This window comes from Mytilus californianus, unplaced genomic scaffold (genome assembly GCF_021869535.1).
Source record: "Mytilus californianus isolate M0D057914Y unplaced genomic scaffold, xbMytCali1.0.p SCAF_3, whole genome shotgun sequence".
In the NCBI taxonomy this organism is placed as follows: Eukaryota; Metazoa; Mollusca; class Bivalvia; order Mytilida; family Mytilidae; genus Mytilus; species Mytilus californianus.
This window is the reverse complement of record NW_026262679.1, coordinates 125,883,525-125,955,613: the sequence shown is the minus strand read 5'-3', so window position 1 is coordinate 125,955,613 and position 72,089 is coordinate 125,883,525. Positions and strand designations below refer to the sequence as shown.

Here is a 72,089-nt window from a genome sequence, read left to right as displayed (position 1 = left end):
AGATTAATATATGATTATTATCGTTGTTCTCGCACAACGTCTATTGTTTTAATATTGTTTTTCATTACCATCAATTTGAATTCGCTACTAAAATATTTAGATTCATTGAAGTAAGGCTGAAATACTTCTTTTTTTATTTTTCTTTAATGAAATTCAATTTAAAATGTACGTTTAGCATTGCACAAGGCAATTCAAGTTCTTTCTGCACAATCTACTCCGAAGTTCAGTCGCCAATAATAAGGAAGTCATGCTTTATATTGAAGCAGATTATAATTAAGTACTTTGAGTTTTTCAATAGCATTCTTTTATCAAGTTTTATTTAACATTTGTTTGCTTGCACCTGTGTTTTTGTTGTCTATTCGTAGTAAAGAGTTATACCCGCAGATATTTAGACAACATATTCTCTGTAAAGGAAGAAGGTTTTTCTTTTCTTATTGTTAATATTTTTCTATCTGATGGCAATGTTCCTTTAATTGGCTCTTTCTTATATATGGACCAATCTAATTAAGATATAGACGTCTGATTTCGTTATATAACTTATATGTTCGAGCACGCGAGTTAATATACGTCTGAATTTTAACCAGATAGGTACATTTCTCAGATCGTAATTCATGTTCATGTTTGAATTAGAGTCTCATATTTCAAAGAATGTACCTTTTTATAACTTAATATAAATAAGAAGATGTGGTATGAGTGCCAATGAGTTAACTCTCCATCCAAGTCACTATGTATAAAAAGTTAAAAATTATAGGTCAAAGTATGACATTTACCACGGAGCCTTGGCTCACACCGAACAGCAATAAAGGGCCCAAAATGACTAGTGTGAAACAATTCAAACAGGAAAACCAACGGTCTCCAATCTGGAACAGGTCAGTCATTTTCTGGCATTGCACGGGGAAATTTTTGTATTTACCATTTTCAACAGTAATATAGATATCAAAATTTGTAAAAACACTTTACATGTATCTTATATTATCACAAATACAACGGACATAACGGACATAACGATCATTTAAGTTATGATGACGTCCGTAAACTTGATTTTCGAAGGGATGACCTAAACTTTACCACAAAGAACCCTTCATCCAATAGCTTCCTTGTAAGCAGTGACCTTTTATCAAGAAAAAAAATATTGATAGGAAACTCAATCCCTCGCATATCGTATCAAATAAGAGGTATACATGTATACTCCATAGTGTATGCCGGTACTGCTGGGAATGTTGCTACACAGAGGAGGAAAATTCACAATAGGAAAATTTCAATCATCTCTTTTGTCGAAAAGTGTATGTACAGATGTGAGTAAATATATGAGGCAGACTTTACTGTGTTTGTAAAATCCTTTATTTCCAGTTCATTGTGATACATGTAGTCAAAAATATTCAGTGATAGAACATCATCTATATAGCGGGAAGTGAAGGATAACGCCAGCTTCTTTTAATTTTTATAGGGTGATCGGGTATGAGTCTGCCTCATGGAAAAGGAACAAGTCGCCAATCAGTGGCATACTTAGTGCCTTTATGATAGGAATAGGGATTGTCTGTTGAAAAAAAAGCGTCCTACAATCGTAACAAATAATAATATGTTGTCAATAATAAATCCAACATTTTTTAACCATTTTTAAAAATTAACACACTGAGAATAAAAAAAACCCTAAAAACACACACTGAGAATTAAAAATCACACACTGAGATTTCATAAAGACACACTGAGATTACAAAAAAAATGAAAAACACACACTGAAAATTTAAAATCAAACACTGAGAATTGAAAATTACACACTAATATTCAAAAAGACACACTGAGATGAAATAAACTGAAAAACGCACACTGAGAATTTGAAATTACACACTGAGAATTCAAAATTACCCACTTTTTATGAGCACCGATATTTAATTAGCATACTAAATCTGAATCTACCACAAGCTTAAATCAGCTAGGTAACAGAACTCGTTAGTCTTTTCAATTTTGCGCCAAATGTTCTATAAAAAAACCATTAGAAATACAATGTAAAGAAAAACTGACTTATTACAGACCGATAGAACATGATACCCACTTACTCTCATTACAAAATATAATCAAATAATTTAATTTTGGATGTAACGCGTCTTCTGATTGGCTGACGTTGTTTTGTTTATCAGCTCATAGACATAATTTTGTCATGTGACCGTGACGTCATCAACGTTTTTTCATGGTTTACTACGGTTTAAAATGGAATTTAGAATCAAATTATAAGAAATGACTGTACTATTTTTTCTGTCTATTCGAAATAACATAAAAAATGTGGTGCACACTTTAAAATAACCCGCTACGCGGGTTATTCAGTGTGCACCACATTTTTGATGTTATTTCTTCATAGACAGAAAAAATACTACAGTCATTCCTTAAATGGTGAAAAACTTTATCTAGTTAAAATTATAAGATAACATCGGAACAATCGGAGTTCGGGAGTCCACGAAATTAATCTGTTGAATTATTCATCTCATGAATATTCATTAGTAATGTGCATAATAATCTCAGTGTGTATTTTTGAAATCTCAGTGTGTAATTAACAATTCTCAGTGTGTGTTTTTCAATTTATTTCATCTCAGTGTGTCTATTTAAAATCTCGGTGTGTAATTTTAATTTCTCAGTGTGTGTTTTTCATTTTTTTAAATCTCAGAGTGTAATTTTAAATCACAGTGTGTAATTTCGGTTTCTCAGTGTTAATTAGGTTTTTAAATCTCAGTGTGTTTTTTTTTTATTTCTCAGTGTGCAATTTTTTTCGAAAAAAGGGTTTAAACATAGTTTTGACGAGAACGGCTTGCAATAGATGTCAGTTTCAGTTGTAAGAAATCTTTTTGTTTTGTTGCTTCTTCTCTTTGGAATACATATAGTCTACCAGATCACCTTTCAGAACTTAATATGGTTGCACACATTTGAGAGACATTGTTCTGTATTGGAGTGATTATGCCTGACTGTTGTTCTGGGCTCTCGGTCATAAAACTTTACTCAATACTCGGCCGGGAGTACAAAACTTGTGCTCGAAACACCAAATCCAGGATTTTGATTGGTTGATTTCTGAGTCTGAGTAGGAAAATCGAGATAGAAAGTTTTATGACCGCGCGGCCTGGTTGTAAATAATTCGATACATTCTCAAGGGGTTTTGTGTCCTACTTAGCTTGCAATTCAAAATCTAAGTTTCATTATGCAATTTTTAAATTCAATTGTTCTTATTGATTATCTTAGTGCTTTTTCCTCTGTTTTGCGTGCGCTAGAGTTGTCACGGCTTGTTTTATTATAATGTAATTTCATGCTGTATTCTATTCAAAGTGTTTTATTGTTCAAGTTGAAACATCGATCGTTCATTTAAACAAAAGGATAGACAAAAGACAAAGCCTACACTAATCCTCATCTCACCCAAAATCTTATCTATTTCGTTACATTAATTGATTGCATTACTATTATTTCCGTTTTTGCTATACTTTGTAGTGCGTTGTTTATATAGTTTGTTAATATTTTAATACAGGTACGGTATGGTGCGTTGTTGAAAAAAAAAATGTTTTGGTCTTTATTTATATCTTAAATGATTTTATTGAGTAACAATCTTACTTTACCTTAATTGACAAAAATATCCCAATGAGGGATAGTGTTGAGACTGACGAATACTGTTTGATGCATTGTGGGAAATGCCGTTGCGACAACAACAAAGACGCCTTACTGATTTTAAAAGCAATATTTACACAAGAAGAAAAATTTAGCAGTTTAAAGGTAAACTAAAAAAAAACCTCATCCAATCAAATTGCTTAAGATTCAAATACAATGACCGTTCCACGTCATAATAAGCATTCAGGGTAAACTAGGTAGGGAGACAATGACAGATAATTTAAGTTCTTTTCTTTTGTAATAACGAATATTTGCGTATTAAAGGCAACAGAAAGCTTGGGCTTTAAAACTACATAAATCATTTCTATAGACACTGCCAATCATTCTGATTGGTATAGTGGTATTGTCATAAAGTGCGTCGAAATGAACCGTGCTAAAGCAAACATCGAATTTCCTTACAAAATATTACCACACTCTATAACGGTTTGTAATAAAGAATCGGGCAAATGGTAACGTTTATAGTTTTTGGAAATTCATAAAGTATTAATATAATTGGTCTCAAATATACAGAATAAGTTATTATTCTTTTAAATAGTAAAATACAGTTTGTCGTTCAGACTCCTTCCGAATAGCCAATATTGGTATATTACCTTTTATTCAGATTAGATTATTGATTGAGACAGAATGATTATTTAGAATGACAACTATCTTTGACGTCTTATATATATGCTAGATAGATTAAACAAATTCAGATTTGATTTTCCTAGTTGTTCAACAAACTGTCTTTGTGATAATACTTTGACTATGCTATATATTACATTTTTGAAGAGCCGTAGAGCGTAATAAGTAGAATGGACTCTTATCCAAGAATAACATGGAATGTGAAGAATGAGAGTCATTTTCGTTTTTGAGCCTAATGCTCGGGAAGATGAAACTATTTTCAATCAGTTTAGAGGGTATTATCTATCCATCCCATGTCCTAAGAACAAATTTTAAATTATGGCGGGCACAGGTATCCGCAGCAGTATTTATGGCAAGGTATAGCAACGTTATAGCCAGGATTATAGTCAGAATTATGACCTCTTTTAATTGAATTGCCTCGTTGCGCCACGGGAAATAAGTGTTTTATGTTACATCTTCTTGAGCCTCTGGCTCCATTTCTTGAATGATTCCCATCCTTCACATTTCAAGTTATGCTTTGATGAGAGTAAATTATTATTTAGTCTAGGGCCCATGTATAAGTTGTGTATTTTTTATTGAATTTAATTATTTCAAAGGGTAATATTTTGACAATTACATTAGTGGACCCTTTAACGCAAACAACAGTACAGTTTTAACATTAGAGATTCAATTCTATTCTATTCTACCATATAATGACCGCCTTCAACAAATTGAAGATTATTTCACAGGAGGAAACTTACAACAAGACATAGATTGATATATATACAATCTTTAAAAAATACGAAAAAAATATAAAAATGCTTTGTATAATTAAGTATGATGTAATAGTTGAGTTAATATTGATGCTTTGAAAATGAAGATTTGAAAGAGTCTACTGAAGTGCAATTTACAATGTTCTCCAGTAGTTTGTTCCAGTCGGTAATAGTTCTTGGAAAATAGGATTCTTTTCTGTACTACAGGATGGAATTTGGAAGCTGTTCGAATTTGAATGTCTTGTTTGTCTTTTTTGTGGGATTCATTTATTATTTTTAGGTATTGCAACCTTTTCGTGTTCAATTTTATAAAGCATTACCAATCTTGAGTCTTTTCTTCTGTCAGAGAGGCTGCGCCATTCAAGATGTTGTAACATGTTACCAACGCTTGAGGTGTTTCTGTATTTGTTGGTAACAAGACGCGCAGCCCTCCTTTGAACTTTTTCAATGCTATCTAAGTCTTGTTGTAAGTATGGATCCCAAACAGAGCAAGCATACTCTAGTGATGGTCTTACTAGGGACCTATATGCTTGCTCTTTAATTGATGTTGAGCTTATGTTCAGGTTCCTCCTTAGAAAGCCTAGGGTGCTATTAGCTTTCTTGCATATGTTGTTTATGTGCACATCCCATTTAAGGTTGGAACTGATGGTAACCCCCAGATATTTTGCTGTTGTTACATGTTCTAATGAGTGATTGTGTAATGTGTAGTTAAATGTGATTGGTTTTTTATTTCTGGTGACTGAAATTACATTACACTTATCTGGGTGGAATGCCATTTTCCACATAGTTTCCCACGATGCCAGTTTGTCAAGATCTTTTTGTAATGTGGATGCTTCGGAATTTGATTTTATTGCCAAATACACTATTTTGTCGTCTGCAAATAAACGTACTGTAGATGTAAGACCAGTTGGAATGTCGTTAATATAATACAGGAAGAGACTTGGTCCAAGAACTGACCCCTGTGGAACCCCTGACTCAACTGCAACATACTCAGATTTTTCCCCCTCTAGAACTACTGCCTGTTTACGATTGCTTAGAAAATTTTGTATCCAGTAATTTAATTCCCCCTGTATCCCGTAATGGTGAAGCTTATTAGTTAGAAGAGAATGTGAAACTTTATCGAATGCTTTAAAAAATCCATGACCAAAATATCTGTTTGTTTACCGTTTTCCATGTTAAGTGAGACATCATCTATAAATTCAAGTAGTTGTGTTTCGCATGATCGACCTCTGCGAAATCCGTGCTGTAGGGGATATAAAATGTTGTGATTATCTGCATGTATCATGATGTGTTTAACTACTATGTGTTCTAAAAGTTTGCAACAAATACATGTGAGAGATATAGGGCGGTAGTTTTCAGGGTTATATTTTTGGCCTTTTTTGTATACAGGAGAGACATGGGCAGTTTTCCAGTCATCTGGAACAACACCTGTTTTAACTGACTTCTCAAAGATAATGGTAAGTATTGGTGCAATTTCATGTGAAAGTTCTTTTAAAAATCTTGGTTTAATTTCGTCTGGTCCTGCTGCTTTGTTAGGATTTAAGTTATGTAAAAGTTTTTGTATACATTCTGTTTTTATGATTAATTTTGTTACTGGTGGAAAAAGAGTATTCTGTGGCATGTTACACTGTTTGACAAATTCTTTATGGGAGATATTTGATGCTGGTGTGAATACAGACTGGAATTGTGCGATAAGTGCCCCAGCTTTTTGTAGTGGATCAGTTAAGAGTTTGCCATCTTGTTTAATTTCAGTAATACCACTATAATCAGTTTTTTTTAATGTTTAATATAGGTCCAAAATTTTTTCATAGTGCCAAAATTTGTTCCATCTTGTGGTGGTAGTATGATGCTTTCAATGTATTCCCAGTATGATTTTCGTATACATTTCTGTACCTGGTGTTTAACCTCTTTGTATTTTTTAGTAAGAGATGCATTCCCGGATTTTTTTGATTTTTTATAAAGTCTATCTCTTTTTCTAATGAGCCGTTTTGTTTCCATTGTGATCCATGGGTGACCGTCCTTTGTTTTTGCTGTTTTATGTGGGATGTGATCTTTCACTACTTTTATTATTGTTGCTTTAAAACAGTTCCACATTTCATTTACACAAAGATGTTGCTGGTTTTCAAAGAGATGTTTATATGAAGTGTTTATTTCTTTATAATTGTGCTCCAATTTGCTTTTTTATATAATGGAATTATTCTAGGCTTTTGTTTAAGTTTTGATGAAGCTATTGCTAATTCGGCAAACACAATATCATGATCAGATAGGCCGGGAATAACTTCAACACGCTTGGTTGGTAAGTTTGTAATTATCAGATCAAGAATATTGTCTTTACGTGTAGGGACATCAACAATTTGGGTGAGACATGTGTCGTCAAGTGAGTTGCCAAAGAAGTAATGAAGGTGTGGGTAATTAGTGTTTGGTTTTAGTGATCTGTTGTTCCAATCCCAACCAGGGAGATTAAAGTCTCCCCTATAATAAGCGTGGAATTTTTTTTATTTGTGTGGCTTTTCTTATCATTAAGTCAAAGTTTATGAGACTAGTTTCGTCAGATATTATACATTTAAGAAGAGCGATCGAACCTGATGAAGGCATAAAAAAGATATAAAAAAGAAATAAAGGAACATTTAAAACTAATGAGTTTGAGCCCATTTTGTACTTCAATTATATGTTTTGGCACGGTAATTAGCACATTCAAGTATTTTAATTCATCTTCATCATCCGTAAATTTACGACCAATTTAGACTAACATTATCTGGAATGTTTGACGATAAAGATGCATAAAAGAAAAGCATGCAATGTTTCATAGTTTAGAATAGTTTAAAACAAAATTAAAATGAACCCACAAAAGATTTTGTCAATCTCAAAGTGTAATAAAGTGTTCAAAGATTGAAGCAAATAATTATCTGATTTTGTCTTCTTTCATAAACATTTTTCAAATTGATTCTTATAAACAGATTCGTTGTACTCACATGTGCTGTATGTAGTCAAAATACTTATGAACAGCATTTTCCAATACAGATGCAGCAAAGCGATTACCATATTGTACAATATCTATAATAATAGAAGATTTCCAAGCAATTCTTTTTTAATTAGATACTTAATTATTCGAAAATGTTCCTGTTATTATCACAAATAATTAATTGATGAGTTTAATTTTCTTTGTCTATTGAATTGTTAGACATATAGCTGGGTAAAGATTTTAGTTTGTTTATCATGTTTGATTTCCTAAGAATCAAAATATCTGTTTATCCCATCCTACTTTTTGTTCCTTATTTTAAGCAAGGACAATTTCGTGAAAATAAAAAAAATGATATTTACGGGGTAATTTTGGTTTGATTGACCACAGTTATGTCCCAATCGCAAACAACGGTCTAGATTGTCACAATTTAATTGAACATTTCATAATATGAAAATATCTTTGATTTTATTGATGATTATTGTGGTTGTACTGAAATAAAAAAAAATGTTACAAATTTGCAGTATTGCATACCATTAGGTAAAGATGACATTTTCCGTTTGATAATCTCATCTTTTGAATACTACTTTCTATGTATATAATATTGGGAATGCATTTCCATTGGAATTGTTTTATTCTATTTCAAATGTAAGTTTTTTTTCCAGATTTAAATCGTGCCCAAAACTTTCTTGCTATTTATTTTGACATTAAGGTACTTTATCTTTATTAATTATGTCTCGAATATGTTTGATATTCAACTCTTTAGGTTTGATATTTTTGTCGTTTTTATCTTATATGAAAATTTCATCAGAAAGTTTCAATTCTATGTTCGTATTTCCATTAATATTTCTACCAGTTTTTAAGAATTTGTATGAAATCGATTTGTGTTGAACTTTAACTCGTGAAAATTCGGATATACAATTTTTTTTTTCAACTATAGAAATGCAAGTATAAAATTCGTTGGTTTCTTAATTCCATATATCTTTGATGAATTTATGTGACTTTTACCTCAGGCAAAGTTGACCTTAGATGGATTTGGCTATTTGTTTTAGGTATTTTTGTCATATAGCTCTTCAACTGTTTCGGTACTTATACATCCCTCGGATTTCAAATGATTGGCTTTGAGCGTTCCTGATGAAGGTAAATCCAGAAAAGCGCTTCGGACGCATGAAATTATTAAACGTGTTGTTTTCAATTTTTTAAGAAAGGAAAAAAAGACAATGGCTAATTTCGGAATGAAAGTTTTGAATTAACAACTATTTTTGTACTAAGTACATCTGTTTAGATTTTGGGTTATCGCCAGTCTTTAGAGAACAAGAACATGTATAGATTACATAAAAATATTGATCATTATAATTTTAATCAAATTGTCGAAGCCAATACTTGCAAATCGCATTATATACGGTTTACCAAGGCATGCATACTTGAAGGTAATTTATTAACATCATTAATTATTCTACGGATACACGGAAATCGGTGATAAATATCATTACATTCCTGTTTAATATAAAAAAAAAAAAAAAACGATGTAATATCATTGCCAATGAGATAACTATTCACGAAATGACTACCTCCAATATGCCAAACGCATACTGTATCATATAGTTACCTAAAAAATCTTGATATTAAAAAAGAAATAAAAAATAATTCAAACAAAACAAACAACCTTAAGCTTTTTGTAAAGACAATGAAAAAAACCCAAAATATTCGTGTTGTTTAAAATTCTAAAATAAAAAAAAATAATATTTTGTCGACAACTAAACTTTTCTTATAACTGAATTACAGTAGCACTTATAACATTGTTGGCTCGTAAGAACTTATTTTCATAATCTTACTTTATAACAGCCGACAATTGTCAGCCACACAACGGGATGTGTCATTTAAATTGCATTCTTGTTCTATTTCAACATTATAGAAATTTATAACTGTTTATTCAGTATATATATGTAACAATTAAATGACACATGATGATTCTGATCTGATTTTAAATTCAAATCAAAGTCACTGTAAAAAAGAATTGAGATAAATACGTAGAAAGCGTCGAAGATACAAAAAAGTAAAATAACAGAAATACCGAACTCCAAAGAAAATTCAAATCGGAAGGTCCCTTATAAAATGGCAAAATCAAAAACTCAAACACATCAAACGAATGGAAACAACTGTCATATTCCTGACTTGGTACATGCATTTCCTTATGCAGAAAATGGTGGATTAAACCTGGTTATATAGCTAACTAAACGTCTCACTTGTATGACAGTCGCATCAAATTCTATTATATTGAAGACAATTTGTGAACAAAATAAATAGACATAATAGGTATAAAAGGTGGAAGTTGGACCTGTTAAAACGTTGAAACTAGCTACATTTGTATGCACCTGTTCTTAGTCCTAAGTCAGGAGCCTGTTGTTTAGTGGTTATCATTTGTTGGTGTGGTTCATAAGTGTTTCTCGTTTCTAGATTTTTATATAGATTAGACTGTCGGTTTTCCTGTTTCAATTGTTTTACACCAGTCATTTTGGGGCCCTTTATTGCTGTTCGGTGTGAGCCAAGACTCCGTGATGAATGCCGTACTTTGGCCTATCATTGTTTACTTTTTATACATTGGATTGAGAGTTGTCTCATCGGTACTCATACCACATCTTCTTATTTATATTATATATAATAGGTAAAAATGTCAAAAACAGGAAGACAGCAGTCAACATTGTGTTATCATCTTAATCACTATAAAAACAAACAAATGTAACGAAGAAGCACAAAAAAGTCATACATCAAATTAAACATCCTCATTTTGCTTATATTATACGATTTTATTTATCTATGAAAATCCACCCATACACGATCGAATCGAACAAGTTGAGATACGCTAACACCATGAGATGATGTCAAGGGAATTTCACCTTCTAGAAATGGATAATTAACAGTAAAAAATGAAAAATCGTCTCTTTGGTCGTAAATTTTAGTATTAAGCTTTCCGTTAAAGATATTGATATCAAGATCAAGGAAACGACAGTGTTCATTGTTAGTTTAAGTTTTATTTAAAGTAAGTTCAACAGGACACATATTTTTAGTTTACATGTTTAGAGCCAATATCTCATCCAAATATCTAAATACAGGAATCAGTAGTATACCGCTGTTCAATAGTCATTAATCGATAAGGCGAAAAAAAAAAGAGTTACAAACTTAAACCGAGGGAAACACATCAAAAATAAGAGGAAAACAACGGAACAACAAAAACACTGAACTGTAACAACAACAAACGCCAACATACATAGAAACGGACTACTTACTAACAAATTTAAAAGTGTTCATAAATGTTTGCATCAGATATTGTTTTGATTGATCTTTGCTGATTTCAGTCATAAATTGTAATTCGTTACAAGACAGAAAAAGGAATTAAATTGAAATATATTTTATCTTTAAATACAAATAGATTAGATTGAAGTAAACAAAAAAACTTACTTTTGATCCAAACGTGTATTGTTTGATGATTAATGTATATGTATGGTTTAACGTTGTAATTATCACTTTTAGATTAAAGACTGAGGACAGATGTCAAGAGGGAAGGAAAAAGTCACCGATTCAACCATCAAAATACTTTGCCTATACTTAACAGTAACGACTAGTTCAGTCAGTTTTCAATTGATGATGCAAGTAGTAATTATTAAACTTAACTAGGTCAAGATCTTTATACATATTTAGTCAAGCGTTCTACCTTTGGAATTACACTTGTGTTCAGGTTGTTTTGCTCATTTGTATCAACGACAGAGCCAAAAGCGAAATATGCGTCTTTGTTTTCCTATTTTTGCTTCTTGTTGTGCATACTTCATTAATGAAATCATTTGTAAATTAAAGTTTTTAAAGTGTTTAAAGTTATTCAATTAAGACTAGCTGTATGTAGGTCCAATTCATGTAGAAATGTTTCACTGTATATAATTATAAGCAAAACATCTTCTTGTTTGAGTATATTAAAAACCGAAGGAATATTCAAACTCATAAATCGAAACAAACTGGCAATGTCATGTCACAAAACGAATAAGACGAATAGACAAAGAACAATACACAAGACACAACATAAAAAAACTGAAGACTGAGCAACTCAAACCCGACCAAAAGCCGGGGAGAACTCAGGAGCTCTGGAAGGGTAAACATATTTTTATTTGTTGCATCCGTCGTGTTGCTCTTGTAAGTACAAACCCGGTGATGAATCTAATTTGGAAAGTCACATTCGATGGTAATGCGACGGGATTGTGGTTACGACTATCCGTCGTCGTCTGTGACACAGATATTCCATAACGTCAAACTAAGTATTTTCGGAGGAATGATTTCAACTTTACCATTTGGAACTGTTGGATAGTCTAGCTACTAACGTTGTTTATTATCTTAAGGTGGCACCAAACACCTTGACTGAAATTAATTTCGCTCGTTTAATTTTCATAAAAGTTTGACAAAATATTTACTTTGACCCTTTGACAAAAATATTAAAATTTAAAAAAAATTGAATCACACACTTTATCGGAAAAATTTCATTGGATATATAGCAGTTTGACAAACACTACTTTTGATCATTGAGAAGCTTAATATTTCCTAAATAAAAGAACGTGATTAAAACGTTAAGCTGATTTTTATAGAGTTATCTCCCTGTAGTGTTATGTACCACCCTTATTACGTGTTCTATTTTTCTTTTTATTTGATATTGTATATAACATTGATTGTTTAGTCAATTTTTGGAAATATCCTTTCGGCGTTATTCGGTATCTATGCATCCCGTCAATGTTAATGTGCTTTGGCCATTTTTTGTAGTCTTATCTTTCATTTTTGCTTATATGCTTATCTATAGAGTTTCTAGGGACCATTTTGTTTTTCTTTGTTGACATAGTTGTTTATGTTTTGAATGATTAAGATTATAACACAATATTGACTGCAATACCCCAATTTTTGACATTTTTATCTATTATGTCTAATTGTTTTGCGCACACATTGTTGTCAACATAATGGAATTTTATGCGACTGTCAAACAAGTGAGAGGTTTAGCTAGTTATAAAACCAGGTTTAATCCACCATTTTTTACATAACGAAATGCCTGTACCAAGTCAGGAATATGACAGTTTTTTTCCATTCTTTTGATGTGTTGGAGCTTTTGATTTTGTCATTTGTTAAGGGACTTTCCGTTTTGAATTTTCCTTAGAGTTCGTTGGTTTTGTTATTTCAAGATGGTATTACTTTCACAACAAAACTTAAATTAGTTTTAAGTCGACTTCATGTTGAAAATTGACACTGTCGGTGACATTCAGGTGTATCTGTCTCGAAGCATATGTTTAGCATATCATGCAACCAAGTAGGCCATTAGATGTGACGCAGTTGATACCATATATTGTTGAACATTTAAATCTAAGTTGAAGATTTCGAAGGGTCCCAGGCCGCCCTGTATAGTAGTCAAATATTAAATTCAACATTCAGGAACCGAGGGGCACAATCACGTCTTATGATTCAACAGTAAGTGTTAGAGGCGGATCCAGGTTTCTTTTTTAAAAGAGTGGATCTAATTCTAAATAACAAAATATATAGAGCAATGCGAAAAAATAATATGACGATTCTATGCTAAAATTGATGTATTTTCCAATCAAAGGGCCATACATCCTCTATTCTGAAATTATTGACCTTTGATGAAAAGATGCCTTTACATTTTGAAAAAAATAATAGAAAAGGAGACATTTATGCTTGCTTTATTAAGGTCTAGAATCTTTATAATATATACCATTTTGTTTTATTTGTTTAAATAGTTATTTGTTTTATATGTGATTAAGATAATAACACTATGTTGACTGCTGTACTCCAATTCTTGACATTTTCACCTACCACGTCTATTTGTTTTTATTCACACATTTTTGTTAATACAATGGAATTCTATATGACTGTTATACAAGTGAGTGACTTAGCTAGCTTTAAAACCAGGTTTGATCCACCATTTCCTATATATGGAAATGCATGTGCCAAGACAGGAATATGACAGTTGTTTGATGTGTTTGAGCGTTTGATTTTGCCATTTGATGAAGGACTTTCCGTTTTGAATTTCCCTTGGAGTTCGGTTTTTGCGTTATTTTAATATTTGCTATAAAAAAAAATTTTTTTTCTAAGTAACACTTAAAGAAAAAAGTAAAATAACAAAAATACCGAAGTCCAAGGAAAATTCAAATCGGAAAGTCCCTTATCAAATGGCAAAATAGAATCTAGAGTTGTAACACGTGTATCACCTTCACTGGTGATCCCGTTGATGGTTCTGTCGTATAGTTGTCACTTGTTTAGACGTTCATATCAAATAATTGGTTCTGTGACTGCATCTTACGATCCTGTATGACATTTAATGTAGCTAATCTGCAATCATTTCCATCTTCATGCTTAATATACTATGTACTGTCTTACAACTCTATATTCTACTGACAAGGAAAAGTAACACTAGGCCACCGAAAGCTGAATTTTTAGTTCAGTCTAGGTGGCCGAGTGGTATAGAGTGCTGGACACAGAGCAAGCGGTGTTGTCACGATATCCCAATAATATGAGTTCGAATTCCGGCAAGGAAAGAACAAAAATTTGCTTCCGCAAATTTGCAGATTTCACATTATTGTGCTGATATTTAGAGTAATTATGTAGGACTCGGAGGTGCGATGGGGATGCTGTATTGCGATTGTCACGCTGAAGTCCGATGGTCTGCGCCGAAGTGCGATAATCCTTTTGCTTGCGTGCGATAGTCTATAAGATGCGCAATGGCCATAGGGTAAAATATAGAGCCCGTTTATCGTCTATGTGCATTACAAAAAAATTGTATGCCCTACTATCAAACGGCATACGTTTTTTTTTTAAATTCACGTAGACGATTAACGGGCTATATATATGTCTGTAGTCAAGTCCTTATGGTGATGGCTAGTTTAAAATTTACAGATGTTCAATTATCATGAGAGCTTAATGTTTATGAATACCAAACATTCAACATTTTCTACAGTTGCATTAAAAAATTCACAGGTGATCTATCTTTTTCCTTGTTCTTCACAACAGCCGAATACATTTTTCGCTTAATTTGTTTTGTTCTGACTAACTAAGAAGTATTTGCATTTCAAAAAAAATACCACACTTTTTTTAATCATTGTAATTATTACTGCCATTTAAAAAAATTGTAGCATCAATTTCTGAACGATTAAATAAACAGCTGCTTTTTTGTCTAAGCAATTAACAAAATATAATGTGAACTACAGCGTTACAGAGAGAAAAGGTTGGTAGAAGTTAACATTTTGTGACTGGGTAAGGTGACATGTCGTCCTGCTAACCTTGTGAACTAGCACGTTAAAAATCCGGCTCAGCGTGTAGGTCTAGTACAAAACAGGCTAAATATTCATATTACATTAACATGTTCTCGTCCTGATTATGCATATTAATTAGTTGCTAGACATTTAGCAGCCATTCATCATCATCAATTTATATATATTTGGTCGGTGTAACAATAGAACTATACCACTTTGAAAATCTATAATCGTTTAGGTGATGTTGGTGCCGTCAGGATGTTCTTATATTGAGATATATTTCACAAAACGTTTCATTTTCATACCCCGCTACGAAAGGAAGGAGGAATAAGCTATTTTACGTCTGTTAGTCCGTCCGTCCAATTTCGGCGGCATTTTTCTAAGGAACTACAAATCCATGTGTCCTAAAATTATCCATTAAGATACATGTGCATGTGCTGGATAAATGATGTGATGAATTTTCAGAATCGTCGTTCATCAAATTTCTGTTTACTGCTTACATATATACTCTTACACATAATAGCATATATGAAATCATGATTGCATTTTTCTCAGGCACTACAAATCAGAGTTTCTAGGGTATCATAATTTATGTGAGCTTGCTAAACTGCATGATTCATTTTTTAGATTCATCACATAACAACTTTCTGGTTTTATCTTTGATATCATATATTCCTGCGCATGATGACCAGAAGGAACTTTTATCGAAATATTAATAAAATATCTATTGTTGACTATATAATTGTAAACAATTGGTTTTTGAAAAAGTGAAAAATATAGATTTGTTAATTCTATTCTTAAGTAGTTTGGCAGAAAAACGTTATTAACAAAAGTGATAATTTTCCATTGATTCCTGTAACTTACTTTTCAACAACCTTAACTCAATTTCAAAGGATATAATATGTGGCAAAAGCAATTTTATGAACAGTTAATATTGTTGGAATCACTAACTTCAATATGATGTGGCGAATATTGATATTCGTCAATGCTGTAAAACACCCATTAAGTGTTCCTTATTTTCAGTGAGATCGCAGGATTCTTGTTATGTACAACAGCTTTTATGTAATAAATGTACAATAGAATGAACACACACATGGACTCATCATACGGGTATTCTATTTATCGAAATATACTAAAAATGTACCGATTTTTTTCATGTTCTTCTTTTGTATGTACAATAATAAATTTTGGAGATAAAAAAATCAGCAAACTATGCTAACTAACTAAACTCTATACGATTCAAACGACTAACCTGTATTATACACTTGGAAATTAAACGGATATCAATAAAAACGTAAGCATAAAGAAATAAAGAGTCTCATATCAAACATAATACAAGCACGTTGAATCAGAAAAAAAGATGCTCTTCCATCCTCTTTTCGTAGAATAACAGCTTGGTAGTCCCCTATGATGAGATATCCGACACAAAATTTGGAAAAAATAAAATTTGTAAAATTGATAAAATGTGTGCTACTAGACTGATTTCTATGGGATTTATCTAAATGTATCAAAATGTTTTGCATGATAGATTGATTGATGTTTGCTTAAGTAAATGTCCAGTGGCAATTATTTAATGAATGTTCACGGCCAATAAATACAAGAGGTATGTCGTACAACAATGGACAGAGCGGGAAATTTGGAATGCCACTGAAAATGAGGGTATATTGGATAAGGAGAGAAATTTGGCCTTGGAACAAGTCCTCTACTGACGTTTAAAAGAGTTGTTGCATGGATTCGTAACCTACAGAGAGCGTGACTCTCGCACTCCCTACACGACGCAACGGACTGAACGTCCTCATGATGACAGGAAGCGGCTGCGAAATTATTATTCTAGCACGACCAAACAGACCCTCATTTTGTTGCAAGTGTTAAATCGCCAGTAGGAGAAAGAAGGTATATATATATATATATCTATACCCGAGTCAACTCTTGGGGTTTACATTTTTAGAACTTGGATATATGTTTGATGTAAAGAATGAAAGGCTTAATATTATTGTTTTCTCTTGTAGCTTAAAGTTTTGTTAAGTTATAACTAAACATGGACATTTTTTTTTCATCTGCAATATTAGATATGGACTTAAGGTTTGGATATTTTTTTATCGGTATAACTATTGATTGCGTTATCATTGAATTTATTACAATACTAAATATAATTGTTATACATATATGTACATCCACGGTCACAAAATCTGCCGATACCTATATTTTTGCATTGCATCAGGTCATGATTTTTCTCTGACTAAATCAATTGGTTGTTGGATGTGTTTTGATTGATATTTTATTCTTAGATACATGATTTTTCAGTCATTGGCTTTTAACTAGCTTTCAGTAACTGCAAGTACTCATGTATCCCTATCTCGTGTTTTTTAAAGTTTTTGTTACGGTTTGTTTTAGCTTTGTATCGATCTGATGAGTTAAATTAAGGCAACATTAGTATACAGCTTTTCGAAATTCATAAATCGATTGAGAAAAAAAAAAACAAATCCGGGTCATAAACTAAAACTGAGGGAAACACATCAAATATAAGATGAGAACAACGACACAACAGAAACTCAATACTAAATTGCAACACACACAGAAACGAACTATTATATAACAATGGCCATTTTCCTGACTTGGTACAGGATCGAACATTTTAAGAAAAAATGGTGGGTTGAACCTGGTTTTGTGGCTAGCCAAACCTCCCGCATTAATGGCAATGTTAAATATAAAATTAAAATGACAAGATTACATGACAGGACTACAATACAAATAAACGGGAGAACATACAGGACAGAGACACACGGTCTTTTTCAGTTGATTTTTTACTCTTGGTTCTGATTATATACTGTTTCATCACTTTCCAGGTTGGGGGGAAAGTTTGGAACGAGCAAACATGTTTCAACCCGCCAAATTCTGTATTTGCCTGTCCCAAGTCAGGAGCTTTTTTTAAGTGGTTGTCGTTTGTTGCTATATATCATTATTTGTGTTTCGTTTATGATGTTGTGCATAATTCAGGCCGTTAGTTTCTCGTTTGAATTGTTTCACTTTTGTCGTTTCGGGGATTTTTATAGCTGACTATGCGGTATGGGTTTTGCGCATAGATAAAAACCGTATGGTGACCTATAATTACTAACTTCTAATTCATTTGGTATCTTGTGGAGATAAATCTCATTTTTTGCAATCATACCACATTATTTTCATATAGAAGGAAAAGAAAAATTGTGATGGACAGGTCAAGGCAGATATATTTAAAAACATAGAAATAAATAAAACAGACCGGGGATCAAACAGAGGGGTGGTTGTACGTATGTATGTAAACTCTGTGTATATTCATTGAAACCAAATGACGTCAAATATAATTGTAGGCCTATACTATTTTTTAAAATGGGAACAGGTGAAAGAAAGATAGTCTGTATGGACGTAACGATTAAAAAACAGGATCTAACAGAGCACACTGAATCTACCAGAAAATATACTGAAGATGACATTATCAAAATGCTGGACTTTTTGATCGACAATATATTTGTTGAGTTTGGAGGATTTATATTTCAACAGACAGTCGGTATTCCAATGGGAATTAATTGTGCACTCCTACTGTCCGATTTGTTTTTGTACTCGTATGAAGCGGAATTCATTCAGAACCTTCTAAAAGACAAAAAGAAAAAGCACCTTGCGAAATTCTTTAATTTTACTTTCCGATATATTGATGATGTTCTATCATTGAATAACCCATATTTCAGCCAATACTTACATCTCATATATCCCAGTGAACTTGAAATTAAGGATACTACTGATACTAGAAGGACTGCTTCATACCTTGATCTTTTCCTCAATATTGACACAGATGGACGACTTCACACTAAAATCTACGATAAACGGGACGATTTCAACTTCCCAATTATCAATTTCCCATTTCTCAGCAGTAACATAACCTCTGCCCCTTCGTATGGTGTTTACATATCTCAATTGATACGTTATTCTCGTGCTTGTTCACACTATACGGACTTCATATACAGGAGTGTGCTCCTTACGCAGAAACTGCTCCAACAAAGTTATGAGGAGGACAGATTAAAAATGACACTCCGTAAATTTTACGGACACCATCACCAATTGGTTGATCCATACGATGTGTCTTTGTCAAAACTTACTAAGGACATTTTTACCACGTGTTAGATTGTGGTTTGGCATTACGTCGTCTGATCTTTTAATTACCGAACGTGACTTATTCCCGATTGTGACTGTTTTGCTGAGTATAAAACCGCATTGCTATAAGACGTGTCACGGTACCTTTCTATCCCAAATTCATGTATTTAATTTTGATGTTATATTTGTTGTTCTCGTCGGATTTTGTCAAATGTCTTAACGTATTTTCTGTTATATTCGTGTGTTATGGTATAGATAATTAATCACCCCCTTCATTTATTAGATTTTAGTTTGGTTCAATGAAATTTATACAATATACTTGGTTTACGGTTTGATTCGGAGGAAACACCGACATAGCTGGATGATACAACTAGTTATCTAATTACTACCACAATTTGATATTAATAAGTATTGTAATTTTCATTGTTATTAATAAATGTAATGGCAGTATTGCAGATCTGGTCTTGGGTCAATCCTGGTCCTATCTTATTTTTGGGAAATATTGTTACAAATTCAAATGTGACGTCACTTTGTGTGTTTTTTTAGAATTTCAAATGTGACGTCACTTTGTGCGTTGAGGCTTTAGCTAACTCGGCTGTGTATTTTTATATGTTGGATTAAGTTGTTTTATGTAATGTATCCGTTTTTATTCTGTAGTTAGTCCCCACTTTGGTTTTATCATGTATATCTATTATATAGTCATTTTATAAAATTTACTGTTTGCAAAATTATAAATTATTCTAAATAATAAGGATGTTCTTGTCCCAGGCAGAAAATCCTGTCCGTGTTGGGCGCAACTTTTTGGAAGTTTTGGTCCTCGGTGCGATTCAGCTTTGTACTTGTTTTGGCTTTCAAACTTTTTTTATCTGAGCGTCACTGGTTGGTCTTGTGTGGACGAGACGCACGTCTGGCGTATTGAATTTTAAGCCTAGTACCTTCTGCTAGCTATTATTCGTGTGTTTCTTTGTCCTATATGTTCTCCCATTTATTTGTATTGTGGTCCTGTCATGTGATGTTGAGGTTTTGGTGTTGTGTTTGACGTTGCCATAAAAGCGGGAGGTTTGGCATGCCACAAAACCAGGTTCAACCCACCATTTTTTTCTTAAAATGTCCTGTACCAAGTCAGGAAAATGGCCATTGTTATATTATAGTTCGTTTCTGTGTGTGTTACATTTTAATGTTGTGTTTTTGTTGTGTCGTTGTTCTCCTCTTATATTTGATGCGTTTCCCTCAGTTTTAGTTTGTAACCCGGATTTGTTTTTATCTCTATCGATTTATGAGTTTCGAACAGCGGTATACTACTGTTGCCTTTATTTATCTAAGATAACCCGGTTTTGATAGGGTTCGTGTTTTTTTTAGTCTTTAGTTTTCCATGCAAACTGTTATTTTTCTTATGATCGTTTTTCGTTGTTTTTTTTTATTCGTCATGACATTATCAGTTTATTTTTAACTTATGAGTGTGAATATCACTTCCGACTTTTGACATTAATATTCTCTTCCTCTTGTAATAAATAACTGGAGTTTTTGTATCATATTTTTTAAAAAGAACGGCGATGCGTTTTTGTCTCTGATTTCTTGTACTGTGAACAAACAACCGAACCTAAACACACTAATTATACAACGCAGTTTGGTATTTGTTCTTTTGATAATGTATGGAATATTCTTATCCCAATAAAGCTGTCACTTACGTTTGGAATACCGTTTTTTATTATAAAATTTTCCTTTCTGTATATAGTTTCGATTAAGACTGTCTTAATTCATCAGTTCAATAATGTGTGTCCATATTCCAAAAGTGGTCTTATGAATCTGATATAGATGTTGATTTGGTTTTTTTTTTATTGTAAGTTTTAGTTTACTCAGTTCATTTACCGTTCTAATGCAGACTTAATTAGATTATTAATATGGCAAGTCAAAATTCCACCTGATGAGAGTGTGATGCCTAAATGCTTGTTATATTTCAACGATTTCACCATTATATACAATATTCCATTTTTATGGTTTAACATTGGAATTACCAATGTTTGTGTTTTCTTTGGGTAAAAAATTTTCGACTTATGAGATTTGAACATCTGTAAACTAGACATTGTGTCCATTCTATTTGATTCATTATTCATTTATCTTACTTAAATAGAATTCAATCCACCCTTTTAATTTTTACACCGTCATATTGATTATTTTACTTGTCCAACGCAAAAAAGTAAAAAATGATTTGTAAACTATACTTAACAAAATTTGTATAGGAGTAATAAAAATGTAAAAACATATATTGGTATGAAAAAACAAACAACTGTTCCTCTTTATCTAATCATTTCAAACGAATCTTTTTTTTTTTAAATTTTACCGTTTTATATGTAGATGTGTAGCAAATGTTCTTAACAGGTAAAACAGCAGGTTTCGTTACGAAAATTATAGCAACGATTCAGCTAGTTTGTCTGTCTATGCTTCATCGCTTTTTTTTAAGTATAAACAATCGACCAAACAATTACCAACTGTCTCAAATAACAATAGGACCTTATGGGCTGATTGTTATAATTGCAGCGGTGTCTTCTATCTATTCATTTTTTTATAAGTTCAATTCACAGATGAAATATTTGTTACACTACCCGAAAAAGGGATCTAAGAAGGTTTTAATGACAACCAGACTTATCGTAGTAACATTAGTTTCTGTTTTTGATAGATTAACTTATCATTATTTGACCTAGACTAGTTGTTATATAAAAAAAGTCTCAGAGTGTACATTGAACATTCAATTGAGTAATCAAATAAAACAAAAGTTAAAAGGGTATGCACGAAAAGAACAAATATTTGACGTCAATTTGATGATAAAAACAGGTTGAAATTGATATATTTTACCAACATTTGACCATTAAAAAAAAAATCTGGACAAAATTGGATAGGGTACAATGCCTTACCTAAATAGAAATTTTACCATCATTAACATTTTTGTATGAATCATCTTGAACCAAATCATTTATTCGGGTACGGTATTGACTCATATCTAGATATAAATAACAAATTCTCAAAAGGAGGCTATTGTGACATTTATTTAAAAGTTGTACAGCGTATGATGATCCCATAGACAAAAGGGGAAGTGTGACCGTCGTAGTCATTCGTCATGAAAAAAGCCATATTATCATTGGACAACATTGTTAAAATCATTAACTTCCATATAATGATTCTTATAATGGATCTTTAGATTCCTCAACATGTTCAAGTTGCCTTAGCATCATTTTCAGCATGATCTCGGGATTCTAGAGATTGGTATCTACAACAGATATAATCAAATTAATTCTGGGATGCTGTCATCAATTGTTTAATTCAATTGCAAAAAGAGAGTAAAAATACCAATAAAGCAATAAGAATAAAAGCAGTCAAGACAATCGCAACAAATAAATGCGAGGAACAAAGCAAAACATTACACAGGAAAGTTAAGGTTGAGAAATTCGAAACCCAACCAAAACGGAGGTAAACTCAGGTGCTCCGGAAGGTAAAGCAGTTCCCACTCCATATTTGGCACTCGCAAAGTTGCTAAATAAACATATTGCTGGAAAAAAATGTTCTTCTTTTTTATTATAAGTGAATGGACTAATAAATCGATTTATGAAACTATCTGATTTTTTTTTATTATACCTTGTGGATTGCTATTTTGGGTAAATTCGAGTATTTTAGAAGTTTAGATCAGCTACAAAAATGAATATTTAACACATTGTACCGCAATTAAGTTGTTTATTGTACAAGACCTCTAATTAGATAAAATTAAGTACTTTGAAGACAGGAGGAGTTGAGATTCATTCTGTTTACCAACTAGAAAGGAACGTTACAGTTTTCAAGCAATTATTCATTCAGTCTTATATTTGTGGTCATCTGGTTCCATAGCACTCCAAGTGGTAAGATGTAAGCAAAACAATTCATAATAAAAAGAAATCATTCAGATGAAGACATAAAAAGTATCCGGATTAATAAAACTTTGTGAACTAATACAATTATTCATAAGATATGCTCTGAACTAATGCTAACGAGACCGGGTGAAGGTATCGATACTTAATGTATCTATAATAAATGTAAAAATGTCAATAACATTTTGTTAAAGAGAGACCGTACACTGACCTATAATTGTAAACTTTTTATACATTGTGACTTGGATGGAGAGTTGTCTCATTGACACTCATACCACATCTTCTTAATTATAGAGAAGAAAAAACTGAGACGTCATCGTTCCCGTGCTTATTTGTCATGCTTGGTTGGCATTAACAGACCAGAATTTCGTAGTTCAACAACTTATTTTATGAATGCAAAAGTTTACTTAATAGTTTAAAAGACGAATTATTCCAGATAAAGAACGAACGCATTACTAATGAGAGACAATGCTTGAAAGATAACAGTTTAACTAAGGATATGACTTCGAGTTTAAGTTCTCCCTACGTTGCCATAGTGACCTTGTTCAATAGTTTAAATTAAATGTTTTGTCTTGATTCGGATAAACTCATTAAAGGACAAATAACAATGCAACTGTCAATAATCAAATAAATGGCTTATGGCATTCTAAACAGAGTGTAATTGGGAACAATGTTCGAGTTCATGTTGATACAACGTCGATTACCTGCTTAGCATCTGTTAAAAGAGGGGCGAAAGATACCAGAGGGACATTCAAACTGATTAATCGAAAATAAACTGACAACGCCATGGCTAAAAAAGAAAACGACAAACAGACAAACAATAGTACACAAAACACAACATAGAAAACTAAAGACTAAGCACCACGAACCCCACCAAAAACTGGGGGTGATCTCAGGTGCTCCGGGAGGGTAAACAGATCCTGCTACACATGTGGCACCCGTCGTGTTGCTCATGTTAGTACAAACCCGGTAAATAGTCTAATTCAGTAGGTCACATTCGTGAAAAAGGAACGGGATTGTAGTTACGACATTAGGAACATATCCGCTATCATCTGTGAAACGGATATTCCATAACGGTCAACCAACTCGTGATGGCGTCCGTACAATTTACGAAGGGATGATTTCAACGTCATCATTTGGAACTCTTGGTTTAATAGCTTCCTTGTGAGAAGCAACCCTCTTTGAAGGAAATCATCATAGGAAATACAAGCCCTGGAATATCGTATCAATTGGGAGATGTATACTCCGTATACAGCTGATGCGGGAATGTTGCTACATAGAAATGGAAATTTCATAATTGGGAAGCTGAAATCATCTCTTTTGTCGTAAAGTGTTTTTTTTCAACCGACCCTCATTGTCAATCTCTAGATGTAAGTCAAGATATGACGCAGACTTAACTGTATCTGTTGTATCCTTTATCTCTAGTTCGATGGGATAAGGGTACAACATAGTCACCAAATTTTGAATTATTCAGTTAGAGAATATCATCTATATAGCGGAAAGTAAAGTTAAAGGATACTGCTAACTTCTTTTCTGTCTTCCTAAGAAGTGCCTGTATGAAGTCAGCCTCATAAGAATAAAGGAACAAGTCAGTAAGAAGAGAGGCATTGTTGGTTCCCATGGGAATTCCGATAGTTGTTGAAAAACATGTCCTCTAAACGTAACAAATATGTTGTCAATCAAGGAATCAAGCATCTTGAAAATGTCAATTTCAGAGAATTTTTTGTTTGAATCAGAGTGATTTTTTACAAAGTAGAATTTATCCCTCCCTAAGACAAGATACTTGTATCTACGATGGCCATTCTTTTTTATGAAACAAAGCAATACCAACTCTTTCAATCTGTCTTTTAGTTTGGAATGGGGAATACTTGTGTAAAGTGTAGAAAAGTCAAATGTTTTAATACTGTTGCAAGATGAAAGAGTCTTAGATTGTATGTACTCTAAAAGATCTTTGGAATTTTTTAGTATCCAAATCTAATTCACGCCACCTCTAGAATAGGAAGTTTCACAATAACTTTGAAGCCCGGCTTTGATTGCTGATAAAATTGATGTTAACAATTTAGAAAGATGTTTCGTGGAGCACTTGTTAAGTTAGTTATAAGGAAAATCGAAAAAAAGGGTTAACAAAATGCCAACATAGAAATTTATATAAATCTTTTCAAGAAACTAACCTAAATCTGATCCCTCAGGCTGAATGGACTTTGCGTCTGAAAAATACAAAAAAAATATTTACAAGAAACATCAATGATCAAAAAAGTTAGAACACTAAACAGATAATTCCGTGACGATCATTTTCTGTACAAAAAACTGTAAGATCTTTGATCGTCGATATATAATCTTTCAAGGAACTAAAGATCTTTAATTCCTATGACGTCATTGTTTTTGTGCTGCTAGATAGGAGATTAAGAACAAATCTATTCCAAACAATAAGATATAAGGGAAGAATAACATGTCTATGACGCAACACTGTTAGAGTAGATTTCTTAAAATTTCACCTGTCTCTATTTACATCATCAATCTTCTTGTGACAATGTTTGACACTTATAGCAGGATTCAATCTTTATTCTCTACAACAGGATAATTAATAACATGTATCGTATTTAAAATTGTTTTATTGTTTATACATATATTATACTGAATTTTTTTTATGTAGAAGCTGTTTGGTCGTTTCCACTGCCAGTGGAAGTTTCCTCCCCGAGTATATCACCATCCCAGTAATTAACACTTCTGTGTTGACATGAATTATCATTGATATAACCATAATTATAAATCGACTGTTTATTAAAAACTTAAAATTTTTCAAAATACCAATGATTGTCTATCCCAGGAATTACCTGTCGAGGCATCTCATAGAAAGTGTTTGGCCGTTATAGAACACACATCTGTTTCATAGATAATCACAGATATGTTCCGAACCTTTCTCTTTTCTTCAGATGTGACGTCACAGAATGTGTACCTACCATGAAGAATCAATTGAGCAGAATCTGCTCACCATTTCGGAGAACCCGAGATCACTCCCAGGATATGTGGGGTTTATTTAGTTTTTTTTATATAATATTGTCGGTTTCTCTTCGACTCATGAATTTTGAATGTTTCTTTATTATCTGTCGACTACGGGTTTTGAGATACATCTCTTGTTCTCCACTGACGATTTAATTTTACCATCGCAAATTGGTTGATTATATCTTGATCTTGTATGTTTGTGACTTCATAAAAATTTCCTTCAATACTTTATTTCTTTTTAATCCTTGCAAAAATATTTTCATTACGACTTTTTCCACAGAGCAATTTGACGGGTTTAAATGCATGTTGGATAAACCTATCTAGGTAGTTGGTATTGATCCAGCTTGATATTGATGAAGCTGTGGCTCAAGTAATCGCTGTTTATTTATCATCATATTACAATTATAAATCTTGTTTCTGTGTCGTCCGATAATATTTGTTTTTTTCATTTCTCCTTACAAAATTTGCGGCCATATGTCCCGACCGTTGTTAATTTTTTTTCTATTTTAGTTTATTTACTTGACGAACTATTCATTATTTATATTTGTTAAAAGTTTACAAAATATAGAATTATCACAGGATTACCTTTTTTAGCATGAGTAACCAGACCAATCACCACTAAGTCTGTGACAAATAGAATAATTCCAATTATTATTATCGGCACAACCGACTGATCTGAAACAAAAAAGGCATTTATGAATATTCAGAATAAGTTTACTCAAGATATAGTATATTGACTGACTGAACACACAACGAGTATGCCCTAACAATTAAGATAACAACAGCAATGATAAAATTCGAGCATGAATTAATAAAACGAAATAAAGTATTCCATAGTTTTCATACAAATAGGAAAGGTACCCTTATTATGTTAAATATATCTATGATGTATGTATACACAACTTTGGCTGCTTGATCTCAAGTGATGTATGTATACACAACTTTGGCTGCTTGATCTCAAGTGATGTATGTATACACAACTTTGGCTGCTTGATCTCAAGTGATGTATGTATACACAACTTTGGCTGCTTGATCTCAAGTGATGTATGTATACACAACTTTGGCTGCTTGATCTCAAGTGATGTATGTATACACAACTTTGGCTGCTTGATCTCAAGTGATGTATGTATACACAACTTTGGCTGCTTGATCTCAAGTGATGTATGTATACACAACTTTGGCTGCTTGATCTCAATTATCATGATTATTGTCACGTCCTTTGAAAATATACTGCAACTGCATTTGCTACAACTTGTGAAAATCTTTCTTTTGTAACGAGAAAAAGTAAATGTTCCAGATATTCAAAACTTTTAATTTTCTCCTTAATTCCTTATATGAACTTGTTGCTACTTCAGTTCATTCACAAATTGTAGGTATTCATATTGCCACCAAATGCGCACCTATATCAGCAATTTTTCATTTATAGTTATGAAATACAGCTTATGACCAGACCAAAAGAGCCGTCTAAATTACTTTTAATTGAAGAGAAAATTAATGACACTTTCCGTTACCATCATTTCATTTTTGCTTATGATAATCAATTTCTATCTTATTGAAAGTTACTATCGTGACAAAAACGTATATAAAAAGCTATAACTGTATATAAAATATATGTGCTTATTTCATTTTCACATACGAACTCAATACAAAAGAGAAGTTTTTTCAATCCCTTGTTCTCTATTGTTAATTTTCCTTTTTGACGGTGATGTTGTTTGTCTCCTTCTTACAGTGTCTATATTTCCCAACTAGCTCGCTTGTCCGTTCTTGTTTCAATTAACGGTAATGTATATATAACTGGTAAAGAATAAGTTTAGGGATTTACTAAAAACTTTTCCCGCTATTAATCGTCGAAATATTTAATTTGGCTTGGCAACTGTTTTGATTCGAGGGCCACTAATGAGTCTTGTGTAGGCAAAAACGCGCGTCTTGCGTACCAAATTTATAAACCTAGTATCTCTATAGAGGTTTTTATATGATTTTTTGTTTAAAGCTACTATTTGGACAGGATTAATTTTTTTTACAGTTTTGATTTAGAAAAAAAAACACGACATGGTTAGAAAATACAAATAATTACACCATTACTAACACAATTCTATATTAATATTCTTGTAATGGTTAGAAAATACATAAAATAACACCACTACAAACTTAATCCCAATTTTATATTCTATTTTTAGAAATTTACTTGTGACGTCACTTTTTGTGGCGTTGATACATTCGTGTGGCACACATTTCATAATTCTATTGTGGTGTAAATGAGAGGTGTCCGTTGTTATTCTGTGGTTTACATGTTGTAATGTACTATTATATTATTCATTTATGTATGTCTCTGTCCTGAGTGTTCCTGCGTTAAGTTGTAATGTATTCCTGTCATGTAATGTTGTCATATTAGCGTTATTTGTAACATTGCCATATAAGCGGGAAGTTTGGCTAGCCATTAAATCAGGTTCAACCCACTATTTTTTCTTAAAATGTCCTGTGCCAAGTATATGGATATACAGGAATATGGCAAGTGTTATCAAATAGTCCGTTTCTATGTATGTTTGCGTTTGTTTTTGTAGCAGTTCAGATTTGATGTTGTTCCGTTGTTTTCCTCTTATAGTTAATGTGTTTCCCTCGGTTTTGGTTTGTGACCCGAATTTGTTTCAGTTAAATCGATTTATGACTATTGAACAGCGGTATACTACTATTGCCTTTATTTACCTTGTATATTCGTACAATGAAACAAACATTCAGTTTTGAGGTTTGACTTTACTTTCGGAAATTCTATGATGAGTCTATGAGCATTCATGCTATATCGATCTTTCAGGACCCAATGTTTGTTAGCACCTGTCCCAACTCCATAAGGAACATCCTTTTCACATTACGTAAACTGATTGACAAAGAAATTAAGGTATTGGCAATTCATTTGGAAAATAAATAAATACCCGACACTTACCAAAGTGGAAATCCTAAAAAATCATTCTGAACTGTGATCCTTAGGAATTTAATGTATTGATACCAAAATCATATAGGTGTCCTTATAAAGAATGTTACATTCTTTGGTACTCGTAGTGCTCCACAAAACATTTATCAATTTCATCAGTAATCGAAGCCCAATTAGAGTTATTGTGAAACTACCTTTAATAGGGAAAGTGAGAATCATATGGGCAAACTAGAAAATTGCAAAGATATGTAAGGGAACATACAATCAAAATCTCTTTCCTCTTTCAAATTATATAAAAAAGCATAGGCCATTTCTACACCTTTTACACAAGTATTTCCCATTCCCTACTTGAAGACTTATTGAAAGAAGTAGACTTACATTATTTTATGAAAAAAAATGGCCAACGTAGAAACAATTATTTTGTCTTACGGAGGGATAAATGAAACATTGTAAAACGTCTCTCTTGGTTCAAACAAAAATTATCTGAAACAAATATTATGATGATGCTTGGTGTTTTTATTGACAAAATATTCGTTCCATTCGGCTAACGTGTTTTTCAACGATCAATTGGCATTCCAATCTATATTCATCTTCTTGCCGATTTATTCTTTTATTCATATGAGGTATCCCCATACAAGAGCTTCTTATCAATAATTGAAAACGAAGATAGCATTAGCCTTTTACTTCACGTTTTGCTATAAAGATGGTGTCGTCTCACTAAACAATACAACGATTCGTCTATGTCTATCCCATCGAACAAATAAAGAATTCAACAGATGCAGTAAAGTCTGTCTCATATCTTAACAAACATATAAAAATTGACAATGAGAATCGGTTGAGAAGTTTACAGCTTCAAAATTATGAACTTTCATTTATAAGGTAGCAATTGTCCGACAGCGCACGCATATGTAGTATATGTCTCACAGTTGAAACGATATTCTACAGCTTGAGTTTCCAACCATGATTTCCTTGATCGAGGGTTGATGTTTACAGGCAACTATTCAACCAATGGTTCCAAGTGTTGTACTTGAATCCATCAACAGTTTACGTTTTAAGGTTTAACGGTTGCAATCACGAGTCGGTTGACCTTTATGACATATCTGTTTCAAAGATGATGACGGATATGTCACAATTGTAAAAAATATCAATCCCGTAATGTTTTCCTCGATTTAGACATTACTGAATTAGACTTAGCAGCAAATTTTACTCTAGAAGAGCAACATGATTTGTGTTACATGTGTAGCAGGATCTGCTTACCTTTCCGGAACACTTGAGATTAAACCTGGTTTTGTAGTGGTTCGTGTTGCTTAGTGTTTTGTTTTGTATGTCGTGCTTTGTAGAGAGTTGCTGGTATTTTTGTCGTTTTTCATATGTTTTGGGCTTGGCATTGCCAGTTTGTTCTCGAATCATGAGGAAAAAAAACCTTTGTACCTTCCCCATGTATTTTATAACAAACGGGAAATCACATCCTAATGTTCAAGGTGATATTGTTTAAAAGTCTCCATCAATTTAGAAACGATGCCCGATAACCTATTGATCCTTTTTCAATAAACTTATTCAAAAAGGTTTTCAATGTTACATTGAAGGAATATATTCTAAAATTGATTTTGTCGTTGATTAAATAAAAAAAAAAACTCAATATGTATTAATGTACAGTTATGAAGACATTGGTTCTTTCATACTGTTTTTTTCTTAGAATTTGGCATTTCACAATGTCTTGTTTTCTCAGACTTCTTTAACACGTTTAACACTAAATCCGTAGAATGTGTACTCAATGGTACTGTGTTTGAATAAACATTGCACAAGGCCATGCTTTCTTTTATTGTTAATGACGTCTTAACACTAATCCTTTGGATGTTGGATGTGTACTGACTGATAGTTTAGTCTTAGATATAAGATTTTTTTATTAGTTGTTTTTGGTTTTGAACTACCTTATAGTAACTGCGAATACTCTCAGATTTGTTCTTTGTGTCTTTTGTGTTTTTGTAAGGATATTTTTGTGCTAATGATTTAAGCTCTTTTCGACTGAGTTTGCTCTTATGTTGTACTATCACACCACTGTCCTAGGTAAAGGTGAGGGTTTGGCAACAGCAAACATGTTCAACCCGCCACATTCTGACAACAGAAATAAGCGTGTGATAGTTTAACGACATTACAAGTTTCAGTGGGATAGACAATCGCGGAATCAATATATAACGGAAGTTCACCACCGGGTGTTTTTTCTCAGAAAAACCTCAGAGACAGCTGTCTGTGCCCGGAGGTTATCACCAATCAAGTGGCCGGTACTTTGATACTAGTATGACACTACGGATATTGTGTTATTAAAATTTGCTGTAACGACATTATCTTAAATTAAGGAATATATCACTCCTTCATGCACAGACCTGTTTACCTGCCCGGACTCGTATTTACGTTTTGTCCCTTTTGGTTTTATAAGCTCTTCTTGTTTTTAAAAGATTTAGATTTAAAATACGTTTGCTTCGGTCATTACTGAAGAAACGTTTATGTCAAAAAGGGCATCTGATGCAGAAAAATTGGTACTGTTAATGTTTGATATTTTTGGTACAATTACTAAAATCAGTTGACAAATGTTCAACCTAGCTGTTTGTACCACCAATAGTAGTATTCAAGTATTTATACTGAAAACATTAAATGCAAATACACTTCTCTATTTATAATAAAATGTTGCATTAGAAAGATCACTAAGAAATAAATTGCCAAATAAGTAAATAGACGATTAACAACAGACAAGGTAAAGGGCAACAGTCAATTTCTTTAAGTGTTTCTTTTTGTTTGTTAAACTGTTAAAACATATGTTCAAAGCGTTGTGCATTTTTATTGCCTCTAAACGTTTTGCAGTTAGTCAATTCTGCAAACAATTGTTCTTGATTTTTGCACAAAATTTAGTATAAAAGTATATATCTCTCTATATATATATATATATATCATTGTTGAAGGCCGTATGATGACCTATAGTTATTAACTTCTATGTCATTTGGTCTTTGGTGGAGAGTTGTCTCATTGGTAATCATACCACATCTTCTTATTTTTATAATTGCTAATACTGGTGCGATACTATTATTCTACTCAATCGTCTCGTTGTCTTAAGAAAGTATCGCATTAAATGAATTGAAAAAAAAATCATTACTAAATAGTGAAAATCAATAATATATATATCATAAATATGGCAAATCTTTTACAATTATTTCAGCACAATTATAAAGATTTACTGTATGTTCCTCATACTGGGATTGAATACAAAGTGATGCTCCGTATCACGACTTTTATGGTAATCTATTAATTTAAAAAGTAATCACCCTTAAAACATTCTCATAAGTTTTCAAGATTTGTTGATAAAGAATTTGTTATATTGTCGACTTTAAATCACTGCGTCTGCTATTTTGCGGAATAAAAGTCATTATTCTATTTCATACATTTCTCATTGTTTTTCTGCATTGAAATTTTGCACAGTTTGTTATTGGGCATTGAACACGATCGTGTATTCCTGTACATTTTATGATGTTGTTGTGATAAATCTTGTATAGAGGAGTTTGCTTTCATTTACTGCAAGAATTCTTTGGTACCGTTTGAGGATGTATTCTTCTGATGTTTCAGTCTCCTTGAAATCTCGTTAGGGAATTATTTCCAAAACTTGTGATAAAAATGGAAAATATCAATGAGTTTAAAAATATTATAATCAAACTTAACTCTGTGAAAAAATTGTGTACTAACAATAAGAAGTGTTTGAGTTATGAAATTTTCAAATTTTATAACTAATTCGGCCAGTGTCATCAGCCAAAATGTTGAGAAAATGGTTGAAGGGTACAAAGAAATTATTTTACTAAAAATGTGTACATTCCATATCAATTTTTACTTTTTAAATTTTTTAGATATGTATTTTTTCAATTATTTATAACAAAGAATTTGAAATAATATGATTTGTGTTTTAACAAAAAGAGAAAAATCCCAAATTTACAAAATTGACAGCATGGTAATTTTGGCATAAAAAAGGAACACAATTTAATAAATGTTCAAATCTTAACACCAACCTATATTTGTTTTAAGTTAAATTTATTCAGATTGGTCAACTTCATCTTTAGTGAAAGTATGAAAAAAAATTATAATTGTGAAGCTGTGATTTTTTCATGATTAAAGCCCAAAAATGGGTAAAAATTGATGGAAAATGGGAATATCTATTTAAAATGGGGTACTTTCAAATGGCCGTAAAAAAAAAAGAAGTGCATCATCATATGATTTGTTCTACATCAATTCCTTTCTTACAGTCAAATAAAACAAAAAATCAGGGAAAAAAAGTTTAATTCTAGTAATGGTTTGCTCCTCAGAGTATACATCCTTAAGTTAAGGCAACAGTAATTTACCAATGTTCAGCTCTCTTGAAACGATTAAGTAAAGACCAAACTAGGTAAGAAACAAAAACGAATAGAATCACAGGAACTTCAAAGTGAGTGAGACGAGGTGGGTGAGTCTACAGGGATAAGCGTCTCCAGTTATGCATGCATCATACGCCATACAAAAGTCTTTCAGATACAATCATGGATAGAAGGCAATAGATTAACTTACAGATCATACGACTGTATTGGTATCTAAAGATCTCAGACCGCAAATAGGTAAGACACCGATACATCGTAATGGTCGACAAATTCGTGATGGTGACCATAACTTATATGTTGTCGATTTTTATCATTGTTCTTCCTCATTTTCCTGAGCATTTTTGGGTTATATTGTGTAATATCTTGTGTATGCACTTTTGTGTTTGTGTTGTCTGGTAAATCGTAATTTTAGGGCTTTTCATATTGATGTTAACAGCCTGTTATTTCTTGTAAATATTCTCCATCCCCTGGTCAAATTTAAAAAGGAGAGGATTGAGATCTTGAAATATTTTTTCAACCCACTATTTTTAACACTGACACATTCTTTATGTGCCTGTCCAAAGTCAGGAGCCTGTAGTTCAGTGGTTGTCGTTGGTTCATGTCTGTCATATTTGTTTTTCGTAAATTGTTTTGTTCTTAATTAGGCCGTTAATTTTCTCAATTGAATTGTTTATTTTTTTTTCATGTCGGGCTTTTTATAGCCGACCATACGGTATGGTTTTTTTCTCATTGTTGAAGTGTTGAAGGCCGTACGGTTGCCTATATTTTTTTACATCCACTCCATTTAAACTTTGGTGGATAGTTGTCTCATTGGCAATCATACCACATCTCCTTATTTTTATATACATTAATAGTGACTGTCTAAAGCTAACAAACACATCAGTGTTTTTTTCTGACGGATCTTCATGTGTTTTGCTATTTGTAGATTTGTAAACATCCTGTTTTGATGGCAGACAATTCATTTTTCTAGAATTTTTTTTTCACAATATTTTCACAGAATATGGACGATTAAGATCTTGACATTTTATACAGACATAAGCTTTTTAACCTCTAGTTGTGTTATGTGTATTCGCCTTTCAACAGAAACATCTGTAATATATGTATAAGTATCGATATGATTTATGTTTGCTTGTTCCGACCTCGACAACACAGTCAAAATACGTTTAAAACATTCATGTACGATCACGGGAAATAATTGAATTAAATTGGATTAAAAAATTACTGACAGTCTATCCTCTCGGTATTTATGATAATATCATAGGAATTGGTAATATATCAAGAACCGATTCTGTTATAATTTTGGATATCGTTTCTAAAACTGTTCGTTAAAACCGTTCTCATGAGCTTAGAATTAATCGCAATCAGAGAAAATTTCGTACCAACAATACAAATATTTCGGACCTAATTACTATTTCAAAAAACAACGGCACACATTATCTGTTAACCAAGCTCTGTTCTTTACCTGTTAAGAAATTACATCAAATTTTAGAGGATTGCAACACAATTCCATATTGCAGTCCTAAGTATGAAATCGTCCAAATTATAATTGCATACTGTTTCCCAAAATTGATCGCCATGAAGAATATAAAAAACATTTTATTAAAATCGAATATGTCAATAAAGGTTTTTTTTGTAAATACTGTCGGTATTATTAATGATCATTCCGTTAAAGAACAAATTCCTGACTATTTTGATAATACTGAGCTCCCATTTATTTGTTATGTTTACAATAGATCTACCCGGAGATATGTGATTAATTATAGCGAAGTGTGTAAAGATGTTAATATCAGTGTCAATACACCGTCGTCATGAAATTGCAGTAATTCCGAATACATTTATGGCCCCAGTCCCATGTTATAACAGGAGACCTTAACATCGTCCATGACCCAGAGTTGAAATCATTCCTCAGTAAAGGACCTACATATCGCCCCCCGTTAATTATTAATTGGAATGAATGTCGTTATATCATCCACGACTCGATCCATACGTACTGCACGAAATAGATAAAACGAGAAAAAGCTGACAGAAAATCCTCTTTACAAGCAGAACCAAATACAATGAAAGTTCCAACTGTGTACAGGCTTCCAAAGCTGCTCAAAACACCTTCCAAATATAGATAAATTTCGTCTTCAAGCCATTGTTCCACTACTAAACTGTCTATCATACTTACTTGTACACTTGGTACATTCAAAAACCTGGTAATAAATTGTTCAAATAAGGCCTTTGAAACAGTGGAATTAATTACTTTTGGAGTGTCAAAAATTCGTTTGAAGTACTTGAAAAATTGCATACTTATATTGGTGATTTCGAATCTGTTCAAAGTTTTGATTTTTTTACTCTGTATACCACTTTGCCCCATAATCTCTTTAAGAAAACCTAATCCCTTGTCACCATCTTATGATGTTTATATATCTCAACTTGTTCGATTCGCTCGTGAATGTAATAACGAATTTGATTTTAACGAAAGAAATCTCTGTATTTCTGAAAAATTTATACACAAGGGTTGTCTATATCACAAAACATTTACTAAATTTTATCATCGGTACAAGAACATCATTCGTAAATATGAATCAACATGCAGATATCTTCTACGTTCAGGTATTGCACATTCAATCTTTTATGGTAATATTCTATACAAAGCACAAAAATGTAGTCATTCACCTCAAAAGCTAACCAAACCTTTAAACAGACTTATTCAGAAGGGATATAGTTACGATACTGTTGTCAGATAGTTAAAGATGGCATATTTTGGAATTAATATTGATTCACTCATAGGGTCTTTGCATCAAAAATAAACACATTTATTCCAAAACTAGTTGTTGGCATGATGCGGGTTATCTTCTCATATATTTTATGATGGTATGATACTTAACACCTAACGGGAGGGATTGTGCTTGATTTTCATATGATGAGGACATAATCTTTCAATCAGTTAAATTGAGGTCTGGAGCTTGCATTTCAGTAACTGCTAGTAGTCCTTCGTTAATTTATGTATCATTGTCATTTTGCTTAGTTTCTTCTGTTACCTATTCTGAAATCGGACTCGGACTTCTTTTTAGCTGAGTTTAACTGTGCGCATTGCCGTGTGTTTGTTTATTCTACATTGGCTAGAGGTATAGGGGGTGGGTTGAGATCTAATAAATCATGTTTAACCCCGCCGTATTTTTGCGCCTGTCCCAAGTCAGAAATGAAATGAAAACTGTACGACAAAAGAGATGATTTCAGCTTCCCAATTGTGAATTGTCCATTTCTATGTAGCAACATTCCAGCAGCGCCTGCATACGGAGTATATATCTCCCGTTGATATGATATTCAGGGGCTTGTATTTCCTATCATGATGTTCTTGATAGAGGGTTGCTGCTCACAAGGAAGCTATGAAACCAAAAGTTCCAAGTGGTGGCATTGAAATCATTCCTACATGTTCGTTAATTTTACGGACGCCATCATGAGTTGGTTGACCGTTCTGGAATATCCTTTTTATAGATGATAGCGGATATATTCCGGTTGTGGTAACTGCAGTCCGTCCCCTTTTCCCCGGGTGTGACCTACCGAATTGGACATGTTACCGGGTTTGTACTAACATGAGCAACACGACGGGTGCCACATGTGGAGCAGGATCTGCTTACCGTTCCGGAGCACCTGAGATCACCCCCATTTTTTGGTTGGGTTCTAGTTGCTCAGTCTTTAGTTTTTCTATGTTGTGTTTTGTGAACTGTTGTTTATAAGAAAGAAGGAGTGGTTTGATTGCCAATGAGACAACTCCCCACAAGTTTATTTGTCTTTTTTTTCTTTAGTCATGTCGTTGTTAGTTTATTTTCGACTTTTGTGTTTAAATGTCACCTTGATATATTTCGCCTCTCTGTTGTTTTCTTCGAATATTTAACAAACGCATCAAAGAACCAGGTTATCAATTATTTGTTTCGTCTTCACAATATTATCAATGGCGCTCGAATCAATGAATGTGAAGGGCTTACTCAATATCAATGCATGGAAATCTAAATTTTACTAAAAGAAGTTCAAGATCTTCAAAATATCATTATATAAGATTTTGCTTATGTTGTGTTGCAGCTACCTTTGCTGTATTGACCTAAAGATAAATTCCTGGTTGTCTTTTTGTCATGCAAGAGGAAAAATCTATAAGAGTTTAACGATCCATTCTCTCCTTTTTACATTTAGTTTGTTTGACAATAATACTTTAAAAATGATTCTTGATTTTTCTCAACAGGAACACTAAAATAAAAAAAAAAAAAAAAACCAAGGACCGAAACACTCGAAGACATATTTGACCAAAATGGATTTACCAAATGACTGACTACTGAGCTGATGATACCTTATGAGACACTCATAGGCAAAACTGTTCAATGCCAAAGATATATAAGTACAGAAACACTCTAATTATTTAATTACCACAAATAGACAGAAAAATAAAAGCCAAATCCATCTAAGGTAATCTTTTCCTGAGGAAGTTGGGACCTTAGTTTCATATTTAATTTAAAATTTATCAACAGATTTTTCAAAAAAAAAAAGGTTTATTATATATCATGCCAGTACCCAAACACTGTTTCTCTTATTTCATTAACAAATATTTAAATTAAATCAACACAACTATTCTTACCGTGTTTTGTGTTAGTAACTGATTCATTTTCCGTTGTACTTGTTGTTAACCCATCACATCTACATCCGAACGGTATTGAACTAGGTACACCTGGTGATCCTGGAAAACCTTTTGGCCCAACAGGACCGATTGACCCTAAATATAAAAAAGATTCAATGTGAATAAAATAGATGCTGCGTATATATAAATCAAGCGACACATCAACAAAATAACCATACATCCATGTGTGTATACACATATACGTCTTAACATGTGACAAATCTACAACAGACGTTCTCCATCGGATAATCATCGGTTATACAGGACTAACACCATAATATATATAATTCGTCTGAAATTTAGCCCAACAATGTTAGATCTGCCAAATTGTATCAACAAATGTTTGCTCTTCCGTCAGCGGGATTCGAACCCTTGTTATGTGAAATCGTGACAACACTGCCTGCACTGTTTCTAGCGCCCTAGACCACTCGGCCAACTAGTCTATAAAAATATCGTTTTCGTTAGTCGAGAACTATCTTTCCTCGTCGATTTATACAGGCTTGTAACCAAGTGCATGATGTATAGTAATATGTAAGATGATGTTTTCGTTATAGAGAAAGTCCAAATAACCGTCCATTCCTGGGAAATAATGGAGCTCAGTAGTCAGTACTTCAGTATTAACATGATAAATAACAAACATAACTAAATTTGCCCGTTTAAAAATTTTGAAATTATAAAGAAACTAAGGTTTCAACTCCCTCAGGCAAAGTTGGCCTGAAAAGGATTTGGCTATTATTTTAGGTCATTTTTGATTATATAGCTCTTCAATTGTTTCGGACTTATACATCCTTGGTTTCAAATATTCGCCTTTGAGCGTTCCTGTTGAAGGTAAATCCAGAAAAGCGTTTCGGATGCATTAAATTTATAACGTGTTGTTTTCATTTATTTACAGCACTGGGTCAATACCTCTGCTAGTGGACTATCAGCCCCCGAGGGTATCATCAGCTCAGTAGTCCGTACTTCGGTATTGACATGATTAATAACAACCCTTTCTAAATTTGCCCGTTTGTAAATTTTGAATTTATAAAGAAACTAAGGTTTATATATAATTACTCTAAAAATCAGCACAACAATGTTAAATCTGTAAATTTGCGGAAGCAAATTTCTGTTCTTCCCTCGCTGGGATTCGAACTAATGCTATTGGGATATCGAGACAACACCGCCTGCACTATGTCCAGCGCTCTAGACCACTCGGCCACCTAGACTGAACTAAAAATTCAGCTTTCGGTGGCCTAGTGTTACCTTTCCTCGTCAGTAGACTCTAGAATTGTAACACAGTACATGATATAATAGGCATGAAGATGGAATTGATTGCAGATTAGATAAAAAAATATCGTAAAGGATCGTAAGATACAGTCACAGAAATAATTATTTTGATAAGTACGTCTTAACAAGTGACAACTCTATGACAGATACATCAATTGGATCACCAATGAAGGCGATACACGGCTGAAAACACATATTATATTCATAATTACTCTAAATATCTGTATATATAAACGGCAAAAGTCAATATATAATATAATTATATATAATATAATTATATATAATAATGAAAATTGATTATTTTATTAAACAAATTAGCATCACACAACACCAGTTAAATGTCAATGCATCAATGAAATGTCTCTCCAGCCGGTTTTAACTATAGATAGGTTTCGATAGGACATAATTTGAGTTTGAGTTATTTCCTTTGGGCCGCCATTTTGGAATGGGTAAATGGATGATTTCTCCATTTATAGATGAGGACTTTGTGTTAAGGAAATTGTCGTTTACAAGGTAATATAGATACAGACTATTCATCAGTTTGTGGGCATGGTAGTGCAGATAATCATGACGTCTGCTGGGGGTATTTATCGATTTTGATTTACATAGATCCCGTATGAAGGTGTCAAAGCAAAATTTAATATAGTCTTCTAACACGTCATTCTACTAATTACACTCTTCGGCTCTCCGAAAATGTAACATATCTGACTTATTTTCCGTGGTGCAACAAGGCATCTCAATTGAAAGATGTCAAAATTCTGACCAATGACTATGACGTAACTTTACCTTGCTATAAATACTGCGGCGGGAAAGTTGCGTCATCAAAAATGTTTAATAAACATTTAAAATAAACTGAGAAGTGTTCCAAGTCGGTTAAATACAACGTATTTTATCGTTGTCCTCTTTTCTAAAGGTGTTTTGAAAACATGTGTGAACTGTAGTGTAAAACACACAGATGCTGGTCAATGTCACGCAATCAAGTGTTGATAGAACGTGTTCACCTTGTATTTATTTGAACGTTTTTTTTTGTCTTAAATAAATTTATAAAAAAAATGTCGTTATTAATTTTACACGGAATAAAACTATTACAGGAGTTATAAGAAAAAATATCTTTATTGATTTTCAAGGAAAGTACGAAAGTGTACTCGTATTCCTGCCATAATGTACCCAAGTAGTGATGTACAATTTATAACAAAATTTAAAATATTTTTACGAGTATTATTATCACAAAATGTTAAGAATATATTCAAAATTCTTATTCCAGTATAAGAAATTATAATTGTAATGCATTGGAATATGCAACTAGCGAACGTTCAACTGTTTGTATGTTACTGTAGATAGACACTGGAAATGGCAATACGGAACGCTATGTGGGGTATTTCTCATCAAAAGTATTTTGAAACCTTTCCTAAAGATATGATATATCAAATTATGTTCAAATAGCTTGTTTTAAAAAAAAGTAAATTTTCTAAAGTACTTCTTCTGAACATACAATATAAATGAAACTACCAAGATAATATGAATAATATGGCAGGTTTATGAATTTTAACAAGCTCTTAGTGAGATAATAAATGTAAACAGAGCTGTGTTACAGTTGAACATAAAGAGACATAATATAAATGATGTGATTGGTATTTAGTTGTGAATGTTGAGTGAACAGTCGAAAAAATATTAAGGCAATCTTCACGAGCAAGAAGCAGTTCAAAAGAAGTTCAATCGAGAATATTTGTTGGTGAAGACGTTTACATTCTCCCTTGTAAAGCAAATAAGATTCCACTAACCAACAGTAGATGTTGTTTGAGTAGAAGAATGAAATTTAAAAAAAATATTATTGTTTTAAATGTTGCAATACTGCAATATTTTAAATGGAAACTTTTGATGCACAATTCTATACATGAAGGTAATCTCATGTCTGTGACTATGATTCAGTTACACGAACTATCCTGCAAGATTTAGATCCTGTCAAATAAAAAAGCTGTAAGTTCCTTGCCGTTAAAGAAGAAATTAGCATATGGTGTTAGATTAACCACAGACTATTTATTGTTTAGATTCAAAGACGATGTGAATTTGAAATGGAATTAAAGTGACGAGGATATTGGAACATTCATCACTCATGCCAACAATATACATCAATGTATCAAATCTACTCACGAGAGATCTAATGTCAAAAAATCACCTTCCTCGACACTTCAAGCTCTCTTACATATGACATGATATCTACAAACCTATATTCTAAGCCTACTGATACTCACTAACAATTGTCCTCACAACGTTACCATCCTGCTCACCATACAGCCAGGCACTCAGAGTCAAGCGAATATGTTCCAACACAGAAACAACTACAAATCGACCGAGTCAACTCGAAACCCGCTTGAGGAGAAGGAGCTATCATACAAGAATAATTAAAAACGTTTTCAGAAACATATCCCATTTAGCATACTGCTTTAATACAAAGATAGAAATAAGAATAAAAAAAGTCTACAGATGCATAAAAAAAGTAAATTAACAAATATAACAGGCATTTCCTTATGTAGAAAATGGTGGATTAAACCTAGTTTTTGTAGCTAGCTAAACCTCTCACTTGTATGACGGTGATGAGCGTTATTAACAGAATGAACTGTTATCCAAGCATAACTTGGAATGTAAAGGATGGGCGAAAGATACTAAAGGAACATTCAAACTCATAAGTCGAAAATAAATTGACAACGCCATAGCTAAAAAAGAAAAATACCAACAGACAAACAATAGTACACAAAACATAACATAGAAAACTAAACTAGAAAACATGTAAAGGATGAACCGAATTACAGGATCCTTACTTGGAACAGACACGTGCAGAATGTAACGAGGCTAAATATGTATGTGAGCTTCCAACCTCCATAAGCCTTAAACAGAGGGGAAACAGCACGACATATAGAACTTTGTATTATTAGTCTTTTGAACATTACTAGGATACATTTTCAATAACCCTTGCGAACGACTAATGACACCTTCAGTTAATAGCAGAAATGGAGGGTTGGTATCAAAGAAAGCATTCACTTACGCATAACATTTCAAATATATACTTGAATTCGATTTCACCGAAGAAGACTATTTTGGAAAACATCTATTGCAAACTTTTCTCTCTTTCTGTCTCTTAAACACACATGTTGACAGGGTATGGCTTGTATTTCACCCAAACTTCACAACACCTAATGAACACATTTGTTATAGGCATATAACGCCCTAGTCATTAGAAGTAAATAATTGTTTGATTAAACATCAAAACTAAAATACGGGTTATTTCATCTTCCCAATTTCTTCAAGAGAGCTATCTATATAGAAGTTCATCGTCTATAAAGATGAAATAGATAATTAAGACACTTCCGGTATTTCGTTATACTCAATTAAAAAAAAATATATGTAAATCTTAATTTACAAAGGAGTAGGTTCAATAAGACCCCTTTTTGGCCCCAAAATATAGCAGTTTTACAAAATTTTGAAAATGTAATCTTTTAGCTATTTATTGGAAAGTAGAATGCTTCTGCTACATAAATATGGAATGTTTTTGACAATACAATGCACATATATCGGGTACTAGCATCATGAAGTCATGCTAAATTACTGAAATCTTCACAATTTTAGCATTTTGGTTAGATTTTAGATGGTTTCCATCTTAAATGAAAGTGGCCGCATTCGTGTTCATTCATAATATTGAAATGTAAGTTCTATTTGATGATAATACATAACATATATAAAGGTTGAGGATGAACACGGATGCGGCCACTTTCATTTTTGACAAAAACCATCCGAAAAGTGACGTTTTCTGGCATATTTGATAGATTTTTCATATTTTAGCTTGAATCGAAGCGTTTTTAATGACTACATCAGTTAAAATATGTCACATAAACTAATTGAATCAATTGAAATAGACACTTCAGTGTTTAAAAAGTGTCTAAAATCTTTCGTTAGATGAACCTGAAATTTGAGGCCAAAATCGGCCCTTACTGGACCTACTCCTTTACATCCACAGTAAGAACAATATCGTTGTGGTAAATATAACAAACGTACAGGAAAACATTTTTTTTTGATATTTTTTCCACTGTTCACTCAACATTAACATTCTAATCATATTCATAAACTCATAAATACTGTTATCGAGACAACCTTTTACATTTTACGCTCTTTACCTGTTGGTTTCGTTGTCGACGGAAGGTGAAGACAGTTTTTGAAAAGGTCTAGTATGATGTCATCGATACGACTTTAGCGTAAAATATAAAAAAAAAAACCAGTTCGAAATAAAAGATATGTGTCAGGTGAAATATCTTGTTATTTTGTTTACTAACGACGTAATCACTAACCATAAAAACCGTGGAATTTATTCCTTCCAATTATATGACGTTTTCCATCAAAATCATGCTTATAAATCAATTGCATTAGAATGCAGATTGACCATGTGAGCAGCAATTACCTGTATTCCCTTTCCCTCCTTTTTCACCAGTGTCACCTTTAAAACCAAGACCTCCGGGTAAGCCATCTCTACCAGGATTACCTTTCACTCCAATCGGACCTTAACACATGCAAACGAAAAAAAAAACTCCCATTATAAATAATCCTATTTTATCTATATATTTATACATCACATCAAATGTAATCATTTGAAAATATATTTATTGTATCTGTATTTTTTCTCCTAAGAGTAACTGTATATTTAGCAACTTTGCTTTTAATACCAGTTTCGATCGTTTGTTATACTAGTTACTATTACATTCCGGTCGAATGATCTTTTACTACGTGCTAGTCGTAACAAAATAATGAAAGGAAATTTGTAATTTATTCATAAAAAGTAGGGTTTTCATTTTTGTGTTTTTTCTTCAAAAAGGAGTTATTTTAAAAGTTTTGTGAGTAAATATTAGCTTTTAATATGTATTTGTTAATATCATTTATCTTTTTGTTACACATATTTAATAGACATAGTTGATATACACAACAGAACAGGCATATAACATAGCGGGTGTTGATTACTATGTAAATAGTTATACAGTATTGAAGTGATCATTACATTAACCCGACCAAGCAAAAATATATAGTTATCTACATAAAGCCTCAATTGAAATAGAAAAGGTTTAAACAAAAATTCAATTTCATGTTTTATCCTATCATCAATTTTGTTTTCTCTTTCTTTTGGTATTTTGTGATGGTTCTTTTTTTCCAAATAACCCACTTTGCTACAAGAACGACCGTATCTAGAATTTGAAAAGGAATATCTGCATTTATAACACCCGAAAGGATTCGCATTTCTAATTTTTGTAAATATTCGATTCTCAATGTTGTACAAAATTCCCACATTTTCTCAAACATTTCCCTCCAAACTTCTTCCAACAGTCAACAGTTACACAAAAAGATGAAACAATGATTATGTTTCATTATAAAAGTGACTCTTCGTTTGAACGATTCATCTTTTGTAATCTTTTTTCCAAGTAAACTTCCATTGAAGGTGTTTTGCTTTCTTGTTTGGGATACATTTTTATTCAATTAAAAGTGTGCTGAATAATCTTCTAGGCACAATTGTTTGGCTTCAACGACAATTCCGATTTTTTTCTAAATTGAAAAGATTTTATAATTTTCGGATTGACTTTGGGGTGGCACGGTAGTATTTACATTCCGGAATTTAGGTTTCTCTTTTGTGTACCCTACTTAAGTCAATGTATCTGAACAGTATGATTGGACAAAAAATACAGTATCTTATGGAACGCCACAGCTGTCTTATGTGGTACTCTGATATTACTTTGTATTGTTTTATTATTACTTGATGATATTTTGTCTTTACTTAATATGGTTTTGACATTACGTAATGATGTTTTGATATAACTCAATATGGAATAGTCATTACTTAATGATATTTCGATATTACACGATATGGTTTCGTATTGACTTGATATAGTTTTGTCATTCCTCAATATGGTTTTGTCATTACTCGATGTGGTTTCACCATTATTTAATGTGGTTGTGTCATTAGTCAATGTGGTTTTAACATTACGTAATGATGTTTCAAAATTTGACGATTTTACACTACATGATGTGTTTGTTTCATTATTTGATGTGGTCCTGTCATTCTTTGATGTGGTTATCCCATTACTTGATGAGGTAAAATCACGTGACCAATTCGGAAAAACCTGTTCTATTTTTAGATAGATTTCCATGTTGTTTGTGCCTTGGATGAGTGTGGCCATCCATCGAATTAGAGTTCAAATTAAAGTTCGGGGTTACTGTTTGAGTTAAACTTTGAGTTAGTCTTCGATTTTGAATTCAAGTCATTATTAGAATTAAAGTTTAAGTTAGCATTGAGTTTCGAGTTGGACTTCGAGTTTGAGTCACATATAAAGGTAGAGTTCTAGTTACAACATTAAATTTGAGTCACCTTTTGAGGTAGAGTTTGAGTAAGATTCGAATTTACGTCTCATTTAGATTAATTAAGATTTTGAGTTGAAATTCGAGCTATCTTATATGAGTTCGTAATTAAATTTTCTATCGCGGAACAAGGACTTTTGCTCGGGCTTCCGAAAAGAGGGCTCCGGGGTATGCGTACAAAAGATAAACAATGTTACAGTATACAAAACGCAACATAGAAGTTGAAATAAAGTTAGATGTGGTGTGATTGACAATGAGACAACTATCCACCAGAGTTTATATGCAGTGGATGTAAGAAATCAGATATAGGCAACCGTACAGCCTTCAACACACCGTATAGTCAGCTACAAAAGGCCACCATGCACCATGTGAAAAAATTCAAACGAAAAAACAAACGGTCTTATTTATAAATAAACAATCTACAAAAAAAAATTACACACATTTATACAACGACAACAATTGAACTTCATGCTCCTGACATGGGGCAGGTACATAAAAAAAGTGCACGTGGCGGAGTTTAACATGTATGTGAGCGCTAAATCCTAATCTTTCATCGGACTGTTACAGTTGTGTAACAGCACAACACGAGAAAAAAATGTAAACTAGACAAAGTGATGCTCCCGCACTCAACTCATTTAACCGCTTATACCCCCAAAATGACAAAAAAACGTTCAATTATCTCCCAAAAGAGCAAAAGATAATAAAAATAAAAACCCTGACCACATGCACACCTTCAATATATGTACAAACAGACAGTAAAGAGAAAACTTCCTAGGATTCAAACTGTAGGAGGAGTTATGCGGAATAACTATATACCCATAATGGGACGGACAGACGGACGGTCGGGCAGACGGACGGACGGACGGACAGGGGTAAAACAATATGCCCCCCAACTTTAGTTGCGGTGGCATACAAAACAGTTTCATTTGGCTGATTCAATAGATCGGTATGACTGGGTAATATAAATCCTTCGGGGTGATCTCGGATGCTCCATAAAGGCACCCGTCGTGTTATTTGAGAAAGTACAAACCCAGTGATTTGGTTTTATTTGGTAGTTTACCATCAAGGAAAAGATGACGGTATTATGGTTACGACCACTGGAACATGTCCGTCGTCACATGTGAAACAGATATTCCAAAAAGTTTATCTTTCAATTAGTGCGAGGTAGATCAGGGAATTCAATTGATTACAAATAAAAGATTGATATTCGTATAAGTTCAAATGATCATTTACGCTTAAAATAAAATCGGAGAATTCTTTTTTTATAGTATTGATGCTTTGTCGCTTAGTCCGAGCCCCCCTCCCCCCGTTTCCCTGTAACTTTAGTGTGAGTTGATTTGAAGTGTTTCATTTGTTAACAATAAAGTTCAAGTCTTTTGATTTGTGTCGAGCCTGCGACATCAATGTAGGGGCAGTGAGAAACAACAAACCTATATTTCGTCGTCGATTGTGGCGTCGGCGTCTCCATCTTCATTTTTTTTAATTTCTATTGAGTTTAACCTTTCATTATACATGTTACTAAACATGTATGCCATCATAATTTTGTACTTATAGAATATCATACTGTATTTGTTTACCTCGACTATTGTATCTGTATTTATATTGTATGTTTCTCTGTAAACTTGTATTTAGTTTTTAGAAGATAAAGTATCTATCTATCTATCTATAGATCGTTAGGTTTCAATATTTTAACTTTTTTCATTTCGGGACCTTTTATAGCTTACTATAGGGTATGGGTTTTGCTCATTGTTGAAAACCATACAGTTTTGTTTAAGTTAAATAAAACCGAATTAAACTGTTTTGACATGATACATTTGTAAACCTCCATGAAGTGCTTTAAAACTTGCTTAGGAGTTGTTCCTAAATTTCAAGAAAAAGCATCTACAGAAAAACATTTTTAAAAAATTTTTTTTTTACCGATTAATGTATTATATATAAATGTACAGCCGACCAACATGACGCTTTTACACTTACAGCAGCAATATCAGGCGAGTCACAGGGTTTCGTGGAATATTTTACAAATTTATTACAAAAATACTGCTTCCGTTTGAGAACTTAGGATAAAAACAACAGGACCAAGTGGTTCGGGGATATCCCAATTATGTCCGAAATACTGTAAACTTTTGAATACTTTTTTTCTTATTATTGTCTGCCGTTCCCCTTTTTCATACCAAATAACTCTGAACAACCACTCGAACTTTAATTTGAACTTTAACTCAATGGATAGCGATACCCATCCAAAGCACATTAAACAAACGATATATTGAAATCTGTTTAAAAATAGAACATATTTTTTCCGAATTGGTCACGTGGTTTTACCTCATCAAGTAATGGGATAACCACATCAAAGAATGACAGGACCACATCAAATAATGAAACAAACACATCATGTAGTGTAAAATCGTCAAATTTTGAAACATCATTACGTAATGTTAAAACCATATAAAGAATAGGCAAATCATCATTACAAAATAACAAAACCACATCATGTAATGAAACAACTACATAACGTTAAGTCACATTCACATCAAATAATGTTAAAACCACATTGACTAATGACACAACCACATTAAATAATGGTGAAACCACATCGAGTAATGACAAAACCATATTGAGGAATGACAAAACTATATCACGTCAATACGAAACCATATCGTGTAATATCGAAATATCATTAAGTAATGACTATTCCATATTGAGTTATATCAAAACATCATTACGTAATGTCAAAACCATATTAAGTAAAGACAAAATATCATCAAGTAATAATAAAACAACATAAAGTAACATCAGAGTTCCACATAAGACAGCTGTGGCGTTCCATAGTATCTACTAAACATACTTTCCCAAACTGAGGGTTGAATCTGGTGTAGAAAAATATGAAATAATTTTACATACAGGTGAAAATGAATTTTTGAGAATTTTTGAGAAAGTTGTATTCACTGCATGATAAAAGACATAAAAGGCCTTAGGTTTATAAAGATAGCAATAAAAGTAAACGATCATCATACATATTCAAATTAATTTTTGAATATCATAATGAAAGTACTTCAGTTAACTGTGTATGTAGAATTTTGGGCAGTGCTAGAAAGTGGTCAAAATTCTAAAAAGGCTATCATTATCCCTATGGGCCAGGAAATACTACCGTGCCACCTTAACTGGTATGTATATGATAATCACTAAGTTAATTAGGGTATTTTTTTTACCTATTCACTTTGTAAGTTTATCAATAAAAATTTGATTAAGGACCACTAGATTAAGAACAGCCCTTAAATTCCAACCATAGGAGTGAAAATAGCTGATTCTGCAAATTTTGCCTTATCTGTGGGCATTAATGTCAAAATTTACCTAGAAAGTAGAACTTTATAAATTTAATGTAACTTGCAATAATTTCTTAATTATAATGCTCGCTTTAACTTTTCGAAGTGTCTGACACATGTGCAACCACTGGATTTGAGACTCGACATAATTTAGTTGCCTGTACATCCTATAATTTTTACCGAAATACATAAAGTGCATAATTTTTTATTTTTTCCACACAAGTACAGCTATACTAGTTTTCTTCAAGTTTAATTTGTAGTTCTGTGGTAACATGACACCTGTTTGAGCTTTTTTGGGACCAGTCAGTGGTAAAGGGGTCCTTACTTATTCAATTAGCCCCCATATTTAGCTGAAATAGAGTTAGCATTAGGGGTTTCTTTACATTGATAAGACAATTTTTTGGACAAAGAATGTGATTATCATTGTATATCAGATATATTAGATAGCTTATTTATTTTCTATGCGAATGTCAGGAATTGTTTTGATTTTCTGACCCTGAAAAGCACAAAAAGGTAAATTGATTATGTAAGGGGACATAATTTAACTTAATGCATACATGAGAAAGAGACAAACAGCCAACTTAGAGATATATTCTAGTACATGTATTGTCAAAAAGATTTTAGAATAATAGTCAAATGCCATCTAAAGAATCTTGTTATGTTGCTTACATAAAACTGGAAATGCTTAAAGGAATGTAAGGCATGCTGTAAAAATGGGGAATGGACTTTATTAATTTTTTTCATGATTTGGTACTTATACTCTTTCTTTTAATCAGATTAACTAGAAATAGTGTTGGCAATCCAATAATTCCTCCTGAATCACCATGTTTTACCTCTGTGCTGATTCAAAACATTATATATTTGGTTTTTGTTCACTCCTTAAGTAAAAGTGGTAAGATGAAAAAAAATTGAAAATCTGCCAGCAGGGGTATGGGTATAATCTTTTATTTTTTTTGGTAAGAAATAAGTGCAGACTAGTATTCTTTATTGTAATATGTTTCCTAGTAAGAAGTCTATGCATCATAGGTGTCATAACTGGTTTCAAGTTTGTGATGTCTTTGTTAAGGTGGCACGGTAGTATTTACATTCCGGAATTTAGGTTGCTCTTTTGTGTACCCTACTTAAGTCAATGTATCTGAACAGTATGATTGGAAAAAAATACAGTATCTACTGAACATACTTTCCCAAACTGAGGGATGAATCAGGTGTAGAAAAATATGAAATAATTTTACATACAGGTGAAAATGAATTTTGAGAATTTTTTTAAATTTTGTTTAAAAGCACAAGTGGCCTTAGGTTTATAAAGATAGTAAAAAAAAGTAAACGGTCATCATACATATTCAAATTAATTTTCAATATCATAATGAAAGTACTTCAGTTAACTGTGTATGTAGAATTTTGGGCCGTGCTAGAAAGTGGTGAAAATTCTAAAAAGGCTATCATTATCCCAATGGGCCAGGAAATACTACCGTGACACCTTGAACGATAATGTCGGATTTTAAAAGGTCAAATTGTTCGGGTTTAAATAAAGATTTAATGCGGTTATATTGTGCTAGTTCCTTTTATCTATTGGATTGTTCAAAATTTCGAAAGAATTTTTCAAAAACTTATTGAATAAGTCACACCTTTCTTTTAGTTATTTTTATTTCGCTGGAGGCAACATTTGCTTAATATAAAGCACAACCTTTGAACATTAATTTACATTTGCCAAATATTTTTCTTCTAAAAAGTGATTGAGTTTTTAGTTGTCTTACACATTTTTATTTGCCTAATATCTCTTTTTTTTTTTTTACTCAAATTGATTCTTTATTGCACATATTGCTGTTTTAACAATAAAACTTGGTGTACAGCATTCCATCAAGTATCCCTGCTAAATTTACTACTAAATATCCAGGGAGAATATTCCGTAGAATTAACAATAAATAACATTGGTATAAATATCTGAATAAATAAATTACTGTTACAAACAGTCTTTATTAATACAAAATTTGTATACTATTTATATTTATAATAATATCTGTAATATTCCAATATCTATAATTACACAAGTTTGTCGGTATTTTTACGGAAATTATTCTTTACTCCGGAATTGGTTTTTTTATACTATCTTTAATGTATCAGAAACGAAATGCGGTCAGTGACCTCGCACGTTCTTTTCAATCTTTCAATTTTGAGAATACACAATTTTCAATCCTGGTGTTTGCATATATTATTTAATGATTTGAAAATTTGGAATAATGATTCGAAAAAGGTAAGTTGTTGTACTAATATAATTTTGTGTTTACAACTTAATTTATAATTATTAAATAGATTCGTTATTGATTTGACCCAAATAAATATTGTGTCGTGACCTTTACCTATCAAATGTTTGTAAACATTTAAAACATTGGTACAGCATCAATATATTCAAAGATCACACACACGCCTACATATACCAATGCATCTGAAGTATCCACAGGAACATACTTTGGTACATACATACTTTTGCAATTACAACATTGTACAATGTACAGCATCACATGCCTATGCTTTTTTCTACAGTACAGGTACTACAGCAAAAATACTTTCTGTAGCTCTATTAATAGTACCAGCTTAATTTTATAAAATTACATCAGTTTTTGCTCAGAATATAGAGTCCTTTTTTTTTGTAAACTATTTGATACATACATTTCATACTGTTTTATTTTGTACTCATTTCTTCATATCAGAGGTGAATTATTAAGCTAGTCCAAACAATTATGAGTCTCAAAAGACCAACCCAATCATTTTTCCCTGACACCTTCCTTCGACGTAGTTTAGCCTCACAGAAAAAGAAACTAAATTAGCCCTGCAAGACGTCACAACCATTTGGACTAATTTTTTGCGAACAAATTTATACACAACTCACACACACCCAAAGTACATACCGTAACATATATAGATACATGTAGGTACTTACATTGTACATTTACAATTAAAGTATCACAAGCATTAACACATTAATTGATAGCCTCTGTTTTTTTTTTACTATTAGCTTAATGCATTTTAATACCATAAAATGACATCAATTTTTTCTCAAAATATTCAACACATTTGTTAATAAGCAGCTTATCTCTATATTTGCTATACTATATAATTCTACTATATTTTCTACTTCATATTTGAAAATTCTTAATGTGTCTACCATTTTAGCCTTTTTATTAGAGACATAATGTGCTTTATAAACTGAAAAGAACATTAAGCTAAGCAGATGATTTAGTGCATAATATGCCTCATCATAAATTTTGTATCCTATTACAAGAGAATGGAGACTTATTACATGTTCATCAATACAGACTTTTTGAAGTAAACCTTTCATTGATTTCCAAAATGTTTTATGATATGAACATGTAATGAAAAAATGATTATAATTATCTAGTTTATTACAGTATGAACAAAAATTGTTTGTTGAAATTTTCCACTGGAAAAGCAGCTCCTCGTTTGGCAAAATATAATGCATTAATTTCCACCTGAACATTTTTATTTTATTATCTTTAAGATACTCAAAAGTAAATTTAATAGAGTCTTTGAATTCATTTTTTAGTCTTCCTATACTTAAGACTCTTTCCCATTTTAAAAAACCGGTTGGTATTTCTATTTTTACTAGACTTAGTACAATTTTGTATATGTCTTTATTATTGATAGTTAGTACATTATTATTATCTCTAAGTTTAATTTTAGTTCGGTTAATATGGACTTTAGTTTTGAATGATTCCTCTGTTTTTAATTTGTCTGTCCATTGTTTTGGTATGGATTTTTTTAGTTTTGATAGTTCAGAAATCCAATTGCTTTTATTTCTTAATTTTGAAATAATTATTTCTTCTGATATATTTCCCCTATTATCAATTATGTCATTTATATATAATATATCACTATCAATCCAATTATTAAAGAACAGACATTTAGCTTGAAATTTTATGGATCTATTGCCCCATATTACTTGTTTTCTGATATCTAAATAATTATCGATTTGATCATGATGATTGTTTTCATAATTGTTTACAGTTATCCATTTTTTTATCATCTCTTGATAGAAGATTGGTGTATCATTCCATATTTTTCTATCTAGAAGTTTTGTGCTATTTAGATTCATCTTGAAAATACGCAGGTTTTTTCCAAATTTATTAAGGTGTAATTTTGATAATACAGACCAGTTTGCATTTCCTGATTGTAGTATTTTTAAAATCCATTTTAAATGTATTGATTTTATATAAGACTCCATATCAATCATTTTTAACCCCCCCCTCAGAGAAATTTTTAATTATTATTGACCTTTTTATTTTATCTTTTCCTCCATTCCAAATGAATTTATATAAGATTTTATTTATATTTTGTAGATAATCTTTAGTTATGATACTGTTAGTAGCAATGTACGTTATATTTGGTAACAGAAGAGCTTTTACTATTAATATTTTTCCAAGTAGTGTTAACTTTCGTTTTGACCATCTTTCTACAAGTTTTGCTATTTTGTCTATCACCTTTTCCATATTTAATGCTTGACATTCTTTTCTGTCATACCCAAAATAGATACCGAGGCTTTTAATTGGTTTGTTTGTCCAGTTTATATTTTCATATTTATCTTTTGAACTTTTTAATCTCCCTAACCATACCCCTTCTGTTTTGTTTCTATTAAGTTTAAGTCCTGAAAAACTTCCAAATGTTTCAATTATGCTAAGAGCCAAACTTATTTCTTTTCTTGACTGTAGAAAGAGTGTTGTATCATCCGCTAATTGGCAAATTTTTAAATTACAAGATTTTCCTTCTAATTTTATTTTTATTCCTTTAAAATCTTTATTACTTCTTAGTCTTATTGCCATTAATTCTACTGTTATGACAAAAAGGAGAGCTGAAATCGGACACCCTTGTCGTATTCCACGATATATTTTGAAAGGACCTGAGACCCACCCATTATTTAAAATACATCCCTTTATGTCTTTATACATAGTTTCAACCCATCTGATAAAACTAGTTTTAAATCCAAACTTTTTTAGAGTTTCCGTCATAAATGTCCATTCTAACGAGTCAAAGGCTTTACTAAAATCCAAAAAAAGAATTGCTCCTTCTATATTAAATTTCTCAGAATAATCTATAATATCTTGTATTTGTCTGATGTTAAAACCAATATATCTGTTTTTAACATATCCGGTTTGATCTAGACTAATGATAGATGGTAGAACTTTTTTAAGTCTCTGAGCTAACACATAAGCTAATAGTTTTGTATCAATATTCAATAAAGTTATGGGACGGTAATTATTTAATGAAAGAGGGTCATTCTTTTTAAATATTAGTGAAATTGCACCTTTCTTTTGAGAGTTTGTTAATTCTTTTTTTTCATAGTTATAATTAAATACCTTGACAATAATATTTTTTAAGCTATTCCAAATTTGCCTATAAAATTCCACTGTTAGACCATCTAGACCGGGGGATTTATTTAGCTTCATTTTAAATATTGCAGCTGTACATTCAGTTTCTGTTACTTCCCCTTCACATTGATTACTATCTGAGTCTTTTAGCTTTTTTGGTAGCTCTGTTTCTTTAATATACATTTTAACATCATCATCACAAGGGTTAGTGGACTCATAGAGAGTTTTGTAGTATTTCACTTGTAGATTTAAAATTTTATCTTGGTCTGTTGTAGCAGACCCATTTTCATCATATAGTTCAGTTATAATCTTTTTTGTTTGGCGACTCTTTTCTAGTCCCAAGAAGTATGCACTATGTTTTTCTCCTTCTTCAAACCATTTTACCCTTGACCTTATTTTTTGTCCCTTAATTTTGTCTTTATACAAGCCCTCTAAATAATTTTCCACATTTTCAATTTCTTTTTGTAATTTTTGATTTATAAGGGTACTATTATTTATTTCTTTGTTGAGATAATTCAGCTGTTTTTCTAAAATATTTATTTGATCTTTTTTTAATTTGGCTTGTCTTTTACAATAGCTTAAACTTGCATCCCGCACTTCTATTTTCAAGTTATCCCAAAGTATCCCCAAATCATTACAGTTAATTGATTCCTTTTCATATTTAATTATTAGATTTGTTATTATATTTACATAGTCCTCATTGTTTAATATACTGGAGTTTAATTTCCAGTAGCCACGCCCCTTATTTCCTCTATCAGTATTGATTTTTAAAGATACTGCATTATGGTCAGTTAGTTTTTGAACAATAGGTCTAATATCACAACTTTTACAATTTTTTAGTACTTCCTTGGAAATCAAGAAATAATCAATCCTGGTGGCCTCTGATCTATCTTTCCTACTCCAAGTAAATTGTTTTAGGTTTTTATTTTTGTTTCTCCAAATATCTATTAATTTACATGATTTTATAAGCCCCTTTAAACTTGTAACTGGTTTATCAATTTTTTTGGAAGATTTAGTTTTATTTTTTGTATCTATCAATGACCAGATGTCGTTGAAATCACCCCCAAGAATTGTTTGACCTAATCCATATTTATTTATATAAGATTTAACTGTTTTGAAGAAACTATTTCTTTCTCTTAATTTATTTGGAGCGTAGATGTTTACTAGCGTGTAGATATTTTCATTGATTTCAATATTAATCAGAATAAATCTCCCTTCAGAATCTTTGTGTTCATCAATAATTTTGAAATTAATTCTATCTTTTATCCATATTGCTACCCCGCGTGAATTACTTGTACCATCACTTCTGAAAAGATTCTCGCCAAATTCTTTATTCAATGTATTTTGCATTAAATTGATAAAATGAGTTTCTTGAATGAATATTACATCACATTTTTGCTGATTTGCCCAACTTACTATTTTATTTATTTTTTCAGGTTGCTGTAGGCCATTAGCATTGACCGTGCATATATGCAGATAATTTCTCATGGTGGTTTATAGTTGGATATTTTAAATTTCATACATGGTGAGTAACATTTTTTTACATTAATAATGACACATTCTATATATTTGTTCTTTGATATTATTTTTTTATTACTTTTGACTGCCTTAAAACTAAATTCGTTTAGTCCTGCTTCTTCACAAGAATAATTTAGAAGACTGTTTATATACTGATGAAACGTTTGTTTCACCTTAGTATTGACATTATACGCTTCACTGATTTCTATTAACTTTTCGAATCGTTGGTATTTAAATTTTGAATTTACATCAATCACGTCAATAACTAAGATTGTTATCACCAGTAATACCGCTTTGTTCACGTTATTCTCTATTTTTATCCTTTGTGTATTCCTGGTTGATATTTTAAGCAGTTCATTTTCCCGTGTTTTAACGTATTTAACATGTATTATTTTATCGATCTTCTCTAGCATTAGTTTTGATAACCTATGATCATGCTGATTATTTTTATCACTTTTATGGTGTTTATTTTGTATAAAAAATAGACTTCCGTGTTCCAGGTACACTCGATCTCTAGTTTCAATTTCGTTCGCTCTATATCTTGACCTCATCGTATTAATAGACTTTTTGGTCAAGGTTTTTTCGGAAGACTTTTTAAATAGGATTAATTGTTTTTCCATTTCAGGATATTTTTTATCAAATGATAAAGACATTAATTTGATTGTATTGTAACTTAACCTACATATTCTCAACCACGTGCCTGTGTTCATAAACATAAGCACATGTTGACTCAATTTATGTTTACGTGTTAGTTTGTTATTTACACGTGCACGACGCTTTATGTTTGGCTGTAAAGGTGTATACAACCACACACTTAATACAGTAAAATACAATATATACCATAAAAACATTTTGTATTATATAATGTCTATATTACTGTTGTTAAATTTGTTTTCAACTTTTATTTTATTTAGCATGTTTAACTTAGCGCTATGGTTTACATCTTCTATAAAGATAATTGTAATAGCAAGGTATAGCTTTATACATATTTTAGACATCAGTGTTATTAAACAAATAACTACCTTTACACAACTTACTATGTTTTTAACTAGACTCTCAGAATAAAAGTTCTTTGCTATATTATTACATACATGTACATTAATGTACTTTGATTCATACATATTTTGGTTATTCCTATATACGAATTGCTTAATTTTTTTATTTGTTTTTTTCTTTTTCAGGATAAAAATTTCATGAAGAATAGGCTGTTTATGATCTTCATTAGTGATATGGATTTGACTCTCTATCATTCTGCAAAGTTTAAGTGGACAACCTTCAACAGTTATGTCACACAAGCATACTAAGACATATTTCAAATAAAATATACAGTTAAAAATAAATGAAGACAGTGCTATACATACAGTTTTGTGAAGAATATGGTTTTTACAATGCATATTTTTAGATTTTTTTTTAATAATTTATAATAAAAGAATTCTAGTCTTAGATTTTGTAATTCATTTAACAAATATCAAATTAGCGCTTCTTTTTCGGCTTCTTTGCAGCCTCATCTCTTGTTGCATCATGTAAATTCTCTGTTGGAGTAACTGGAGATTTTTCAATGTTTTGTGTCCTGGTTTTTGACTGTTTTGGTGTGCTATTTGTTGTATTGCTTTGTTCATGACTAGGTTTTGTTGTCAGATACTTTGAGATACCCGGTCTCCTGTCAACACTTCCTATGTTTTTTGGTTTTTGGTTTTGTTGTTGTGAACTGTCTTTTCCGTAAGACCTTCTCTCCTGAGTACCGAGGATCAATTGCGAATGTTCCCTGTCACTATCTGACCTACTTCTATCCTCGGTATTCACGAGAGGTTTTGTCCTGCGCTGGGAATAGACTTCACTTTCTTGGAATGACTTATCACTATTATCGGTACAGTCTTTGTTGTGTTCATCATTCTCACTTGCATTGGGTACATCTTGATTGCCGACATCATCCATGTTTGTCATATATGTATCATCTTCATCATATTCACCATCCGAATGCTCATTGCACTCATATTGCTTGTGGCCTAGTTGACCACATTTTCTACACTTCCATCCATTCGGACAAGTGTTTGCTGAATGTCTTTCTTCGAAGCACTTGCTACACTTCATATTTGGTCTGTTTGTGAACGATTGGCCAAAGTGGTTGATTGTTGCCCAATATTTGCCTATCTGCAATGACTTTGGCAGCGGGGGATTAAACGGTTTGCATATTACAATCCGATCGCCTGTTCTTCAATTTGTAAGGAGATTATCAATTCTTAATCTTTCCCTGAAATGAGTAATTACCTCACACTTGCTAGCTGTAGTTTCAAGAGTTCTAATTATCTGATCGTCATCTGCGGATAGAGGCACATTTTTGACTCGTACCTTCATTGTATCTTGTTCTTCATCCATTGTTATTTTTGGGTTTCTAGAGTACAGGGCTATAGATTTTGTTCTTATGGTTATCCCCAAGGACAGTAGATCTTTTTTGTCATATTCATTGTCGAAATATATTCGCCAGACGCCTCGAACTCTCTGTAGTCCAATTAAAGCTCTTACTGGCACCTGCTCGTTTATTGCCTTATAGACCTCTGTGTTTGTAAGAAAAAGTCGTTGGCCTTTATAATTTACAGCATTATCACCAAAGACGTCTGCTTCAAGGAGAAATATTGGTTTGACATTACCAATCTTGCCTAATATCTCTGGTGTCCGAACAAGAACATAGGAACAAGTCTGTATCATATTTTTTTCGTCTAGTGACGTTAACCAACTATTACCTTTTGCATTTCATTTATATGTTTTTATAAATAATAATATTGTACATACTTTTCACCAGTTTTGATTTTATACAGTCTGTCAACTTTATCAATTTATCAAAATTGAACGAACTAAGCGGCCCCCATAAAAGCATTAGGGGTTCAACACGGATATGGAATGGATTTAGATCAAATTTGGTGAGAAAAAAATAAATAATTATAAAGTTGTAGAGAGGCTTGGAAATTAAGAGATCACATATGTACGGGAAAAGTTTTAATTATCAAATCATTTATACTGTCTTGATTGGATACGAAATTGAAATAACAGGTACTCTAGATATATACGAAATTGAAATAACAAGTATTCTAGATATATACGAAAAACAAATCAATAATATTATTTGGCCCTTTATAAGGGACGGAAAAACAAACTAAATCTCAAGAATATTGTGTTATTCACCGAACAAAAAAGTAGGTTGTGGATGATAAACTTAAGGCACTTAAATTAGCCGTGTCTTAACCTATCATAAATCTGGTGCAAATTGAAGGAAATGTTATGGAAAGGACAGACTATGGCTTACCAATATATGAATCAGGTGATGTGATATGATTGCCAAACAGATTAAAACGATAAAACCCAACGGCATGATAATAAACATTACTAGTAGAACTTTCCAATAACACTTGAGATCGACTAATGACACCTACAGTTAACAGCAGAAATGGAGGGTTGGTATCAAAGAAAACATTCAATTACGCATAACATTTCAAATAATACTTAATATTCGATTTCGCCGAAGTAGACTAATTGAAAAGAATATATTTGCGGACTTTTCCTTATTTCTCTCTCTTACACACATGTGGATACTGTATGGCTTGTATCTCATCCGATCTTTACAACACATAATGAACACATTGAATATAGTTATATACCGCCCTTGTAATTAGATGTTAACAATTGTTTGATTAAACATTCAATACTAAAATACGGGTTATATTTCATCTTCCCAATGTCTGCATTAGAGCTAACTATATAGTAGCCCAACGTCTAAAAAGATGAGCGAAATAATGAAGAGCCTTCCGGTCATTTCTTCATTCTCAATTAAAAAATATATGTGAACTTTAATTAAAAAATGATTAACATCCACAGGAAGACCATTATTGTTGTGGTAAGTATAACAGACATACAGGTTACCTATAATTGCTTACATCCACTTTATTTGAACTTTGGTGGTTAGTTGTCTCATTGGCAATCATATTCTTATTTTAATATACAGGAAAACTACTAATAATATTCATAAACGATAATTACTATTATTGAGACGAACACTTACATTTTACACTCTTTACCTGTTGGTGTCGTTGGCAACTGTGGGTATAGACAGTTGTTGAAATGGTATAGTATGATGTAATCTATACGATTCCGTCGTCAAACATAAACAACAGCTAATTGTGGGCTTGACGTATGCTTCAGACGGAAAAAATAATTACAAAAAAGATATTTGTCAGGTGAAATATCTGGCTATTATGTTTATCAACGACGTAATCACATACAATATAAACGGTGGAATTAATTCCCTCCAAATATTTCGTTTTCCTATTGAAATCGTGATTATAAATCAATTGCCGTACTTACCTCGTGCTCCTTTATTTCCGGTCATACCGACATAACCTATACAAATGCAAACGAGAAAAAACTCCCATTATACGTAATCATATTTTATCTATTTATGTATACATCACATCATATGTAATCATTTGAAAAAGTATTCATTGTATCTGTATTTTTTTTCTCATTAGAGTTAAAATTGAAAACGGAAATGGGGAATGTGTCAGAGAGACAAGAACCCGACAAAAGAGCAGAAAACAGCCTAAGGCCAGTAATGGGTCTTCAACACAGCGAGAAAATCCAGCACCCGGAGGTGTGCTTCAGCTGGCCTCTTAACAAAAATGTGTAATAGTTCAGTGAAAATGGACGTCACACTAAACTCCGAAACATATAAATGAACTAAAATTGAAAAAAAAACATACAAGACTAATAAAGGCCAGAGGCTCCCGACTTTGGACAGGTGCAAAAATGCGGCGGGGTTAAACATGTTTTGTGAGATCTCAACCCTCCCCTTATACCTCTAGCCAATATAGAATAAACAAACACACAACAATACGCACAATAAAACTCATTTTAAAAGAAGTCCGAGGCAAATGTCAGAATAGATAACAGAAGAAACTAAGCAAAATGACAATGATACATAAATTAATAAAAGGACTACTAGTAGTGACTGACATTTAAACCCGCTGCATTTGTTTGCACCTGTCCTAAGTCAGGAATCTGATGTTCTGTAGTTGTCGTTTGTTGTTGTGGTTCATAAGTGTTTCTCGTTTCTCGTTTTTTATATAAATTAGACCGTTGGTTTTCCCGTTTGAATGGTTTTACACTAGTAATTTTTGGAGCCCTTTATAGCTACTGTTCGGTGTGAGCCAAGGCTCCGTGTTGAAGACCGTACTGTGACCTATAATGGTTTACTTTTATAAATTTTGACTTGGATGGAGAGTTGTCTCATTGGCACTCATACCACGTCTTCTTATATCTATATTAAGCAATTTGGATTTTAGTATCACTTCATTTCGATCCTTTGTTATACTAATTTCTATTACATTCCGGTCGAATGATATATTGCCACGTGCCATTCGTAAACAATTATTTGAGGTCAAAGTTGACCTTAGTTGGATTTGGCTATTTGTGTATGTCCTTTCTGATCATATAGCTCTTCAACTGTTTCGGTTCTTATACATCCTTGGCTTTCATATATTCGGCTTTGAGCGTTCCTGATGAAGGTAAATCCAGAAAAGCGCTTCGGACGCATGAAATTTATAACATGTTGTTTTCAATTTCTTATTTTTATTTTTTTCAAAAAGGAGTTATTTCAAAAGTATGGTGAGTAAATATTTGCTTTTAATACCTACCTATTGATATCATTTATCTTTTTTTTAGAAATATCCAATAGACATAGTTTATAAACACAACTGAACAGGCACAGTACATACGGAGTGTTGATTACAATTTGAATGATTACACAATATTAAGATGATCATTTTACTAACTCGACCAGGCACAAAGAATAAAGAATTTGTAACAGGCATCAACATGACTAAAATTCAGAACAGATTTCTAACGACTGAAAACCAAAGGCATGATTAATGTTTAATAAATAAACATAAAACAAAGATGACACAATTAAGCAAACCCCACCCACTGAATTGCAGACCCTTAATGACTTGGGACAGGCACATACCGAATATGTGACGAGGTTGAATATGTTTGTAAGTGCCCAACCTCCCAAAGTCTTGGAATGTGTTGAAACAGCGCAACATATTGAACATTGTTCTCGTCTTTTGAACATTACTAGTAGACCTTTTACTATATAACACTTGACATCGACTTATGACATCTACAATTAACAGCAGAAATGGGGGGGGGGGGGGGGGGGGGGTGGGGAGGGGGGGGGGGGTGTAGGGTGGGGGGGGGGAGTGTTGGTTGGTATCAAAGAAAATTCATTTACGCATAAACTTTCAAATACATACTTAGTATTCGAATTCACCGAAGTAGATTAATTTGAAGAAAAAAAATCTCTTTGCCGACTTTCTTTCTTTCTCTCTCTAAAACATATTTCGACCCTGTATAGCTTGTATCTCATCCGATCCTCACAACACATAATGAACACATTGCATATAGTTATATACCGCCCATGTAATTAGATGTTAACAATTGTTTGATTAAACATTCAAAGCTAAAATACGGGTTATATTTCATCTTCCCAATGTCTGCAATGAAGCTAACTATATAGTAGCTCAACGTCTAAAAAGATGAGCGAAGTAATGAAGAGCCTTCCGGTCATTTCTTTATTTTCAATTAAAAAATGAATGTGAACTTTAACTAAAAATGATTACCATCCACAGGAAGAACATTGTTGTTGTTGTAAGTATAACAGACATACAGGAAAGTATTTTTTGCCCGGTAAACTACTGTTGTTATGCGTTTACTTTTCTACATTGGCTAGAGGTATAGGGGGAGGGTTGAGATCTCATAAACATGTTTAACCCCGCCGCATTTTTGCGCCTGTCCCAAGTCAGGAGCCTCTAGCCTTTGTCGGTCTTGTATTATTTTTAATTTTAGTTTCTTGAGTACAATTTGGAGTTTAGTATGGCGTTCATTATCACTGAACTAGTATATATATTTGTTTAGGGGCCAGCTGAAGGACGCCTCCGGGTGCGGGAATTTCTTGCTGCATTGAAGACCTGTTGGTGACCTTCTGCTGTTGTCTGTTCTATGGTCGGGTTGTTGTCTCTTTGACACATTCCCCATTTCCATTCTCAATTTTAATGATATTCATAAACGATAATAACTATCATTGAGACGACCTCTTTTATTTTACACTCTTTACCTGTTGGTGTCATTGTCAACTGTAGGTTTAGACAGTTGTGGAAATGGTATAGTATGATGTCATCGATACGATTCCGGCGTCAGACATATACAACAGCTAATGTTGGCTTTACGTATGGTTCAGAACGAGAAAAGAAATTGCAAAAAAGATATTTGTCAGGTGAAACATATGTTCATTTTTTTATAAACGACGTAATCACATACCATATAAAACCGTAGAATTAATCCCCTCAAAATATATAACGTTATCCGTTCGAAAACGTGACTATATATCAATTGCCGTACGTACCTGGTTCTCCCTGCCACCCCGTTTCACCTTTACACATTGGATCTGGACAAACTCCATCTAGAATGGGAAAAAAATACATGGTTATTGTTGATAATAAATAAACTCATCATAGATACTAGGATTTAAATTTTGTACCTACGCCAGACGCGCGTTTCGTCTACAAAAGACTCATCAGTGACGCTCGAATCTAATAAAGTTTTAAAGGCCAAATAAAGTACGAAGTTGAAGAGCATTGAGGACCAAAATTCTTAAAAGCTTTGCCAAATACAGCCAAGGCAATCTATTCCTGAGGTAGAAAAGCCTTAGTATTTCAAAAATTCAAAGTTTTGCAAACAGTTAATTTATAAATATTACCATATCAATGATAATTCATGTCAGCACAGAAGTGCTGACTACTGGGCTGTTGATATCCTCGGGGAATAAAAACTCCACCAGCAGTGGCATCGACCCAGTGGTTGTAAATAAACTCATCATAGATACCAGGATTTAAATTTCGTACCTACGCCAGACGCGCGTTTCGTCTACAAAAGACTCATCAGTGACGCTCGAATCCAAAAAAGTTTCCAAGGCCAAATAAAGTATGAAGTTGAAGAGCATTGAGGACCAAAATTCCTAAAAGCTTTGCCAAATACAGCCAAGGCAATCTATTCCTGAGGTAGAAAAGCCTTAGTATTTCATAAATTCAAAGTTTATATATATTCAAAGATAAATAATTGTATACCTCATCCACATTTTAACCAAAAGCCACCCGTTGTGTTCACAAAGCTTAGAAACTTGCATGATTAAAATTACATATTATCAAAGAAATTTCGGGTTTCCAACACATGTTTATGTCAGACAACAAATACTCAAGAAAATAGTAATTTTATAAAATTATATAGACTTTATTAAGTTTTTATGATTATATTGCACTTACATTATTTAAATCTATGATGGAAATCAAAAAAGAAAATAATGATCTTTTTAGACTCCGAGAACTTGAAAATAGTATTGTTATATTAAGGATTTTGTTTAAACAGTTTAAAATTAACTATTCATATAAAATTGAGAATGGAAACGGGGAATGTGTCAAAGAGACAACAATCCCAAGGCAACCAATGGGTTTTCAACACACCGAGAAAATCCTGCACCCGGAGGCGGGCCTAAGTTGGCCCCTAAACAAAAATGTGTACTAGTTCAGCGAAAAAGTACGTTACACTAAACTCCGAAACATATTAATGAACCAAAATTAAAAAAATATACAAGACTCATGACTTGGGACAAGCCCATAAATGCGGCGGGGTTAATAGATATAAGAAGATGTGGTATGAGTGCCAATGAGACAACTCTCCATCCAAATCAAAATTTATAAAAGTAAACCATTATAGGTCACACAAACATAAACATGTTTTGTGAGATCTCAACACTCCCCTATAACTCTAGCCAAGGTCGAATAAACAAACACACAGCAATACGCACAGTAAAACTCAGTTTAAAAGAAGTCCAAGTCCGATGTTAGGTAACAGAAAAAACTAAGCAAAATGACAATGATACATAAATTAACAAAGGACTACTAGCAGTTACTGACATGCTAGCTCCAGACCTCAATTTAAGTGGTAGAAAGAGTATGTCTCCATCATCATGATCATATGAAAATCAAGCACAATCCCTCTCTTTAGGGGTTTAGTATCATACCATCATAAAGTATATGAGAAAAACATAACCCGTAACATGCCAATAACTGTTTTTAGAATTAATGTGTTTATTTTCGATGCAAAGACCCTGAGTGAATCCATATTAATTCCAAAAAATGCAATCTTTAATGATCTGACAACAGTATCGTAACTATATCTCTTCTGAATAAGTCTGTTTAAAGGTTTGGTTAGCTTTTGAGGTGCATGACGACATTTTTGTGCTTTGTATAGAATATTACCATAAAAGATTGGATGTTAAATACCTGAACGTATAAGATGTCTGCATGTTAATTTATATTTACGAATGATGTCCTTGTACCGATAAAATTTAGTAAATGTTTTGAAAAGTTTGTGATATCGAAAACCCTGGTGTAATAGTTTTTCCGTAATATAGATATTTCTTTCGTTAAAATCAATTACGTTGTTACATACACGAGCGAATCGAACAAGTTGAGATATATGAACACTATAAGATGGTGACAAGGGAACGTCACCATCTAAAAATGGATAATTAACAATAGGAAATGAAAAATCATCTCTTTTATCGTAAATATTGGTAGTAAGCTTCCCGTTAAAGATATAGATATCAAGATCCAGAAATTGGCAGTGTTCATTGTTAGTATTAGCTTTATTTAAAGTCAGTTCAGCAGCATAAATCTCTTCAGTGTACATCATTAGTGAGAGCCAAAATATCATCCAAATATCTAAAAGTGTTATTTAATTTTTGTATCAGATGTTGTTTTGATGGGTCTTTGCTGATTTTAGTTATAAATTGTAACTTATAACAATACAGAAAAAAGGTCGGCAATAAGTGGCGCACAGTAACTCCCCATTGGAATTCCGTTATCTTGACGATATACGGAAATTCCATAGCGAAATAAATGTTATCAGGTAAAAATTCAAGTGCAGTTATCGATTCAAAGTAGGTCCAATTGACATACATGTAGTTAATACACACATATATATATATGTTGGAAAATGTTGTTTGTGTGGTATTTAGACCCCTCTACCAAGCAATTTGTTTTGCATGCACACGTATAAAAATTGCGGTTTTTATACAACGCAATCATAGGTTTGAACGTTGTTTTCAATTTAGACTTGTTTATATTTTTTCGTTTGGGCTTGTATTATATTTGCCTTCGGGTTTATATGATCCGTTCATCCTATTTTGACTCTTTCAAAATTCAAGAGTCTATCCTAAATTGAGGTAAATTATATGGCCTTCCAAATACCGTTTCGATTCCTAACATCACTGAAGAGACATTAATTGTCGAAATCCGGATATGGTGTACAAATTTTTGCACCTCATTTTTGCGGTATACCATCTTTTCCGCAAGTTTATTGTTTTCTGTTTGGTAATAATTTAATAATAAGATCTGATTTGTTACATCTTGTGATCCGTTTATTTGTCAATCGTCAATGGCAGTCAGCAGGGTTTAAGAACATCAGTTGTTCGACCTGCTAGTCAAATGCGTTTTGTTAAAATATACTTTTTCACTCATTTGGTCTTTTGGAAAATGTTGTTTGTGCTGTATTTAGACCCCTTTACCAAGAAATTTGTTTTGCATGCACACGTATAAAAATTGAGGTTTTTATTCAACGCAATCATAGATTTGAACGTTGTTTTCAATTTAGACTTGTTTATATTTTTTCGTTTGGGCTTGTATTATATTTGCCTTCGGGTTTATATGATCCGTTCATCCTATTTTGACTCTTTCAAAATTCAAGAGTCTATCCTAAATTGAGGTAAATTATATGGTCTTCCAAATACCGTTTCGATTCCTAACATCACTGAAGAGACATTAATTGTCGAAATCCGGATATGGTGTACAAATTTTTGCACCTCATTTTTGCGGTATACCATCTTTTCCGCAAGTTTATTGTTTTCTGTTTGGTAATAATTTAATAATAAGATCTGATTTGTTACATCTTGTGATCCGTTTATTTGTCAATCGTCAATGGCAGTCAGCAGGGTTTAAGAACATCAGTTGTTCGACCTGCTAGTCAAATGCGTTTTGTTAAAATATACTTTTTCACTCATTTGGTCTTTTGGAAAATGTTGTTTGTGCTGTATTTAGACCCCTTTACCAAGAAATTTGTTTTGCATGCACACGTATAAAAATTGAGGTTTTTATTCAACGCAATCATAGATTTGAACGTTGTTTTCAATTTAGACTTGTTTATATTTTTTCGTTTGGGCTTGTATTATATTTGCCTTCGGGTTTATATGATCAGTTCATCCTATTTTGACTCTTTCAAAATTCAAGAGTCTATCCTAAATTGAGGTAAATTATATGGCCTTCCAAATACCGTTTCGATTCCTAACATCACTGAAGAGACATTAATTGTCGAAATCCGGATATGGTGTACAAATTTTTGCACCTCATGTTTGCGGTATACCATCTTTTCCGCAAGTTTATTGTTTTCTGTTTGGTAATAATTAAATAATAAGATCTGTTTTGTTACATCTTGTGATCCGTTTATTTGGCAATCGCCAATGGCAGTCAGCAGGGTTTAAGAACATCATATGTTCGACCTGCTAGTCAAATGCGTTTTGTTGAAATATACTTTTTCACTCATTTGGTCTTTTGGAAAATGTTGTTTGTGCTGTATTTAGACCCCTCTACCAAGCAATTTGTTTTGCATGCACACATATAAAAATTGCGGTTTTTATCCAACGCAATCATAGGTTTGAACGTTATTTTCAATTTAGACTTGTTTATATTTTTTCGTTTGGGCTTGTATTATATTTGCCTTCGGGTTTATATGATCCGTTCATCCTATTTTGACTCTTTCAAAATTCAAGAGTCTATCCTAAACTGAGGTAAATTATATGGCCTTCCAAATACCGTTTCGATTCCTAACATCACTGAAGAGACATTAATTGTCGAAATCCGGATATGGTGTACAAATTTTTGCACCTCATGTTTGCGGTATACCATCTTTTCCGCAAGTTTATTGTTTTCTGTTTGGTAATAATTAAATAATAAGATCTGTTTTGTTACATCTTGTGATCCGTTTATTTGGCAATCGCCAATGGCAGTCAGCAGGGTTTAAGAACATCATATGTTCGACCTGCTAGTCAAATGCGTTTTGTTGAAATATACTTTTTCACTCATTTGGTCTTTTGGAAAATGTTGTTTGTGCTGTATTTAGACCCCTCTACCAAGCAATTTGTTTTGCATGCACACGTATAAAAATTGCGGTTTTTATCCAACGCAATCATAGGTTTGAACGTTATTTTCAATTTAGACTTGTTTATATTTTTTCGTTTGGGCTTGTATTATATTTGCCTTCGGGTTTATATGATCCGTTCATCCTATTTTGACTCTTTCAAAATTCAAGAGTCTATCCTAAACTGAGGTAAATAAAATGGTCTTCCAAATACCGTTTCGATTCCTAACATCACTGAAGAGACATTAATCGTCGAAATCCGGATATGGTGTACAAATTTTTGCACCTCATGTTTGCGGTATACCATCTTTTCCGCAAGTTTATTGTTTTCTGTTTGGTAATAATTCAATAATAAGATCTGTTTTGTTACATCTTGTGATCCGTTTATTTGGCAATCGCCAATGGAAGTCAGCAGGGTTTAAGAACATCAGTTGTTCGACCTGCTAGTCAAATGCGTTTTGTAAAAATATACTTTTTCACTCATTTGGTCTTTTGGAAAATGTTGTTTGTGCTGTATTTAGACCCCTCTACCAAGAAATTTGTTTTGCATGCACACGTATAAAAATTACGGTTTTTATCCAACGCAATCATAGGTTTGAACGTTGTTTTCAATTTAGACTTGTTTATATGTTTGTATATATATATATATAGTATATCTTAAATTCAGATTATTTAAAATACAGTGAATGTCATGCTAGTAGAGTATAAGCAAGAAGAGCTGAAAGAAATTAAACTCTTCCATACATTTAAGAATTGTGTTGCAAAATAATTAGCAAAATAATAGTCAATAAACATTATACAATTATAGTGCATAACAAGATTTTGTAAGGTTGACGAAATTGACCATAAAACGATCGTATTAAATTTTGATGTCCAAAACTATGCAGATCGGACATATTTTGTCATTATTTACTGCCTAATTTTGTTTAGGTTTAATTGTAATTATAATATTATTATGAGAATGAAAAATGTTATTTTTTGTTAAGATAAACAATAACTTACCCTGGCGTAACCGTGCGTAAAATGTATTTCGGCATTTGTCTTCGAAAAATGACTTAAGGGAATAAAAGATATGATTTGTAAATTTTCTCTATTTTTCACGAGAATAGGCTATTAAAAATGATTTATCTACTCTATATATTGAAAATTTGTGAAAAAATTATAAATGGTAATTCTTACCTTTCATACCTTTAGTTTCATTGATGAAAAATGATACGGACTTGTCCAGTGTCCAGTTTGAAGGTCATTTAGTTACTGTACACGTGTGTGTACATGAAAAAAGAAAAGCCTTTATAATTTAGTTTTAAGTAAAAACTAATTCTTAAAATACATTTTGTTATAAATTTTTAGCTTAATAGATTAAAAAAATAAATAAATAAGGCACCGACTGTTCATCTTTACTGTACCATTCATGCACGTTCTGATTTAATCAATATACAAGTATGAAAAATTTAAACAGTTTAAGAGTAAACTAATAATAACTTTATCAAATCAATGACCGGTCCACGTCTTAATAAGTAATAGGGTTAGATTAGGTAGGAGAAAATGACAAATATTTTAAGTTCATTTTTTGTAATAATTAATAAAATTTGTCAACAAAAAGTTTTTTATATATTTTTCAAAAACATGTCGTTCTGTATTGGTATAGTTTTCGGATTGTTTATTTGCGTATTTAAGGCAACAGAAAGCTTGGGCTTAAAAAGTCTACATAATTATTGACTTTATACAGAAAATTCGCCCTTTTAAAACATTTATTGTTTCATAAATAATACGTGGTTACAAAGTAAAATCATTTCTAAGGACACTGCCAAAAAATAATTCTGATTGGTATAGTGGTATTGCCATAAAGTGCCTTGAAATGAACCGTGGTATAGCAGACATCGAATTCCCTCACAAAATGTTATCATGATTATGGTTTGTAATCAAGAATCGGGCAAATGGTAACGTTTATAGTTTTTGGAAATTAATAACTTGTTATGCTCTTTACAAATTAAGAGAATTGGTCTCAAATTTACAGAATAATTCATTATTCTTGAAAATTGTAAAATTTAGTAAGTCGTTCAGACTCCTTCAAAAATAAAAATAAGAGAAATAGATATTTTTTGTTGTATATTTTTATACTAAATTACCATTACTATTTTTGAAACTATTTGTTTATACCTGGACTTATAAGATATAATCTGAATAGGCAATATTGGTATATTACCTTTTATTTAGATGAGATTATTGATTGAGACAGAATGATAATTTGGAATGTAAAGAATGAGAGTCATTTTAGTATTGAAGGCTCAGGAAGATGAAACTATTTACCCAATCAGTTTGGAGGGTATTATTTATCCATCCCATATCCCAAGAACAAACTTTAAATTATGGTGGGCACAGGTATCCGCCAAAGTATTTATAGCAAGGTATAGCCAGGTCATAGCCTTGATTATAGTTAGGATTATGACCTCTTTTAATTGAAATGACTCGTTGCACCACGGGAAATAAGTGTTATATGTTACATCTTTTGAGCCTCAGGCTCCATTCCTAGAATGACTCCCATCCTTCACATTTCAAGTTATGCTTTGATGAGAGTCCATCATTATTTAACTAGAGGTCGTGAATGAGTTGTGTGCTTCTTAATGAAGTTTATTATTCCAAAGGGAAAGCTTTGGCCAAATACAGTAGTGGACCCTTTTACGCAAACATTAATACAGTGTGAACAATAGAGATATTATACATTTTAGAAGAGCGAGCCTGATGAAGGCATAATAAAAGAAATAAAAACGAAATAAAATGTTTGAAGATAAAGATGCATAAAAGAAAAGCATTCAACCTTTCATAGTATAGAATAGTTCAAGTTAAACAAAATTTAAGTGGTCCCAAAAAAGAAATCAATAATTAAAAGATTGAAGCAAATTCTTATCTAATTTAGTTTTCTTCCAATTATGCAAAACTTGTATCCGTTTTCCTCTTATGGTTGATGTGTTTAACTCGGTTTTAGTTTGTAACCCGGATTTTTTATCTCATGACAATCGATTTATGACTTTTGAACAGCGGTATACTACTGTTGCCTTTATGTATCGTGGCATATGTATCATACATTTTTAAGATTGATTCTTGTATACAAATTCGTTGTACTCACATGTGATGTGTGTAGTCAAAATACTTATGAGCAGCATTTTCCAATACAGATGCAGCAAAGCGATTCTCATAATGTACAATATCTATAATAATAGAAATTTTTCATAATTAATTCATAATTTATAGATTTTCAGGTATTTAAAAAAAATTATAACATAATCGATTGCACCGCTTAGCAATGGTCTACTAATAAAAATTAAAGAGTACATAAAAGGCACATCACATAACCTCGTGAAAGGTAAAATAACAAAAATACCGAACTCCAAGTGAAATGCAAAATGGAAAGTCCTTTTTAAATGGCAAAATCAAAAGCTCAATCGCATCAAACGTATGGAAAACAACTGCATGTTACTTGGTGCAGGACTGTTCTCTCCTTTACGGTTAGTTATTATCACAAATAATTAATTAATGTGTTTAAGTTTTCTCTGTCTATTGTATTAATAGATATATAGCTTGATACAGATTTTAGATTGTTAATAATGTTAGATTTTAAAGATTCAAAATATCTGTAGATAACATTTTTATCCAGT

The 72,089-nt window shown here is 32.3% G+C and overlaps 1 protein-coding gene and 2 long non-coding RNA genes across 3 annotated transcripts; 2 read left to right on the top strand and 1 right to left on the bottom strand.

The window, feature by feature from the left end:
• The first annotated feature begins 3,608 nt into the window (after positions 1-3,608).
• On the top strand, positions 3,609-11,837 carry LOC127736111 (uncharacterized). Its single transcript, XR_007998807.1, has 3 exons — positions 3,609-3,747; positions 6,405-6,472; positions 11,506-11,837. It is a non-coding gene; the product is annotated as an uncharacterized LOC127736111 (long non-coding RNA).
• A 13,616-nt stretch (positions 11,838-25,453) lies between these two features.
• LOC127733754 (complement C1q tumor necrosis factor-related protein 7-like) lies at positions 25,454-69,714 on the bottom strand. Its single transcript, XM_052243069.1, has 7 exons — positions 69,613-69,714; positions 63,587-63,643; positions 60,493-60,528; positions 43,978-44,076; positions 38,223-38,357; positions 26,876-26,965; positions 25,454-25,494 (listed from the first exon to the last, which is right to left on the bottom strand). The coding sequence occupies exons 1-7, from the start codon at positions 69,617-69,619 to the stop codon at positions 25,454-25,456; spliced, it is 465 nt and encodes a 154-aa protein (XP_052099029.1). The 5' UTR covers positions 69,620-69,714.
• Positions 51,042-57,579, top strand: LOC127736108 (uncharacterized). The gene is made up of 3 exons (XR_007998803.1): positions 51,042-51,488; positions 56,055-56,143; positions 57,318-57,579. It is a non-coding gene; the product is annotated as an uncharacterized LOC127736108 (long non-coding RNA).
• Positions 69,715-72,089: the final 2,375 nt, after the last annotated feature.

Coding starts and splice junctions, on each gene's coding strand:
- LOC127733754 (XM_052243069.1), bottom strand. Junction 26,966..38,222: donor AGTTACTAACACAAAACACG/GTAAGAATAGTT, acceptor TTTTTGTTTCAG/ATCAGTCGGTTGTGCCGATA. Junction 25,495..26,875: donor GGTTACTCATGCTAAAAAAG/GTAATCCTGTGA, acceptor TGTATTTTTCAG/ACGCAAAGTCCATTCAGCCT.